At 33.2% G+C, this 66,704-nt stretch overlaps 1 protein-coding gene across 3 annotated transcripts; it reads left to right on the top strand.

Moving 5' to 3' along the window:
* Positions 1 to 42,364: 42,364 nt before the first annotated feature.
* On the top strand, positions 42,365 to 51,852 carry LOC108368291 (myb-like protein AA). Of its 3 annotated transcripts, none has more exons than XM_017623134.1 (6): positions 42,365 to 42,676; positions 42,937 to 43,407; positions 48,600 to 48,657; positions 48,821 to 48,889; positions 49,040 to 49,645; positions 49,718 to 51,852. In XM_017623134.1, exons 1-6 carry the CDS (start codon positions 42,668 to 42,670, stop codon positions 49,837 to 49,839), a joined length of 1,335 nt encoding a protein of 444 aa, XP_017478623.1. In that variant the 5' UTR covers positions 42,365 to 42,667; the 3' UTR covers positions 49,840 to 51,852. The 3 variants fall into 3 exon arrangements, with proteins under 3 accessions (XP_017478623.1, XP_017478622.1, XP_017478621.1); XM_017623133.1 differs by having other exon boundaries at positions 48,983 to 49,645; XM_017623132.1 differs by having other exon boundaries at positions 48,980 to 49,645.
* The last annotated feature ends 14,852 nt before the right edge of the window (positions 51,853 to 66,704 follow it).

Genomic DNA, 66,704 nt, shown 5'->3' with positions numbered 1-66,704 from the left:
TATTTAATGTTCGGCTCCGCCCGAACTTAGACTTTCTTACTTGTTCCAGTTCAGATTAATTTTACAAGATATTTAAATTTTTCATAAAAAAAGAAATTCAAGCTTTAACAAGGAAAATATTAGAAAGTCAATCGATTCTTCTTCTTCTTTTTCTTCTTTTTTGGCGCTGTAACCGCCTAAGCGATTTTGGCCGAGTTCAGCAAAGCACGCCAGTCGTTTCTCCTCTGTGCCAACTGACGCCAATTGGAAACGCCAAGTGAAGCCAAGTCCTTCTCCACCTGAACTTTCCATCGCAGTGGGAGCCTCCCTCTTCCTCTGCTACCACCAGCGGGTTCCGAGTTGAATACTTTCAGAGCTGGAGCGTCGGTGTCCATTCGAACGACATGACCAAGCCAGCGGAGCCGCTGTATTTTAATTCGCTGCACTATGTCCATATCGTTGTAAAGCTCATACAGCTCATCGTTCCATCGTCTGCGGTACTCGCCGTCGCCAACGCGTAAATCGATTAATGCTTTGAATAAAATGTTTTTTAAGGAAAGCAAAATGTCGTTTCAACTTAGTTTCGTTCGGCGATTTCTTCTTGGAACGATTATTTTTATTTCAATTCAACTCGATTCGATTCAAAAGCCTATTTTTTATATTTCGATCTGGCATCTCTACTCTACTGTACCCCGCCAAGTTATTAGAAACTGTACGCAGATGTTTATATTTTAAATTTTGTTTATTTTAATTTTTTATATAGTTCATTCAATAACATAAACCAAATATATAGCAGCTTTAAATTTTGTGCAAAACTTCCGAAAATTCAAGAAATTTCCAAAAATTATCAACAATATTTAAATCTTATTAATCACAATTTTAAGAAAATTTTTGGAAAATTCTGAAAAATTAACGCAACTTGAAATTTTCACTTTTATGTACTGAAATTGTATGGCGGGAGAGTACCGATTTTGACAAAGTTGTCCCGTTGAATATTTTTTAACAGTTGGTATGTATAAGTGTCCCGAATTTTCATATTTGTACCGCCTAAATCCTGATTTTATTTATTTAGTAGAAGCCTCCGTGTAGTCTAGCCCAAAAACCATTTTTCGGAGACGTGGCACCACGTCCCATCCATCAGCTTACTTATTTCTTATGATCTTCGGTTATATTTCTATCATTCCTGCTTTAGTTTTCTTTAAGGTTTTTATATTTTTATTTGTTAAGTTTTTTGTTTTTTTTTTTTTAACGAAAAATACTTGTCGGCCGCTGTGGTGTAGTGGTAAGCAGTGCGCGCTTCCACTCCGCAGCACCAGGGTTCAAACTCTGGTCAAAGCAACATCGCAAAAATATAGAAAAAAGGTTTTTTCTTAACAGCGGTCGTCCCTCGGCAGGCAATGGCAAACCTCCGAGTGTACTTCTGCCATGAAAAATAGCTTCTCATAAAAATAAAATCGCCGTTCAGAGTCGGCGTAAAACTGTAGGTCCCTCCTCTTTGTGTGACAACATCAAGGCGCACGCCACAAATCGGAGAAGAAGCTCGGCCAAACACTAACATATGAATGGTCGCCTCAAATAACGTTGTAAGCGACAATCTGCTCAAAGCTAGTTTCCTTAATTTTAAAGATATTAATGTGTATATTTTATTTTTTTAAAGGCAAGATTCCTGAAGACTGCTATACTGAAAAAGTATAAAACCAAATCAAATCCCCGTATGTGCGTCAGTAAACAAGTTTTTTTTCTATTTTGTAAAATTATAATTTTGTCGCTTACAACGTTATTTGAGGCGACCATTCATATGTGTAAGCGCCAATCTAAAAAAAAAAAACAAAATACTTGTTTCCATCAAAAATTCATGGATATGAAAAATATAAGCTATATGCATATACATATATGTATATTGTATGTATACATTTTTGCTATAAAATTCTTCACGTTCTTTTCTTTTTGCTTTGTTTTTGACTGTATTAAACGATATTCTCTTTATTCTAAAAAAAAATTTTATGTCTTGATTTGCTGCTTTAGAAATGTTCCGATTTTTGCCCACAGAAATCTGGTCGCCACAGCTATATACACAAAAATTTTTATGATAATTTTAGAAATTTGTTGAGTTTTCGTAAGTTTTGCACAAAGTTATAAACTTTTATTTGATTGGTTTATGTTACTGAACGAACTATATTTTTACAAAAAGTAATTTTTAGAAAAAAAAACCGACTTAAAAAAATATACATATATATATATAATTCATGATCGACTGATCGAAAACCTCTGAGACACTACCTTTCTGATTCAAAAAGAATAATCGAAATCGGTTGACGTGGTCAAAAGTTATGCGGTAACATGCATAAAAAAAAATAAATAAATATTCCTTCGAACTGATAACGTCCTCCTTTTTTGGAAGTCGGTTAAAAATAACCATTAAAATTCGAAAAATGTTATGAACTTTAAAATATAAACATGTAATTACTGTTTCTAATTGCTTGCCGCGGTGTTGTATAACTTGTTTAAGACCACGGTAAAGAGCGGGTAGTCAATGGATTCGTATATTATTTTCGTTTGATATTCGTCGCCTCAATGACGCTACTCATAAAATCTTTCACATCCAGTTCAGTTTCATTCCACAGGTTTTACGCAACATAATAATGACTGAGCCTGCTTTCAATTGCAAACTGTGGCTTAGCAACCACATTAGTACGATTGAAACCCAGAATTTTATGGAATCGTTGACTATTTTGTCCTGGTTGATAGCTTTGTCAAACGATTTGCAGGTAAACAATTGATTTGTTGTGGTCATAACCGGGCGAAAATGCGTCCGGCTTCCATCTTCAAGCTGCTATAGCGAGCCCAATAGCAGTGCGTGATTACTCGGAGATGTGGTCCATTTTTTCGCATAAGTAGGTTTGTGCGTGGTCTCTGGGACCAGGTGTGGTAGGCGAGAGACATGGGCATGGTATCTTAGCACAGTATTAATAGAGTTATTCAATGTTTTAGTATCTTGCCGAGGTGTTGTGCCGAAAAACCGCCATCCAATGTCCCATCGAAATATAAAGGATAGCAAGTATATCAGTCAAAGGCTACATAAATTAAAACTTTTTCCACTGGCTCTCAGGGTCACTCTTACCACAAACTGTTCTTCACATTTTCGTTCAAGCAGTAACAACTGCCAGAGAGCTACACGTTACTGTTAAGTAATCTATTTGCTTGTGCGAAATCGTTAAGGATTTAGTTCTTATTGTTGCCATATGAAAAAGTGCATAGTAAATATCAAAGCACATGTCAACGTGCCAGCCCCATACCTCACGCATATTTAGAGGATCACAAAACTATTAAAAAAAAAGAAAATAATAGGCTAAGCGATATAGTGGCCATTGCGAAAATTACACAAACCTTTGAAACGTCAGCGTGCGCGTGTCAAAGTGCCGCACTTGTAAATTCGCCCTAAGCATTTTCTGATGCGAATAAAAATAATTTTCTACACGCATCAATATAGTATGTACATGTATGCAGTTGTATATGTTAGTATATTAATGGGTACTGTACATCGCTGAAGGGTGCATTATGTATACATACATATGTATTTCTTATTATTCTTTTCTATCTACACTTTCTGCTTGACTGCAACTATTTGTTTAACATTTATTATTTTCTTTCTTCATTTCCTCTGATCCCCGTACAGTACTTAATGTAAGTTTCGCTTGTCGCATCGTAATCAAAATAAGTGTGCGCACATTTATAAACACCTATACAAGCCCATACATACATACATATATACACGTTTGTATTGTACGTGTAGGTTAAAAAAAAAAGTACTCGCACGGTACACTTCAGCAGGCCAACGACAAAAAGAATGTCCTTGATCTTTGCCACACAACAGTCAGCAAATTGCAAGAAGACTCAACCGCCCGTGAGCATATTCCCTGCAGAGAAAAGTCAACACTCTAGTAACTGTATAAGCTGATGCATAGGCTGACTAGTTCGTTAACTGCTATAGGCTGATGCCAATGGTGGCCACTTCGAGAATTTCGGAAAAAACTGTCGCAAACTTTAAGCTCTGAAGGCGTACATATTTATGTCCATATATTTTGCTCTATTTTGACTTTGTTTTTCAAAGAGTTTGTGCTAATATTTAGTTAAAGTTGAGGGAATGAGTGCCAACGAGAATTTCAATTAGTTATTATTGAAAATTAAGTAGTATTTCAGCAATTATTTTATAGTAACATATATTACAAAAACAAAAAAAAAAATGTTAAGCAAGTGAGAAAAAAATTTCTTTATAAGATGTATTATTTTACAAACGAGCTACAAAAGAACATTCGATAAAGTAACGAAATACATACATGCAAAGCAACAACACGAACTCGGGTATTTATCCGAGTTCAGCCAGGTCGGTTAAAAGCCCATACAATGAGTCTTGTGAAAGAAGCTTTAGAAAAAAGATTCCAGAAATATTTTTGCACAGAAGAATTAAATTATACCATTGTTGCCTCAGCGCTATGTTCTGAAGTCAAATTAAAACGGATTCGATCTCTTAATCCATCATTTACAAATGTAAAAGTAGCCAAAATCAACGAATAAGCCAAAAGTTTCGTGGTAAGCAAGTTCAATTCCAACGATGTGGAACGAGATAACAAATTTGAGGAAAGTGGTGTAATTCACATTTTTGTCCAAAATTTCTAATATCGTTTTCAGAAGAGTCGTCCCAAGAGATTGATATATAGCACTCAATACTTAATACAACACGTCAAGGACGCCTATCAGATGAAAGCTTCGAGCAGTTGTAGCTGCTAAAAATAAATAATGCCCTATAAGTTTCAATTTGTTTGAAATTTGTTAAATAATTCAGGAGCTTTTCAAATAAATAGGCTGTTATTAGTGGTAACTTGTCGTTTTACAAATATTTTTGTAATTGTACTGAAAAATTAATCCATTTAATAACTACACCAAATGACTAATTATCCGGCATTCAGAAAAAGAGTTCAAACTAAAATTTTTTTAGTCTTTAGTCAAAACCGTAATTAATGACTGCATTAAATCATTGATTGTGACTTCAACTGATTTAAGTCACATATGATTGCATTGATTTACAGCCTCGGTTTTCAGACACTCAGATGACCTTTGAATCATTCACTTTTCATGCTGCTTAACGTTAGGGCACTCCAAAAAGCCTCTTTCTCAATAACCAATACATAGACGGATTTGATACGCCTGTGATGATTCTAAGCGTAATGGCTCCTATGTTGGCAAGCCGGCGCGGCTTACCTTGCATAACGCTGGAGCTTACTTACTTGTTTGGCTTTTGGCCAGGTGACCAGTGTAGCATACTTAGGTTATGAGGCTGATCAGCATGGCAAATATATGTATGCGTTTACCATCAAATTGACATTTCTTAGAACGTAGATGACGAGCTACTTAACGTGCTAACTAAAGTGGTAGCAAGTTAGCTCGGAGCTAGTAGCTTTCACTGCGGGGCTTGCACAAACACATAGCAGATGTGGCAAGCCCACCGCGTGTTTTTTTTTTTTGCTTTACTTGCGTAGGCACTTTTGTGCGTATATTTACAGTGGCGGTTTCGACTGCATGTACTTGTAGACCCTTTGGTATATGTATGTCTATGCGTGTTTCGTTGGATAAATCAAGTTGCTGTACCTCAATGTTGGTGGTCTGCACCTTCAACAAAGTCAGCAGCAGTGAAAATGACAAACATAATTACCATGAGCAAAAAGTTTCGTACATAAATATTTTAGTTGGTCAAAAAGCATACAAACCTCACAAAATGAAAGTACGGTTCTTCGCATGTACATATGTATGTATGTATGTATGTATATTAAAATTTATTAAGTCAGAAAAAAAACCAAAAACGCATACGCTCATATATCACATCTTGCGGATGTTGAATGTCATGCTTCTAAATATGACTTACGCCTGTGTCAACAACGCCAACCTCGTTTCTATGCAACAACAGCAACTCAATTGCCTAGGCGCGCATAGCAAACAGTGACTAAAATATTTTTTAATTAGCACTCATAGGGGACGGGACGCCTTAACTCTTTGAGCGACAAACATTTCAAGGGTTTTGTACGGCCCTTAAGTGGCAAAGAAAATTTATTTTTGGTTTTTGTTTTTAGCAATAAAAATTTATTGAAGGTGAATCAAAATTTAAAACAAATAAAAAAATTTTTCATTACAAAAAAAAAATAAAAAATTAAAAATAAAATTAAAAAAAAATAACTAAAAACTAAAATAATTAAATTCAGGTGGTAAAAATTATATATGTCTTTTCTAATTATTTGCTATGCATGGAATGCAGGAAAATATTTGCGGTTTAAAAAATCGACCACCTTCGCGCAATACCTCAAAAATATGTGGTTCAAATTCTAAACCAGTGCTGCAGAAAGGGTTAACACTGAAACCGTGCAAAGCGCTTTTATAAGTATACATACATAAGTAGTGTGAGTATAACTATGAAAGTACGCTTCCACATATGAATGTAGGTATGTACATAATTACAAGTAACGAAAAGCGATGCTCAACCCTCTACCACCACATACCAGTGTGAACAAATTGAAATGAAAATGCAATATGCCATAATAAGTAACGCGGTAGCTGTAGCAACAACTGTGCTGCTGTTATTGTTATGGTGGTTGTAGGGTGTTAGTGTTGATGCTGATGACGCTTGCCACAACTGAAATTAAGACAATGGCTCTTTCAAAAGTTTTTACAATACATGCCTTAAAATATGAGCAAAACCTACATACGAAAGTGCTCGTTCTCTGCTGTAGCTGTAAAGTAATGCTGAGTATGCGTATTTCATTATTTGAATAGATGCTACAGTTTTTATTATCCATCAGCTAAGAAAACAAAAGTAAGAATTAATGAATACTCAGCAGGGCTGGGAAATACAATGAATATGTATTTGTGTGTAAGAGATGGTGACAAAACTTTAAACCTTGACTTATTTTACACTCTCCTTGATCAAAAATATCAGCAGAAATTTTCCTATGATTTACCTACCCAGACTAGTCGTTAGTGCTAGGAACCACATTAAGTATCTGGCTGGCGTAGCATATAAGAAACGTTAGAGAAAGCTTTTTTTTGTAGTAGTACCCGCCCCTAGATAGCCAAGGGCAAGCGTTCGAGGTAAATGCATATGAAGGAAATGTTCTACAACTAAGTGATACATACCAATCGATTTCTTTTTTCACCGAGACTCAAATTTGAAAATAAATTTTTATTTGCAATTTTTATGCAAAATGAAAAAATAACAATTATTTTTGATTTTTTTATTAAAAATCCAAAATAACCATTATTTTTGATTTGTATATTATATGTCTTAGATAATAGTTAATGAAGTCTTTTATTTTTGAAAGAAAATTTCCTGCATTTTTGACCCCTTCATTGGACACTCATTGAGCCCATTAATAAGACACCTCATCCTTTAAAATCGAACGAACGATACAGATTTTATGACTTGGTGTTAAATATTTAACGCAACCCTCTGCGGCAGAGAAATTTTGAATTCGATTTTCTAGCATGTGGCAACTTCTTTCATGGAACTAAAGCTAGGAAGGACGGGGCCTTCCATGTGACACCTAATCTTTGAAAATCGAGCGAATGGTACAAATTTTCTGACTTGGTTTTAAATATTTAACGCAACCATCTCCGAACTCGTGTAAGAAATTTTACTTAAAAAAAAACATTTTTTTTTGCTATTCATTACCACGGAACAAGTTACTGGGGCTTGAAGTGCACTTTTTTTTGCTGTGTGTTTTCCTCTTTTCTTTAAGGCAACAATTGACGGCATAGTTTGGCCCATTTTAAAAGTTTTTCTGCTTGTGTTTCAGTAAATATCTTTGTGTGCTTATATGCAAAAAAAAAAAGATGACAGTGCGTTTGTTGTCATCATGTCAAGAAAAAAAATTTTGTTAAACGGAGCAAATGCTGCATACTCATATGTATTCATTAGTAAGGAGTGGCAATCGTTTGGGCATAAGCATGAAATAAGTAACAATTGCTGGTCTTAAAGTACCGAGCTAAAAGTCGGCAAATCTTCATTTTACTTTCGTTACCGAGGATATTCAATTTTGAAAACAAAAAAAAGAATGAGTGCTGAAGATAAAGGAAATTCTATTTCGGAGATAACATCATTTTCTCATCAGACTTCTTTTTCTAGACTTCAGCAGGGATCGCGGTGCAAAGTTAGAAACGTTACCCACTGAGCTTTGCACATCTCGTAAACTCTTGTTGCTAATTCATTTCCCTTTTCAATCTTCAAGCGTGGGTTTATGGTTAATTCTATACATACAAGAAATTTAAAATTTTCATATATATAAAGCAAAGAAAAACTCCATACGAATAAGAAGGATTCGATCTTTATTAAAAGATTTCGTATTAATTTGTTTTTGTCGGATTTTCGGCGCCTCTTTTGTACTTAGCAAATTTGCCTTTCATTGAATATAAAGGAGAAAAAATTAAAGTACCTTTAACTTTTTCAAAACGATACATTTTCAATATCCCTTGCTTCCTATATCAAAATATGAGTTTTCTTCAAAAGTGGACTTAGCAACTACATATAGTTAGGTTGTAGAATTGCGAAAGTAAAAACTTTGTACAAATTAAAATTATCGTTTGAGAGTTAGGTACAATTAGCTGCCCATTAACGCATTTTGTTAGTAAAACTTCAAAATGTTATACAATTCTGAAAACTACTCCAATTAAACATACTTATTTTCTAAATTAATTGTTTTAAAATAATTCCCAATGAATTGAGGCACCAACAGAGAAGGCAAAATTGCAATATGCCAAAATTGTTGAAAGCAACAACGCTAACCAACCATCGCAATGGTGGTCAAAAAGCAATTTCAATATTCGAAGCGTGTGAAAAGCACATACAAAACGAAGCTGTCAATAATCGCTAATTTGAAATCGCAATACAAGCAGCAAATGAAATTGTAACAGCCAACCCAGTCCAACCAAAAGACAGTCTGACCGCAGCAGCAGCCTGAACTTCAGACGATTTAACAAATCTACCAGGCAGCCAACCAGCATACCGACTCATCGATATGTACTATGTATATTCACAGAAATTTCAAGCTATTGCGCCCCGCGGCAAATTTGTTCAGTTACTCGTTGGAAGGAAATTCAAAATCACTGATGCGTACATTTACGCCGATGGTCAATGGGTTTTCGCTTTGTTGCTTTAACGATTGGCTTTCATTTGTTGCTGTTTGTGTGTGTGTGACCGTTGTCTAGGTGTGTCACAATGTTTATTCAAATCGTTTATTCAATACCTTACATTCTAATATTTTCTTCTACATTCAATTTTATTTTACTTAAAAATACGTACAAATATTTGTATGTGCGGTTTGTTTTTAAAAATTGTCATTTTACACGAAAAGTTTCACAAGTCTAACGTGCTCACGCCTCCAATATATCCATATATCTTTATATTTAGGTATGTCTATGTGTAGTTTATACATTGATGTGGAAATGTACATTTATGGAGAAATATTGCTCTTAAGCGCTGGTTATACTTACTTACTGTCATGACAGGGCACAGGGACAGCGAAGTCTGGTGAAGTTTGATGTTTCGCTATGTGAAATTTTCAAAGAGAAATGCCCCTCTCATTTCTTGTGATTATTTACCATTAGCGGGTTCCAGAACCCATCAGATTTACTGAGAGATCATTTGGAAACAAGAATGAGTTGACTCATCTGTTGAATTCATATTTTTACACTCTCATAAATTTATTAAACCAATGGATCAATTTGAATTTTAGTCATAATTTATCTATTAGCCCTAAGTCAGTAGTCAGTAAGAACTCTTTTGTTGTTCACATGCGCTGCTTGTCTATGCCCTGTACTACAATGTACACCGATTAGTTTTTGAATTTGTCACCATTTTTCAAACCAGAATTCCAGTTCATTTACAAATAAACTGTCTTTCACTTAGTCCTTACAATTAACCGGAAATCCATTATAATTTGTTGAAACAATGACAAAGAAAATTAACCTTTAATCTAAAATATTTCAATATCGATCGAAGAGAACGAAGCTGCCGATGGACTAATGAGAACGGGCTCATTTCACTCAGCGACACTCCAAAATACCTGGGAAGAGATGTAAATTTTCCTGTAGGTCTTTTCGAGTAAAACAAGAATCGAAATATGAAATTGGTCAAAGACATCATTCTCTTCGCTCTTTTGCTAGAAAGGAGGCTGTTAGAAATCGACCAGAAACAAGCTTTTTCTCCGGTTGTTAGTCGAATAGCGAGTATCCGATTAAGCACTAAACTAACCGCTTACTTTCGAATTTTTCGACTAACTGTAGATTTCCGACTTTTCATAGGTACCAAGATTGTTCATTCATAAAAGAAAATATCATCCTAAATGAGAAGGATAACAATAAACTCAGCAAAGTTGCTCAAAAGTATAAACAGGACTCGAATGATAACAACTGGCGTTCTATATCGAGCTTAGGCCGATCAAAGCGCCAATTAAGAAAAGTTTGTAAAGTAGAAAAAATAGCTAGTCGAATATGTTCCTTTATGAAAAGTTATTGGAAATGTTGAAAGGCCATAATTCGATTGGGAGTAAAAAAAATCTTAACCAATTTTAACTATTTTCCTTTCGTTTGTTTAATATTTAGTAATTTTTTGATAATGAATAGTTAATTATATAATACTTAACACCATATAAATCAACATTTCAAACTTTTTAGAGATTTTTTTCTCAGTAATATATAGTTTTTTTGCCCGAAAAAAGATACAAGCGTTTGCCATAGTTATCACTGTATGAAACACAAAGCGCTTTTTAAAATTTGTTATTTTCCGAATAACCAGAAATACCGGTTTTGCGAATAACCGAACACTCTAATCTGTACCATGATACTCTTAAATGCGTTCAGAGAGTGTCTGGCTACAGGGCGTATACGTAACATTCACGACCAATTCAGGAATGTTGGTATTAAATATTTGCAAAAGAATTTTATATGCATGTAATATATGTATGTATGTACATGCATATGTACATATGTGCTGATATTTTTTCGACATATATGTAGATACTTACATATGTATATAAAGGTGGATATGTGCATACAATTTTCTAAATGGTATCCAATGTTAGCATCTGATTGCTTGTTTTTGATTTGTATTTGTGAAATTGGTTTAGTGTTAGCCTTTGCTTAGAGCTGAATATATTAGGAATTGATTTAATGCACAACTGGTTTAAACTCTATGACAGTCAAAATTCAATTAGTATTTTATACAAAAAAAAATATTTTTTTATTATAAATATTTTTTGTTCTCAAAAGTGCCGAAAATTTTTGCAACACAATAAAATTGAAAAAAACGGCGCATAAAACATTTAAGGATAATTACTAAAAAAAATTATAGCGCAGAAAATTGGACGATGTCGAAGAAAGATGTGAAGGCTTTTTGTACTTGCGAGAGAAATATTCTACGAAAGATCTACAGCCCTCTTCGCGTGGCTGACGCGGACCGAAGAAGATGAAACGACAAACTGTATAAGCCTTCTTAACGACACGGATTGAATAACTCAGTGAGAGTGAAGACCAGTATATTTGCATGGATTTATATAAAACAAATATTTATTAGAAGAAAAAAGTAGTCGGTTCACACTGGGGCCAATGATGGCATGGTTGTAAGCCACGCAGAGTCCGCAAAAACTTCGGAGGCATTGACAAAGGCTGAGCCAACTTTGAATTTCCATCAAATTATAACTTAAGAAAGTTTTATTATATGCAAATTAAGAAGTGCATATGCAAAAAATATCACAAATTGCATAAAGGAAATGTTTGCTCATGCAGCAGTGCATAGCAAGCATTTAGTCGCTTAGTATTAGAGGTCGCACCTAAACATAGTTAGGCGTATACAAATACAATGATTGCGTTGGTTGGTTGGTAATGAAGCTCCCAAACCGACAAACGGTTGCAGTGCCAAATAGTAATAATGAGAAGCATACATAGCTACTTGCTTCCTACATTGGGGTATACAAGTACTTATATAAAAATCTGCAACTTCGAAAGAGAGAAAAAAAAACACAAAAAGAAATTGCAAAAATAACAACCCTTTTCAATTGCCATTAATGATACTTAATATTAGCGAAATGGCAGTCAATTGGAATATTTTATGCACACGATTTGGCAGAAACTCAAAAAGGTGTAATACCTGGCTAACCACCAACAGAAATATAACCGTACTTGGCATTGAAATGAATTCAAGTGACCCATTATCGTTATTATATGAACAGCAGTACTTTACTTATATTAACTACTATAAGTACCTAAGTATGTAAGTTCATATACATATATGTACAGTATTTATTAGGAATGTTAATCCCGGGATCCTGGCCTTTTTAAGGTCCTGAAAATGACGGGAATTTTGTAAATAATCCCGGCATTTTCCGGATTTGCAACTTGCACTGACGGCAATAATAGAAACTCTTTTTTCCTTGACCAGTATTGGCTATATTTCTTTTTTTATTTGATAATTAATATTTTTTATAATGTTAATATTACACACAAAAATCAATATATTCGCGAAAAAGTAGAGTAAAATTGCATTTTTATTTTTCACTCTGACGTCAGTAATTCAAACATAATTTAAAAATTCAGAGAAATGTGCTTAAAGAGGTACTCCTATAGGAATTTAAACAGTTTCAAGTTTTTGGTGCAGAAGGACTGGTAAGTATTGAAAATGTCCTTTTAAAATTTCATCCTTGAAATTTCGCAATATTTGTTTTTGAAAAAATTATATGTTAAGGACTTACCTATGCGTCCTTATGAATCCAAAAAATTTTTTATTTTTTTATTTAAAGCAATTTCCTCTTACATTTGGTAACCATATCTTTATTTTACATTCCATTGAATTTTTCAAATAATTTTTGGAATTAATCATATCTTTGAAATTACAAAGTCCTTTAAATTATATTTCTAACCCATTTATTTATTAGGAGAGATAGAAGCAGTTTCTTCGATTTGAGTTGTTGAAAAGTAATGAATATGTAAATCCCGGAATCCCGGGATTGTAATAACGACGTCCCGAAAATCCCGGGATCGGAAAAAGCTGAAAAATTAACATCCCTAATATGTATGTACCTAGCTGAAAAGATGCATTCATTTTCTTTGCACATTTTCTGGTTGCAACAACGACACTTTCCAAGAAAGTTTTTAGCAACTTCATAAATTTTCAATTGCATGCAACTAACTATTAGCGTCACGTGAGTGACTACACAATAAAGTAGAAAATATGTATGTTTATAGGCAAGTAAATATATTTAGTTATTGCGCAAATTCACATCGTTAGCGATTCCAGCTGACTACGGCTATATTTATTACGCCCACAAGTTCGTGTGCAGCGCGCTTGAACGAAATCCCAACCAATTCAATTTTATTGTCACACAAAAGGCGAATAGAAATATTTTGGCATAGTGAAAATACACTGTTCGCATAAGGAATACGTATGTATATTGAAATTCATATGAAATTCTGAAGGTACATTACAGATGTACATAAGTGGGGGGGGGGTGCAATGATTGAAACTAACTAAAACTAATAACTACTTATTTTACGAAATCAAAATGAATTGAAATTTTTGTTTCATACGTACTCGTTTGTTTGGTACATATGCTGCTGGTATATAATGAAAATCTCAAGGAAAATCCATAAAGTTACTTCAGCAATGCGCACATGTGCATTAGGATGGTCCAAATAGTAAAGTAAAGTCGGAATTGTAATGCTAGTACCCGCTAGGATTGTTCTATATGAAAAAAGTACACGTTTATCTTTTTATTTTGAAATCAAAAAATATTTAGAGGTAGCTCAAAGCGCTCAAAGTTTTCCATGTATTTTTATATGGAAAAAAGCAACATTTCGTAGAAGTGGTATAGAAGTTTTGAAAATCAATGTTTTTCGATCGAAAAACTCTGAATCTCTGCAGGAAACTTTCCATAATAATACCCAATTTTTTATTTCACCATTTTTTTATTGTAACTTTTTTTAATGGTCCTCCCATTGCAATTTTTGGGGGTTTCTGGGAATCTTTTGGAGAGAAGCAGAGTTTTTGGGTCGAAAAATATTGATTTTAAAGAATTGTATACCATTTCTACGAAAAGTTGTTTTTCCCCATATAAAAATTATGTAAAATTTTGAGCGCTTTGGGTGATGTCTACATATTTTCTGATTTAAAAAAAAAAAAATAGTGGTATATTTTTTCGGTATACCACCCTAATGTACATACATATATACATAGATGTGTGTACATGAATGTAGGTGTAGTTATACTCTCGAATATATTTGCCCTGTCACCATGCAACATATTGAATTTTATTACATTTTTGTTTGCTTCGGGTTTTCCTTTGCACAAATTTGGTATTTACGTACATACATATTTACGTAGTTAATTTGATTAAATAGAAATAGTTATGTAAAAGCTTGTCGCTGCTTATGCGGCTAATGCCACCGTTGTCGCTCTGTATTTGCCTTCAAAATGCAATTTGCAAATTATACAGCCACTTCAAATGTCAAAAGCTTTCAACATTTTAACAGAAATTGTTTATTAAATATATCACAAACAGAGGGCATCTATACATATAACAAAATTGTAACCGGCAGATGTCTGCACATGATAGATATAAAAGAAAAATTAATAATAATAATATGATAAAATAAATTTAATATTGGAATATGAGAAGGTTTAGGAAAGTTTATTGCCGAAAATATATTTGCACTATCACACTGCTGCACAACTTCGATAACGATCGAATGCGTCAACTACTACGGGTGGAACATGCTGAGTTCACAGATATAAATACTCCGTTGGATAGAAGAGGAATTAGTTTTTAAAAACAAAAATTCAGTGCAGCAATTTTCCATTAAACTTCAACTACAAATTGCGCTTTTTCCATCAGGAACGAGTGAAGAAGAAGCGTAGCGTCTCTTCGAAAGGTATGTAGTTACTTTGTTTGCTTTCGGAGATGGAGGTACAGTAAAGAGTGTAACAGATCGCGTTATAATCTCAATTGCAAACATGAATTGTTTTGGCCTAAGCCGGACGAAAGAGTTCAAGTTGTTCAAAAAACTATGAAAGAGCTTGCCTGACTGCATTGGGTACGTGGATGGTTGCGAGATTAAATTGGCGACCATGTAAAAGTCCATGAGTTATTTTTTTCACGTAAAAAGCAGTACTCTATAAAAATACAAGTAACTTTTCACTTGAAATTATAAATATAGTCATAGGGCACCCAGACAGCCTTCATGATGCTAAAATTTTTGCAGAATTCCCAGACGCGCAAACTCCAGCCTATTATTTTAGCGAGGGGCAATGGATGGCTGTAAACTCAGCATAACGCCTAAGCCAAGACATTATAACACCTTTTCGATAAAATAGCACCGAGTCGAGATAAATTCAATCAGTGTTTTTCTAAATATAGGATTCGAGTTGAAAACTATTTTGACAAATTTAAAGTTTAAGGATAACACGCGCTATTCAAAAATATCTCCAAGTTCGACAAAAAATGGGCGCTTCCTCATTATCGAAAACTGTTGATAACATACCTATTACCTTGGATAGTGTCTTCTTCTGCCATTGTACTTGTTTTGCCTAGACCTAGCATCAACATAACATTTGCGTAAATTACGGCCAATGTACATCAATATGAGATTCCTGCAGAAAGCGTGTGTAGAAAAGCTGGGTTGTAGGTTTTTCCATCGGCAGATACTTAGTCGCGTAGGTAATTTATCAAAAGTTACATTTTGTTTACTGTTAACTGTTTACTAATTTTGCCAATCAGCTGATTGGTGGTGTAACTTTACTACAGCTGAAAACACGCCTCGAACAAATGTAAATTTAGTGCAGGGTAGTATTTATGATTTTCGTGCAAAATAACAACAAAGAAGATGAACCATCATAAAGTGGTAAAAATTTAATACAACTAAACGTGCACTTAGTAGACATTCATATAGTACTTGCTGCAGATTTTCAAAGCTAAAAATCCAGCTTTGAAAAATTTAAAAACGATATCCCATATAAAAACCACAATCTATAAGCCACTCATCATGCCCGAGCTGGTATATTTCGCAGAAGCTTAGACAGTGACAATATTCGATGAGGCGGCTCTTGGAGGGACCGAGAGAAATATTTTGCGGAAGATTTACGGGCCTTCACGCGTAGGCGACGGCGAGTACCACAAACGGCGGAACAATGAGCTGTATGAGCTTTACAACAACATGCACATTTTGCGGGTCCGCTGGCTTGGCCATGTCGTTCGAATGGACAGTGACGACGTTCCAGCTCTGAAAGTATTCCACACGGAACACGCTGGTGGTAGCAGAGGAAGATGGAGGCCCCCACTGCAATGGAAACACAATTGGAGAAGGTTTTGGTTTCATTTGGCATTTCAAATTGGCGTCAGTTGGCACAGAAGTGAAACGACTGGCGTGCTCTGTTGTACCATAATCGCTTAGGCAGGTACAGCGCCAAATAAAATGACGAAGATTAAACTCTAGATTTGTTTTCTTTTTTTATTTGATAACCGATTGCTTTTGGTATCACTAAGCAAAATGTTAAAAAATTGGAAACCACGCAAAGGGACGTCTGTTCTAAAAAAAATACTTAATTCAACAAATTTTTTTTTTTTTATTAGTAGAGCAACTGGTTAAATCAGTTCCTCTTGGTCTTCAAAGACTTAAATTTACTCTTATACGGTGTTTATTCTTCGGACGCCAGTATTTGGGTTTCAAATAAACGATGACAATTTTTGGTCAATATCTTAGGCGCGCCCAAGTCCATCAAAGATCAAGTGCTCTTCAAAAAAGGTTCATTTACCAAATTATATAGGACTTATATTATCGAAGATAATTTAGTTTAAAAAAGGGAGTTAATTAATGTGTTTATTAATTTTTATTTTTCGAGCACATTTCACTTTGATGGACTTGGGCAAGCCCAAGATATTGACCAAAAATTGTTATCTTTCATACCGATTGTTTTTAGAGCATAATGAAGCGCATTTTTGGAATTACCAAACTAAATTCTAAAAAAAAAATGGATTTTCGGCCCACGCTAATGTACAACTAACTGCCACAGNGTAGCAAAGGAAGATGGAGGCGCCCACTGCAATGGAAACACCAATTGGAGAAGGTTTTGGTTTCATTTGGCATTTCCAATTGCCGTGAGTTGGCACAGAAGTGAAACGACTAGCGTGCTCTGTTGTACCATAATCGCTTAGGCAGGTACAGCGCCAAATAAAATGAAGGAGATTCAACTCTAGATTTTTTTCTTTTTTTATTTGATAACCGTTTGCTTTTGGTGTCACTAAGCAAAATGTTAAAAAAATTGGAAACCACGCAAAGGGACGTCTGTTCTAAAAAAATATTTAATTCAACAATTTTTTTTTTTATTAGTAGAGCAACTGGTTAAATCAGTTCCTCTTGGCCTTCAAAGACTTAAATTTACTCATGCACGGTGTTTATACTTCGAACGCCGGTATTTGGGTTTCAAATAAACGATTACAATTTTTGGTCAATATCTTAGGCGCGCCCAAGTCCATCAAAGTTAAAGTGCTCTTCAAAAAAGGTTCATTTACCAAATTATATAGGACTTATACTATCGCAGATAATTGCAATTTTAGTTTAAAAAAGGGAGTTAATTAATGTGTTTATTAATTTTTATTTTTCGAGCATATTTCACTTTGATGGATATTGACCAAAAATTGTTATCTTTCATACCGATTGTTTTTAGAGCATAATGAAGCGCATTTTTGGAATTACCAAACTAAATTCTAAAAAAAAATGGATTTTCGGCCCACGCTAATGTACAACTAACTGCCACAGGCAGCGCTACGACTGTTTGTAAATAAGTAATTCTTAAAATGAAGCCTAAATTCGGGCGCATGCAAGGGGCAATGCAAAGTTCAACAAATTGTGCATCTAAGCTAAGATCGTAAGAAACATGCATCATATATATATATATTTGCATATATTTCTCATAAATACATACCATGAAAACACGAAGGCTTTTAACATTCGGCAATATAAGTATGTATGTATGTAGGTATAGTTATGTGAAGTCGGTAGCGCAACGCAACGCATCGTATGTCAATTTTATGCCGCTGTCTGCAGTTATGGCAGTGACAATTGCAACAACAACAACAGCAATGCCAACGAATCGCTGACAACTGACAGTAATTGCATAATCATAAATTATTAAACGCATTTCAGCATAGGTATAGGTGTGTGTGAGTGCGCCTATGACATTGAGGTGAATTCACTGTATGCCAGTTAAGTGGCTAGCGAAATTGCAGTTGGCTTTAAGAGTAGGCAGACAGTTTTTTTTTNGCTTTTAACATTCGGCAATATAAGTATGTATGTATGTAGGTATAGTTATGTGAAGTCGGTAGCGCAACGCAACGCATCGTATGTCCATTTTATGCCGCTGTCTGCAGTTATGGCAGTGACAATTGCATCAACAACAACAGCAATGCCAACGAATCGCTGACAACTGACAGTAATTGCGTAATCATAAATTATTAAACGCATTTCAGCATACCATGTTACCGTATAGGTGTGTGTGAGTGCGCCTATGACATTGAGGTGAATTCACTGTATGCCAGTTAAGTGGCTAGCGAAATTGCAGTTGGCTTTAAGAGTAGGCAGACAGTTTTTTTTTTTTAAAGCGCATTTCGTTTGCATTGAGTTGATTGCAATTAATTGGCATTTACCACAAAAATTACACTCTTTTTGATTGCTGTCATTTAATTAAATACATACATACAGTTGATCTTTGTCAAATATAATGTTACTTATACGCCATGGTGCACGATTAAATAGTACTGTAGGCGATTATTATTTCGAGGATAATTGTAAGCTGCATTAAAGCATTTCACTGACATAGAAAATGGCAAAATTTAAAATAATTACTTTCATACATAAAATTTAAAATCTGATAATTTTTATTGTTGAAACTAAGAATGAAAATAATTTTATCAACGCTAAAATCTCAATTACACCTTTAAACGAACATATGTATGTATGTGCATATGTTTCGCTTTTGTGTAGTAACACGTGTAAGCGATATGGTTTTAATTAAAAACGTGCCGCTAGTAAAAGTATTCTTGTCGTGTTTGCAGCACAAACAAGTTTCAAGTTTGTTTCAAGTAACAGCAACTTGCCTGCTAGTTACATACACCCTGACTCATTTGAATAGGCACATTTTGTTTCTTTAAGATCCAAGCTTGTACCTGGACATGTGGGCATCGGAGAAGATTAATTTTAATTTTATTTTGAAGAATGATCAATTCTGAAGAAAAATAGTAAAAATTAAAAAAAAAATCTTTGTTAATTGGTTTTATGTCGTTTTTAATCAAACTAGACGAATTTTTTCTATGTATATTCACTTGAATAGCCACAATGGCTTTAATACAAGAAAAGGATTAATTTTAATTCCGCTGTTTAACACTACTAGTTTTCACCCAGCGTTGAAATTCAAAATTTAAAATTAAAGGGAGTTGAGGTGGACTGAGCTGAGCCGAGCTGAGGTGAACACAACACAACACAACACAACACAACACAACACAACACAACACAACACAACACAACACAACACAACACAACACAACACAACACAACACAACACAACACAACACAACACAACACAACACAACACAACACAACACAACACAACACAACACAACACAACACAACACAACACAACACAACACAACACAACACAACACAACACAACACAACACAACACAACACAACACAACACAACACAACACAACACAACACAACACAACACAACACAACACAACACAACACAACACAACACAACACAACACAACACAACACAACACAACACAACACAACACAACACAACACAACACAACACAACACAACACAACACAACACAACACAACACAACACAACACAACACAACACAACACAACACAACACAACACAACACAACACAACACAACACAACACAACACAACACAACACAACACAACACAACACAACACAACACAACACAACACAACACAACACAACACAACACAACACAACACAATACAACGCAACACAACACAACACAACACAACAACACATTTTTTGTTGTACCAACTTAAGAAAAAAAAAATCTAGCTTTTGACGTTGGAAAAATAAATAATAATTTTCGAGTATTTTTTAATAAATTTTCTTCATAAAAAATTAACTGCTGCTTTCGTGGATATTGCAACACACGGAATAGATGTAAGGATACAGCTATAAGGGCCACCGCATACCACAGACTTTATCGGCCGCCTATTTAAATAATAGGGCTCGCTTTAAATATGTACATGAAGACGTATGGAGGTGCGCACACTACACCAGCTTAATCGCTTTGAGAAATAAGTTGTGGTGCAATGGAAAGACTAGCGAGCCCATCTACATCGGCGGCCGATAAAGTCCGTGGTGTGCGATGGATCTAATCCATTATAAACAAGAAATATTGCCGGTATATTTTCATTTTTATGATTTTTATTCATGTGATTAGCAGTGGCAAAAATTTATGTATTAAATACGTATATTTATATTGAAAATTAAGTGTTCAGTTAGGAAACATATAAATCTTTACATGTTCTGTTAAAAAATTGTCACAGACACGGTTTATGTCAAAAATTTTGAAGTGAAACTACCTTCTAAAAATTATTGTATCATGCTAGTAAGGATTTCGAGTTTGCCAATAAAAATTTGAAAAAAATACAATTTTAGTTTCTTAAATTAGTCACCTTTTACGCAATGTATTATTTTTTTCACTTGACGGCACACTAGTTTTATTGCACTAGATTCGTTTGTTTTGACAAGAAGAACATTTTCACCGTTTAATTTTAATATTTTGAAGTATCGTAAATTACACGGTTCAACAAAATTTGGTCGTATTTCTCATTTTATAGATTGTCTGATGCTGATTTGAAGTATATTTACAAAATTTTTCTGGTACGTCCAATTTTTTATTAAAGAGCTGTTGTAGTGTCGAAAAATGGCAAAATAACAAATTTCACAAAAAAATATTTAAATATACATATGTATGTAATTTGGACGTAGTTTTCCGAAGAAAAAAAAACGTAATGAATTCTACCTCATGTGGATGGATTGAGTTGAAAGAGGTGAATAAATAAGTAAAAAAACCACACTAGCGAAGAACATGGCGATCGATTCCACCCGGGCATAGCCACTATGGAGAAGCGGTATGATAGGAAATCAAACTTCCACATTCTTGCTGACTATTGCTAGACCTTAAAAAGCAACTACAATGCTTGCGACGAACGTTCTATTATTTCCGTCTAGCTTTTGTGTGTTGTTTCGTGTTATTTTCACGCAATGCTGTCCGCTGGCTTCAGTTATCGATAGAATTTGCATTCTAAAACAAATTTCATATCATCATGTATTTTAATAAAAAGCGGCTTAAAAATGAAAGTAAAGAAGATCTTCAAAATCCGATCAGAATGAAAAAATGTGTCTATTCATGTGATTCCAGGTGTACATGCATACTATCTATGTATGTACGCAAGTCATAAAAGCCCTTTATGACAGAAAGAGCGAGTGGGTATGTAGCTAAGTACGAGTAAAACAAAAAAATATGCAAAACGCTAGGTACCATCATTGAAAAAACAACAACAATAAATGTGTCTAAATATGTTGACAGCAGTAAACATCTGCATTTGCATATTTTCTTGCAATTAATTCTGTTGGTGGCTGTCAACGTGACCAACCGTAAATGCTGGCGCATCCAAGCCAACATTCTCGTATTTAGATATGTATGCATAAGTATGGAACATATGCATGTTTATATGTACAGTGAAACCTCGTTATTATTATTGTTAACAAAGTTAAAGGGGTTCGACAAATGCTTCGTTGTGTCAATATTTTCGATATATTTATAGAATATTGAAGCCTCGATGTAACAAAAAATTCAAAGGTTTTGCAAAAATTATATATCCTTAAAATACAAAACCGCGTATCAAGATTATGAAAAACCTCGTTTGTAAGGTTGGTATTTACAGAAATACGAAAACTGCGATAAATCAGTGACACAAGAAGCTACTTCACTCAAAATCGAGTTTGCAGTAATCTTTTAGCAATAAATGCGATTATTGCAAAGTTTTAGAAAATAGGCGTGGCACCGCCCACTTATCACTACACATGTTTACCACCTTGCATGAACTATCAATATCCACCAAACTCGGTACAGCAATTGCCCTTGGTATATTAAAGCAATATGTTGAAATTTTTTCTATCGGACTAAAATTACTCCGACTTTCTATACAACGGTAATTTTCAGAAATACGAAAACTGCGATATTCAAATAACTAAGGACAATTTTTCGATCAAACATATTTGCATCTCAAGACCCATTTGAGAGTTATTATCGGAAGAGTCGAATCTAAAAATAAAAGCTTTAAAGTGATCTTTTTTTTCGAGCATTGCGAACCCTTCAAATGCATTTCGCAGTAAAAATTCTTCACTATAAAATCAATTGCTCTTCAGAGGTAGTGTAGAAATGCAGGTACCCTATTTATACCTAGATCAACATAAAGGCGTATATTACAAAGTAAAGACGAGTTTCATCCAATCATCTAACAAAGAATGCATATGCCTTTTAGATGTGTATATACATACATCTAATACGTATACATTTATGCATATGTAGAGTGTTTTTTCAGAGGAGTCTGCTTCTCTCAAAATATACCAAATTACGTTGGCTTTCTTATAAATAAAAAAGAATATGTAGTTTGCACTATGCATGTGTATACGTACATACATACATACATACATGCCCAGTAAACACTTTTGTTAAATCTCAATTTGATATGCATTTAAAAATCAGTCCTTTTCTCAAATCTCAAACGTTAGTTCTCAACTGCATCTCAATTAGCCATCGAGAACTCTAATCAAACTAAATAGCCCTCTTTTAATATGGAATTTTCCTTTATTCTCAAATTGAGAAATACTTAATTTTCAACGTTTTCTTAAACGTGAGTGGAGCGGAACGAAATGGAATCCAGTTACTCTCATTGAAATTTTTTTATAGTTTTGCCAATGATGCATGTAAAAGAAACACACAGTTTTTGTAGGAAAGGAATTTTTATTTAAGCTGTTTAACAGATTATTTAACCCTGTTTTGATAACTCTCTTGCACGTTGCTGTCCAGATAACTATACGTATGTGAGCATTTTATTTAGAAATATTCTGCATTTAAAATGGAAATACCACCGATTTCAATCCAAAGTTCAAAAGGTCTCGCAGACATAGGTCATCGAACCAGGGTTAATAGCTTATTTATTCAGTTCGTTTGATAAAGAAAAATACGGTTAGTGTAAAAAATTAGTTGCGTATACTTGCGAAGTAATTTCTTGCGAAATAAAAAAAAAAAAAAAAATTTATCTTTTACATTCTATGCCTGAAACAGAGAGAGCAACGAGCAAAGCGTCGACTACAAACGTATGTATCAGTGTTGCCAACTGCAAAGGTCCGAAAATCTCATTCTCCTCTGAAAAATTGAAAAACACCCTGCTTATCTCGTTTAAAAATTCGCAAATTCCTCTTATGAGTATTAAATATTAAAAGTTTTAATAACAATATATATAACGAGTTTTAAAAGCTTTCAGCTCCATTTCGGCGATTTTCTCTTTTCCTGAGTTGCACATGGCCTTATGGCTGTCTCTTCGGCTATAAAACCAGCCCTAATGGGACTATCTCTGATACAGTATTTTTTTTATCAAGTTAACAAGGCCTTTCTGTGTAATGAAGGTGACACACATATGTAGTTTGGCTAAAATTGGCAAACGAATCCATCAGCTCGTTATCTCACTAGTCAAAAATGAAAAATTTTTGTGTATGTAAATTATATAATTAAATTGTATACTTTATTAGTTTCGTGTTAAACCGGTATCTGACTTCAAGTGTTAACAGTTTGAAACTTGTCAAATTAAGGGTTTAAGAGAAATTACTTAAAGTTTGAGAAAAATCGAGTTTAAATGTCCCACCCGTCGAGTTGGAATGTGCAATATATATCTGAATATAGAGATGTAACAATGACTGATCAGCAAACAAAAAAATAAAAAAAAACGATTAAATCACAAAATTGTATTTAGCTAGAAATCCCACAATGAGACCTAAAATCGTACGCGCCCTTTTATGGTACGAAAGTCCCAAATTATGGGCGAAATCCCATGAGTTGGCAACACTCGTATGTACATATTTTAATGGGAGCGTGCATAGCGAACAGCAAAAAAAAATTTAGTATAATTAAAGTGTTTGAAAATATACAAATTCTTAAAAAAACTGGATTTAATGAAAAATAGTTAACTCTTTTCTCCGATTTAGAGATTTAGCGCTATTTTTCCACAAAAAGCTTAAAAAATTGTTTTTTTTTTGGATTTATGGCATTTTCAATACAGCACAAACCCTTTTATCATACTTAAATAATAATATTTTTATATAACATTACAAAAATTCATTTTTAACATGAAGATATTATTTCATTTTGAGCAGCAGACTATTTCATTAGACCATCTCAGCAGAACAACGACAAAAACGTCAATCACAAAATGAATTATTAAACAATTTCAACGATTCACTCGAACGAGCAACCATTTTCCGACAGACAAATTGCGAATGACAGCGACCGCGTGGTCGAAAAGCCATTTTGCTACAGATGTAACACCGATAAACTTAGACATCTGATTGACACAGATGAAACGGAACAAAATACTAAAAAATTGTTTCTCAAATGTTTCTCAAACCGTTCTTAAGTTGATAAACAATGTTTGAGGAAAATTTTAGAAAATTATTCAAGCCACATTTATAAAAAACGCTGAAAATCAAATTGAGAAATGCGATTTTCTCAAACGTTTGAAAATTTATTTTCCAGTGTTTGTTGGGTATGTATGGACATATGTACATACACAAGTATATGAACTACCACTTTCGCGTCCACTTCTAGTTACAAGTGTTGTTTTTGAGCTTACTGCGGCATTTAAAAATGCATACGAAAATACTCATACTTGAGAATAACGCGAGAGATTGCAGCACATGTCAACTTGAAATACTTGGAACTTGTCGCTAAAACTTTCTGTCGCAAGACGAATATAAAGCAGAAAAAGTAGAGGAGTAAGGTCTTCACATACATAGCTGCACGAGTTGCACTAACAAGGCGGCTTAACTATACATACTGAGTTTTAAATAGAAGGCCATTAGTGGTGGACTAGTAAAAGTTTTAAAAGACGTGCATAGACACACACACACACACACACATGCTACAAAAACATGCCAATTAAAGCACTTAAATCAGTATCTGTGTATGTAGGTAATCGAAAGCAATGGCAGCAGAAAGTTTAATGCAAGTAAATTCTTGCTTAGTAATTATAAAACAATTGCATGTTTGCATTTGACAGCCTGTGGGATAAAAGCAACAAATGCACATGAAATATACGATATACATATCTATGTTTGTGCCTCGATGTATGGTTGAAAATATGTACAAGTTCCCTAGTAAATGCATATATGCAATATTTCGTGCATGGAAAATGTCTAGTCTGCTTAAAAGGATTAATTCAGCAGTACAGTTGCGTGCTACGACACAGCAAAACAATGGCACCTAGGTACTACATACGGCAGCAAACATTCTTGCATAGCTACTTTACTATTTTCGGCAAACTTGTTATTGCTTTCCGTCCGGCTGGGAAATACATTGTGGCTAAATTACAATTGCAAAGGCTCACATAAACGTGTTTATAATAGAGTAATACAAACGTATGTATGTATACTTGTATAATTACATTGCATATTCAGCCTGTAGCGCTGCCTCTGACATGCAATGAGTGAAAGCTGGTGAGAGTTATAATTCATTTCACTTCGTTCCGAACCAAGCCAACAATCTATCGCCCCTTGTCGGCTGGCTTCCTTTAAATTACAGTTTTTTTTTTTTACATTAAATATTCACATTTCTATTAGTCTATCTGTCTGTCTGTCTGCATACCATTAAAAAGTCTACCTAAGTTAAATTTACTGATTGCGGCAGGCAGTCTATCAAAGTGTCATAAACTGGCTGTAATGAAATTATTGCTTCAATTTATTACATACTAGCTTTTTTCCGCAGCTCCGCCCACATAAAGTTCGGTTTGATGTTATGATTTGAAATGCAGCAAAGAGGGAAATAAATTGCATAACCGAAAATACCAAAAAACAAAAATAAAAATATTAAAAAAAAAAATGCGTATTATTTCGGGGTTCCAGAACATGGTCAATAGGTCGCATTTCAACTAAATTGCATATTTCAGTAATAACTTACCCTTAATGTGTTTGATTTGTTTCAAATTTTTTAGGATTGATGGATAAACTTAAATAATAAATAAATATGAAATTTGAGCTTAATTAATACATATTTTAAAACTTTATAGCACAAAAACAAAAACAAATCCATTTAATAGTTTTCCACATATCTCGAGAATGGGGCGAGGAAAAAATTTGAAAAAAATCACAAATACACCCATCAAAATTCTCTATGAAAAGATATATTTTAAAATTTGTTTTCTTGAAAAATTTTCACATACAAATTTTTTGATACATTTTGGTATGGAATGCGTCATGTACACTTTTTCGATTACTTTTCATGTGGCAATTTATGTAGAAAATATGAGATTTGAAGAAGGGAGAGATGCTTAGGGCATATTTATCTATCTGTGGGATTTCAAAATAAAGCTTTCTTAAATCTCTTTCGCTGGCCACCCATACTGTAATACCTTATTTAACTTATTAATAAAATTTAACTTAAATTTTAAATAGGCGGCAATTCAATTAAAAATGTTTTTTTTTAATAGAGCTTTTTTAAATATCAATCATTCGCCATCCATATTGGAATTTTAAATATAAATTTTTAAGCAGGTGGCAACCTTCTTAAAGAATATGCTATACGTTAATTTAGCTCGGAAGCTATCTTTTGGTCCAAATCCTTTAGGGAGGTGTAGTTTAGCTTCCCCGGTTTTGGAATAATATTTACCACCCAGACCTACCCTCAAGCTTTGAGTTCCCGCGATTTAACGACCAAAGTTAACAGAATTAAAGCCGCAGTTGGTTAAACTCTAATCTAAATAATAAAAGGAATACGAGTGGACGTCAACTAGTAGTACGACTTCTTCAATTTCAAAAGAAGATGAAAGACTTTGAGGCGATCCTGTGAAATATGGAACTCTTCGGTAAAAAAAGAGTAAGTCCTGGCTTCAGAGCGCTACTTGAGGACAGCGCGATCGCGTGATTTTCCATGCTGCTTGAACGCATTCAGTTCCTCCCCAATTTTAGCCAACAACAGTTTTGAAAATATATTATACTCCAACACTATCGCCATTTAAACAGTTTTCACTTCAACCTGAATCTTTTTCAAATGCACAACAAAAACACTCTGCCTTTTCTACTCTACTAAGGGCCGTTTTCTCAAGTAACCTGTAACTTTAAAGCTCACTTTATATTTAAAGGTTGCATTAAAATGTCTGATTGTGTCTAAAGTAAATCATTTTATTATCGATTTTTTATTGTTTTACAACAAAGAAACATACATACGTCAAAAACCAATACTAAAAACGCTTAACTGTAGACATAGCTTTATTTTTAATCCAACCTTTAAATATAAAGTGAGCATTAAAGTTAAAGGTTACTTCAGAAAACGGCCCTAAGTATCTAACCACAATGGTTTAACAAAGCAGTTAAAAGCTCTTGCAAATGGATTACTACTATACGACAGGTTTAACAGCAGCTAAATCGTTTATGTACAAGAAAATCGATTGATTCTAGTGTTGGTGCGGTGAAGTTCAAGTCAACTGGCAAACAAATCAAATAAACAAAGAATGAAAACAAAAAAGAGCTGCAACAGACAGCATTCACTTTTCATTACAAACAATCAAATCAAACACAAAAGGCTTTGGTAAAATGTATGTATGTACGTAGAATAAAAGTGAACGACTTTCAGGAAGGATGTGTCAACAAACATACATATGTGTGTCTGTATGTACATTTGTGTGAATAAGTGGATGTGTACACTTAAAAACTTTCCGATGCATTTATTTGCAGGTGCACAATTGCCCAGTATGAAAACCGGCTGCTCTTAGCAATGTTTAAAACTAGTTCATGCTGAAGCCACAATAGCTCACATGTAATTACTTTAATAAATAGGTCAATATTTAGCGCTGGTTTCTCTTCCAATTTGAGGTGTACATGCTCACCCCATTTTCTGGAGGTTTTGGCGCAGCTATAAAATGTAGTTACCATGAAAAATGGTTAAAGACACAATTGGATATTATTATTGGGAATCTCCTGAAGAGAAACAGAGTTTTCCGATCGAAAAATATTGATTTTCAATAATTCTATACCATTTCTAAGAAAAGTTGTTCCTTCCCCATATAAAATACATGGAAAACTTTGAGCGCTTTGAGCACTCCCTATTTTTTTTCAAAATAAAAAATAGGGTATATTTTTTCGGTAGAACTATCCCCAGAAGGTGGCGGCATTAAAATTCCGGCTTTACTTTTTCACATACATTTTTGCACCACTTTAATATTTATACATACATATTTATATGAAATCTCTTTAAGCTCAATCAAGTTAGCGGCGCTAAAATGAAAAAATGAAGAAAAAAATTGTTCGTATTATTGTGCTCATTGTGTGCTATTTTCGGCCACTTTTCGTTTTTTTTGTGCTCCGACCATTTGGTAAATAATTAGGACTTTGCTAAGTTAACCGTAACTTAGCAAAACATTCATTCAATGAAGTATTTTTACTACTTTTCTGGGCTTATTTTTTTGTGCTTTTTATGGGCTTTAAAAATATTGCCCGGTTAACATTGAAAAACCGTTTGACGCCACGCTAGCTAACCCACTTCTTAAACTTTGGTCGAACACGGATAAATAGTATTGAGGAATTACGTGCTATTTTTGGGCTTTTTAGAGTCACCTNAAATCTCGCTTGCGTTCTGCTTTTTTCTCTCGCAAGCGAGATAGAGTTTTGTTGACTGAGCATTTTTGACAGCATACTTTTTCATTTGTAAAATATTCGAGCTTTGCAGGCTAAATTTGTATTCTCCACCAAAATAAGCGATGTTGCTACTCCGCTATACATATTGGTTTGGCCACCTCAAAAATCACCGAGGAAAACAGTTCAATTGAATCGGACCGATTTTATTTTTTTTGGTCGCGATATTGGATCCGCCAATTTTAATTTTTTTTATATAAAAAAACGTTTTTACTTGTTTTTTTTTTTAGTTTTGGGTTTTTAAAACGCCTCACTACTTGCAATAGGAGACAGCTAGATGACAATTTTAAGACCCTAATATTTGTAATCGGTGCCACAAAATTTGGCCGTCATACTGATCCAGTTGCCGTGGAACATCCCTTATGGATTATTCGATTACTGAAATGTATCGCCAGACTATGGAAATACATCCATTATCTACCAAGATTTTCAGAACTACGCTTGTTTTGTGAGCAATGTTAATGATAGGAGCATGGTATGTTATGGTTCAATGAATGGACCCTCTATTACTTAAAACTTCCTTGCCTTTCTTTCTGTTCACTGGAAGATTAAAAACGTAAGTGCGCCTGGGTCACACTGGAGAAGTGAAACTTACGTTACATATCTAGTTTGTCTCATAACCAATATACATATGTACATACATACGTACGTACATCTGCTTTTGCTTAAGATATATTTATTGTGTTTTTCTATCTAGATCCCTACCTTTACCTACCTCTCGTTTTAATTAAATTTATGTTAATCTGTTTTCCTTATCTTAATTTTTATCTTTATACTTAATCGATAACAAAATCGACAAAATCGATAAAAAATATCCACAACAAAACCGATAAAAATGTCGATAACAAATTCAATAAAAATATCGATAACAATCGATAAAAATATCTATAAAAAACCGTGAAAAACATCGATTATTATATCGATAAGTCCTGAGAATCCCGAAAATCTCTAAACTCCCAAAATAGTTCCCAGTTTGAGTCTCTGTGTCTCTATCTATACCCTTTCTCTGTAATTACCTTTATTTTAATATTTCTTCCTCTATCGTCATCTTTCCTTCTATCGGTATCCTAACCTTATCTTTTTCTTTATGTTTTTACTTTTATGTTTGTCATTTTCTTCATCTACATACATATTCCCCTTCATCTTTGCCCTTATATAAGTAAAGAGTTCAAATTTGCCTTGACTTTCATTTTTGCCGTTATCTTTACGCATATTTGTTTTTGTCTTAATTTTTACCTATGCCTTACTTTATCTATGTACATACTCACCTTTACTTTCATTCTTGTATTGGTCTTTTCCTAAGTGTTATTCTTTTACCTTTTATTACCAAGTTTTAGTTAAATTAATACCACGTGCATACACTGAAGAAGCACTTGTTTCAGCCCCAACCATTTCCGTGTGCAACTTCCATGTGCAATTTCCGTTGCGCCATTTCCGCGTGCAATTTCCGTTGACTCCCAACCAACCAACCGCCGCTAAAGAAATTTCACCTCAAAAGATCTACGCTCGTATAATCTTCAAAACGTGTGGCAAATACAAAACAATTAAGCCCTGTTGCTGTTTGCCATTGCAGTTGCAAATTGTATGTTGTCATTGTAGGTTTAAATCTTAAATCGATTTTGTCATTCGTTAGCTGCATTTGTGATAGACATACATACCTACATACATACATTTTTTCCCAATACAGTAATACTCAAACATATACATAAATACGAAAGTAGAAATGTTCACAGCCACATGTACCCTGCAAAAATCGGTTGACCATGTGGTCAATTTGCGTCATATTGGAGTACATACAAAATGCTCCTCCGTAATGCAGTAGCGGTCCAAGTCATTTCCCTACTCCAGTTTATTGTTACCCCGATCATTGCTCGTGTTTTAACGAAGGTAATCACCAGACTATATTTGTTAAGCTGTGTTGCCAAGAGGTAGATTACTCTTAGGAGTAATCCCTCGGAGTAGTTTTATGTTGCACTGATGCNAAGGTAATCACCAGACTATATTTGTTAAGCTGTGTTGCCAAGAGGTAGATACACTTAGGAGTAATCCCTCGGAGTAGTTTTATGTTGCATTGATGTGATTCAAAGTTGGAGTATATGGTCTTGCTCTGGGGCATCGCAGTGTTAATGCGACCACATTTTTTATATGCATCCCGGTTAATTTTGGAGTAATTCTTGAACTTAAGGGAGCACTCCTAATATGCTCGCGATTTGTGCAGAGCATTTACTTTTTTTTACACACATACATATATACACATATATATGTATACTCACATACATATGTATATAAGCGCGATTATTGCAGTATACACTGCAGCTACCGGTTTTATGGCATTTTGTGGTTTATCCGATTGTGGCGACAGTTGGCAAAGTCGAAGTCCATCCATGAAAATCGAATGAACTTTTGCCCTTAACTCAATTGGAAATTTTCGTTAGTGCACTGCTGGCCCTCCTTTCCCCACTTCCTGCATGGCAGCAAAGGCTGCAGTTATGCGAAATTTTGTTATGAACTCCAAAGCAACGACAGCAGACTGACAGGCAGACAGATGGTCGCTGATGATATCAATATGTGTGCAAAATACCTCATACATATAAAAACATGTACGCTTATATGTATGCATATAAATAAGGTATGTTCAATAATACGTAATGCATCCATATATATGTACACTCCCCGTCATTTGATTAGCGCATCCTTTTAATCCATAGTATTTACAGTTTTCGTTTTCTTTATTTAAGATTCATTATTTTTTTCATAAAAATATAGCATATTATACAACAAAAAGCATGTAAATCCGATTTTAAAATTTCATAAATATAAAAACAACGTCAAAAGGAGTGCGCTCTTCTAATAGCCAACGGTGAACGAGGTTAAAATTAAAAAAAAAAAAAATTAATCTGGATTTGTACGTTTCTTTTTGTAGAATATGCTGCATTTTTATAAAAAAAAAAAAACTAGAAAATAACCGAAGTGAAGCCACTGCGCCTTGAAAGAATATTCGTGTTGTTACTTCCTCACAAAACTCTTATGGTTTCATTCATAAAAAATAAAAAGAATTTGAAGAGCTTTTTTAATCGATTTTTTTAACGAATTTTCGATTTATGAAATATACTTTAATTTTTTATCACTACGCGTGTTAGTTAATATATTTTCGCAGGTATTTAATCCTGGAAAATAAATGTATGCTCTTATATGTAACTCAATTCTACATATCGTGCACTTTTTCAATGGTTCTCAATTGAGTATGTATTTACCTTATCTTATCACTTTAACTACATATATATTTTTTTCAAATATGTGGAAACACGCTACAAAAATATTTTCGGCAGTAAACTTTCTTAAACCTCTTGTCCCCTCCTACTGTAATTTATTTTATCTATTTGGTAATTGAGTCAAATTTTTCGAACAGGTGGCAACCCTACTCAAAAATATTTTGTCAGTAAAATTTCCCAAACCTCTTCAGTTGGATATCAATCAAAATAAACTTTAAAAAATTTTAATTAAAATTTTCAAACAGGTGGCAACCTTCTACAAAAATATTTCTGACTGTAAGCCTTATAAAACTTCTTTTCTTTTGACAGCCATATTGCAATACTTACTTCATTTTATCAATTTATTCAAACTTAAGTTTTCAAAGAGGTGGCAACCCTGTAATTATTATTTTTCTATATTTTAAGTTAGATCTTTGGCAATACATCGGCGAAAACTGCATTTGATTCCATGCTTTACTTTTGGAGTGATGCGCGTACAAACATACAGACAGACGGACAGACAAACAAAAATGGAAAACTATACACGCTGGGGATCAAAACGATGCGCTATTCAAATGAGTAGGAGTGTAAACATATCTGTTATTATGTGTTCGATTTCTACGAGGATAACTGTTATGCCGTTGGCAGGTTGAATAAGAAATTTATTATAGTTTCCATTCTTCGATAACTAAACTGTAATTATTTCAATATGTACAAATTGTAAGATTATAATCGAGTATCTTGCACATTGATGTGAGCTTTGTGATTGGTTAATTTAAATTTATGTCAACTGCATGCTCAGTTGATTAAAAAGTACAATAGGATTATTAAATTAAATGCGACAGTCGGCAAATACTTAAACATACATACATACATATGTATGTTTGTAAATATGAGCAAAGCGTTTCCATAAAGTCGCAGTAACTAGGTATCATTGTTGTTTTTAATAGCGATTACAAAGCCCATTGCTGATACATCGAACACACGACATTTCTGAGAGCAACGAATAGTAGCAGGTCATCGACTCCTCCAAGGAAGAAGAGAGGGGTTCCACCTACTGAAAAGATTATGGCTATCTCCTATCTTGAAAAACAAAACGATAGGAGGAGAATAATATGTTTTAAGCTCCCGATTGGGTTAGATTTCAAAGTAGAAGATATAAATAAGTTAAACGAAAAATGTTTAATATGGGTATCAAAGGCTTTGAGAAAGCTATATCTATTGCGAAAATATTTTTGACGACGGTCGCCACCTATTAATTTTATTAATATTAAAGTATATGAGATAGCTTATGACCCGGTTTAATATACAGCATATTTTTTGCCACCTGCTTACAAAATAAAATTATATTTCAAATTATAAGTTCAACGAAATTTCACAACATGGATGCGAAACGACAAAGATTTAAAAAACTTCATTGCGAAAGCATTTAGAAGGGATTTCCACCTATTTAAAAATTTAAATTTCATTTAGTAGACGTGTTAACCATCGTAAAATCTTAAGCTTAACATTTTTTAATGGTTTAAAATGGTTTTATAGGATTTTAACTGCACCGAAGTATTTTTAAACACAAGAAAAAAATTACTTTATATATAAATTAAGAAAAAGTTTTGGTTCAGTCTGGCCGGAGCTTTTTACTAGAAAATTTTTATATAAGCAGAGCAAGCTCGTTATTATATTTTCGCATTACTTATATATGTATGTAATAAATCACTATCATCATTGACTTCTGCGTCTATTTATAACTGCATTCTTTTCCATTTGCATATTTGTAAGTATTTAATGACGAAACTTGCATAAGATCTATCATGCATACCAATTCGTTTGTGCCTTTTTTACATCGCCATTGTTTGCCTTAAACTTTCGCAATCCTGCCACTGGTTACTAAGTTGTACTATAATTTACTTTTCTATTTCAACTCAGTGCAATAAATTACTTGGAAATAATGCGGAAATACTTCCGCAGTAAAAATTTTAAAACGCTTTGCAAAAAATTGTTTTCAATTTTGTGGCGGATATTTTCTTACTTGCATTCCTGCTTTCTACTTCTGTGCAGCGCAATTGCATGTATTTGCATTTAAATTAGATGCATTGGAAAAGAAACAATTGCGATGTCCATAAAAATGTACTAAAAATGGAAAGCGAAATTTTGTTTGGGTTTACTAATGCGGAAAATAGTTAGCTATCCGTTTTTTTTTTATTCTTAATAGACTTATGTATGTATAGTACGGTTTGTAACTACGGCATATCACGTAAGCTATTCTTGAGTCGCCGCATTAAGCTCCACTTAAAGTCAAACTCTTGTAAGAATCTGTTACAGAATTAACTAATTTTTGTTCGAATTGGAAAGTTGAAGTTTGGATACGTAGAATTATGTAGATTTTGAAACCTAATCGTAAATTGAAATTTCAGCAACTGAATGATGAAGATGCAAAAGCCAACTTAAAAGTTGCTTGGATTTGAAAAAATTCGAACATTCATGAGAGGTTTCTTATTTAAAATTCGGAAAAGCGTGAAAGAGCAATTCCAACCATAAATAATTATATTCAAAAATAACTTAAATGCATTTTGGCCAGATAGATCTATCGCAGTACTCCCAAATAGAATAGAGTTTATTTAAAATTTGTTTTTCGAATTATTCAAGAAAGGTAAATTACACTGTGTGAGAATTTTATGATAATTCAAACCAGCCTGGACTTTGCCGCAATTTAATTTAGTTAATAAAATTATAATTTGTTTCATTGTTCTATAAAAGGGTTAATTTAGCAAGCTTTGGTAGCGTCAAAAGTGAAAACTGGTTAAATTATGTACATTTTATTTTACTAATTGAAAAATTCATGAGCTTTGATAAATAAAAATATCGAGCGAGAACTTTGTTAGAGAATTATTTTGCTATCTTAAGAAAAAACGACGATTATTTACCGTCTCCTGACTACCCTCCAATTCAGGATCTAAAAAGTTTTTTCGATTAAAGTTTCTTTAATACACACCTTACCTCTGATGCACTGTTTTAAAACATTTTTCACTAATGCAAATGATGAAACCATTACAACATCTACAGTTTCTCCGATTTTCCTGCAATAATATCGGTGCTTAGGGCGCTCCAGAAGTACAGATTTTGGTAACAGAAACGATAATTTGTCGAGCCAATTTGGCAACGGGCTCAGGCTACTTTGTGAAAAAAGGAGAAATGCAGGCTTAAAAAAAAATCGAATATCCCGAACCCTAAGTAGAGTAAATTTCATAATGGTTCTAATTAATTATAAATATGCTCATATTGTAGTAATATTTTTTATTTATGTACGTACGTGCGTATTATGCTGAGTATGAGTGAGAGCAATAAATTCCGCTACAGTCATATATTTCCATACTACACATAAATAAAATGAATCAACTACACAAACAAGTTTCTATAAAATATGACAAATCCAAGTGACTTCATTCTTTACACACCATTTATTTCTTTTTCATTCTATTTGAGTGATTAAAAATTTATAATGAATGGCATGGCTGTGAAATAAATGGCACCCAATATAATAATTTACTGGTACTTTTCAACAAAACCCAGAAAAATCCTAGCCATAAATTTTTAAATTCTGTTGAAATGTGCAAAGCCAAAATGGGTTAGCCAGTCGTTTAAGCTGAAAAGAAACACTATTTTTCTCTTGCACGGTCTACATATACACATTTCTATATATTTATTTGTAGCTTTGAGCGCAATTGCGAAGCCCAGTGAAGCATAAAAGGGAATAGATATACGAGGACAACTTACTACTCAATTTTCTAGGTGGCAATGAATATCCCAAACAATTTGAGGTCGAGTGCTGCTTAGCTGAAAAGTAAATTGTGACTGAATAGGCGGCTTAAGTGTTCGAGTACGGCAAGGGTGAAAACTAAAGAATATACGGTAGCATACAAATGATTGGAAAATTACTTAAATAAAAATATAAAATATACGACATAATGTTAACATCAAGTAAATCCTGACAATCCTCGCCAGATGATACTTAAACAAAAAATTAATCACAACACCATAAGGTCTTGATTTGTAACGCTAGCAATTTTGGCTAAGATAGTAAAAAGTCTTTAGTAAGACAAATGAAAGACAGATGGCAAGATAGTTCGAAATCCTTTTGTTATTCTAGTACAAAAGTCTTTGAAAACAAGTAATTTTTAAGCCAAAAATATATATATATTTCATGACCCGATGATCGGATCTAAACCAGATTAGTATGAGACCACCTCTGAGACACTACCTTTCCGGTGCAAAAAGAATTCATATCAAAATCGATTGACGTGGTCCAAAGTTATGCGGTAACATACATAAAAAAAATAGATGCGGAATATGATAACCTCCTCCTGTTTTTGAAGTCGGTTAAAAAGCACTCACATTCACTACTCCTGGTTAAAAGCTACTTTTAAATAAAGCTCTTGTATATCATTTAGCTCACGTCATTCCGGCAATCAAAATGGCCAAGTGAGCAAAGCACAAGCGTGCCGGTATATCCGAATTCGAGTCCTCGGCCAGCGGAATTTTTTTCTTTTCTTTTTTTAATCGGCATTTTTTCTTTTTTAATTTAATTTTCGATATTATTGTTTTAGAAAAGAAAGTATATAATTTACTTATTTTATGCAATTTGTTTCTTTTTAACTTTTTTCCCTCTTATTTTGATTTTTAGATGTTATTGTTTTAAAAACTAAGAATATTATTTTTAATTTTAAGGAACTTATTTTTTTTCTGCCTTTTTTGAGTTTAGTTTTTAGATTTTGTTGTTTAAAACCAAACTAAAATTTTTAAAATTACATTTAATTTTTTAGAAACGTATAGTTTTCTTTTCTTATTTTAAATTGTTTTTGCTAATTTAGTTTTTAGATTTTGTTGTTTTAAAAACAGAAATAAACTTTTTGTATTTCATTTAATTTTTATGATATTATTTTATTATTTCTTAACTTTATTGTTCGGNATATCCGAATTCGAGTCCTCGGCCAGCGGAATTTTTTTCTTTTCTTTTTTAATGCGCTTTTTTTCTTTTTTAATTTAAATTTCGATGTTATTATTTTAGAAAAGAAAATATATAATTTACTTATCTTATTTGTTTCCTTTTAACTTTTTTCTTTCTTATTTTTAAAAACAAATAATATTTTTTTAATTTCATTTAATTTTAAGGCACTTATTTTTTTAATGTTTCTTTCTTTTTTGTGTTTACTTTTCTTTTAGGTTTTAGATTTTGTTGTTTGAAACCAAACTAAAATTTTTTTAAATTACATTTACTTTTTTAGAAACGTATTGTTTTCTTTTCTTGTTTTAAATTGTTTTTGCTAATTTAGTTTTTAGATTTTGTTGTTTTAAAAACAAAAATAAACTTTTTGTATTTCATGTAATTTTTAGGATATTATTTTATTATTTCTTAACTTTAATTTTCGGTAATTTTTAAAATTGATTTTAAAATTTTGTTTTAATTTTTAAGTATGTACTACTTTCCACTTTTTTGGTTCAATTTTTTTTTCTAACTGAATTTTTACATGTTATTGCTTTCAAAATAAAAAATATTTGCTTTTATTTAATTTAGTATTTAAAAATATTTTTATTAATTTTTGTTTCATTTTATTTATTTTTTCTTTATTTAATTTAATGTTCTTTTATTTATTAGTTTGTATTCCCGTAAATAATATGCATATCGTCGTTTAAAATACGAAACCGCGTATTTTTCCATATAAAGTAACAGTAAAGAGCTTTCAAAGCATTTTCCAATATTGTATTTTGAAAGGCTGCGGTGAGTTGAAAGATACTTGCCAGATTTACCCTGTAAATATATTTTTAAACAAGTCTTTAATCACAAAAATATTTACTTAAATCCCTCACAATCTATACTAAGCGTTAGAATACTCTAATTCCGCTCAGCGGTGAACATTCGCTGTGAAAGTTTAAATTTTTCAAAACTGACTTATGGCCGCCTAGATCGCACATAGGGGGCGACAGATGGCGCCTGACGACAAAAACCAAATGATGAGAAATTCAATTGTGATCTTTCACTCATGAGTATGTAGACTCAAACCAGTTCGTTATATTTGCCAACATAATTTAGCTGAGTCGTGCATTGCCTAGTTTTGAAGTACTTAGAAGTGTGGCCAACGACTTAAGCGCAAATAAACAATACAGGTTGGGAAAACCGAAGCATATTCCCTTTGAAGTGAAGATTTCAAATCTCTTCCCAATGTTACTTTTACAGCCATCACTAAATAGTTTCTATGTAATTAGGAACTCAACGCCAGTAGAATATTCTCAACAAATGTCGTAGCTTACTATCCTTAGGCATTGATAAAAAACATTTAGACCTCTGCCACTTACTCTATACTATACCATAACGGCGTCCACTTCTTTTAAGCTTTTAATTGGCCTTTAGTTTAGTGTAAAAAATTTCTACAAACATTTCGGGCAACAATTACGTTTCCTACTACTCTACACTGTAAAATAGTGAATCATTTGTTTTCACTTTTGATTTTAAATAGCTGACAATTTATTCATTCAATTAGATACAAATGCATGTTACTATACATATCAGATACTTGACCAATTGTTGCTACGACACTCTTGCCTTTTTGTCTGTCTCTCTGCATGTATGTTACCTTGAGAACGCTTGACCTTAGCTACTTATCATTTTGCTAATGCCCTTTCGCAATCGTTTGTAAACAAATGTTATTCAAATACTTGCTCATTATTCTTCCTACTACCTCATTCCTTGTTCGCCTTTTCTTCAATTACGTCACTTTACTTGCCTATTGCAATGCATTTCGCTCAAAAGAAAAAAAATGCTGATCACTAATTGGATTTGCGCAAATGGTTGAAACCTTTGAAAATCAGTGAACCATTAAATGCAAATGGCAAATATCGCATTGAGGTTCAAAGCTGAACCATTGCACCATTTTTTAATTTCATTAGTATTTAGTTTAAGGGATTTACGGATAGATGACTTTATTTTGGTTTTTCATTAGAGCTTTGGATACCAGTTTCATTCAATAGTAAAAACGAGAAAGTGCCGCAGCGGACCCTGAAGCCCTTTTGGTGGACGATGAAAGAGAATTTTTAAATACATGGGATGCACAAATTTATGCATAGCCGGNTCTGTCTCTCTGCATGTATGTTACCTTGAGAACGCTTGACCTTAGCTACTTATCATTTTGCTAATGCCCTTTCGCAATCGTTTGTACACAAATGTTATTCAAATACTTGCTCATTATTCTTCCTACTACCTCATTCCTTGTTCGCCTTTTCTTCAATTACGTCACTTTACTTGCCTATTGCAATGCATTTCGCTCAAAAGAAAAAAAATGCTGATCACTAATTGGATTTGCGCAAATGGTTGAAACCTTTGAAAATCAGTGAACCATTAAATGCAAATGGCAAATATCGCATTGAGGTTCAAAGCTGAACCATTGCACCATTTTTTAATTTCATTAGTATTTAGTTTAAGGGATTTACGGATAGATGACTTTATTTTGGTTTTTCATTAGCGCTTTGGATACCAGTTTCCAGTTTCATTCAATAGTAAAAACGAGAAAGTGCCGCAGGGGACCCTTTTGGTGGACGATGAAAGAGAATTTTTAAATACATGGGATGCACAAATTTATGCATAGCCGCTTTTGTATATGTATGGGTTTGTTTATATGTGCATATGTGCCTACATATGAACGCATGTATATATGAACATAGGAAAAAAATTAAGCCCCTATATTAAACAAATATATGTATGTATATTAGGGTGGTCCAAAATAAGCATCCCTTGGATTTTTCTATACCGAAAAAAGTATACCCTTAATTTTTTATTTTGAAGTAAAAAAATAATTAGTAGGTCGCTCAAAGCGCTCAAAGTTTTCAATGTATTTTACATGGGAAAAATAACTAACTAANCTTTATTTTGGTTTTTCATTAGCGCTTTGGATACCAGTTTCCAGTTTCATTCAATAGTAAAAACGAGAAAGTGCCGCAGGGGACCCTTTTGGTGGACGATGAAAGAGAATTTTTAAATACATGGGATGCACAAATTTATGCATAGCCGCTTTTGTATATGTATGGGTTTGTTTATATGTGCATATGTGCCTACATATGAACGCATGTATATATGAACATAGGAAAAAAATTAAGCCCCTATATTAAACAAATATATGTATGTATATTAGGGTGGTCCAAAATAAGCATCCCTAGGATTTTTCTATACCGAAAAAAGTATACCCTTAATTTTTTATTTTGAAGTAAAAAAAATAATTAGTAGGTCGCTCAAAGCGCTCAAAGTTTTCAATGTATTTTACATGGGAAAAATAACTAACTAGAGATTATTTATTATCCCCGCATTGCATTTTCTGGGGGTTTTGGGGGACCCAAAAAATGTAGTTGGTTTGAAAAAATTATTATATAAATAGTTGGGAATCTCCTGAAGAGAAATAGAGTTTTCCGATCGAAAATTATTGATTATCAAGAATTCTATACCATATCAACGAAAAGTTTTTTTTTTTTTTTATATATAAAATACATGGAACCCTTTGAGCGCCTTGAGCGACCTCTATTTTTTGATTTCAAAATAAAAAATAGTATTAAAATTTTTTCGGTACAGCACAATCCTAGGGGATGAGAGCATACAAATTTCGACGTTATTTTTTCACATGCATTTATGGACCACCGTAATTTGCGTATATACAAATGTGTATGCGCGCAATTACACAGACTACACGTACAATGTTAAATTAGAGGAAGCGTGCACTGAAGCTATGCTTAGTGAAAAACGAGCTACAACATTAAACAATAGTTAGTTATATTTGTAGGGAAACTTGATGAAACACGTCGAGATTAAAAGAAGACGAGCAATATTTAGAAAAAAAATATAACTAGCAAAACTAGTATTTTTGACCATTAACGTTACTACATAGTCTGCACTAGAAACACAATTTTTTTTTTTTTTTTTTTCAACCCTTGTTTTTAAGCAGCGTTGCATTCTCATCAAATTAATTCTTAAAGTTGCTATCTTCAACACGAAAGATATTTTTTCATCGGCTAAAATATATATATGTATATGTATACATTAGGTTCCATCACGTGTGTTTGAAAATTTACTTTAAAATTAGTTTGCCCAACCTAAAAACTTGCCTTAAAAATTACTAACTACTAGTTTTCATAATTATTATATTTGCAATGCGATTTCAATGTGTGATACATCGAGTGAAGGTCAAAATAAAAATATAATAATATGAAGGTTCTTCAGCGTTATAACAGACATTTTCTGAAATTTACTTCCACTGAGACAGAGGTGTGGTGCCTATCCCGAACTAGTCCCCCTTTAAAGATTTATAATTTTTTCCTGACTCATATATACAACAAAAAATTAATTTTGGATCAGAGATAAAGGATCTGTATACTATACCAGGTAATTTTCCCACGATATATATATTTTTTTTTTTTTTACAATCATGCGCATGAAAGTTGCTAAATCTGATAAAAAACTTTAAAATTTGCACAAAGTTTAAAAATTATATTTTTATGTTTTTTGTTGAAGAATTTACCATATTTTATAAAAATTGGCGGGAAAAGATTACAATAAAAATTGTTGCAAATATTGTAAAAAAGCAGCTGTGTCAATACCTTTTGCCCGCAGTGTACATATTTGCTTCTTACATATTTTCCTACATATTTTGCCTCCAGTTTTCGTCTAAATGTTGTCAAACAAATGCAAGGGCCTACAGTGTTGCGTCACTTCCAAACGCCAGATAGATTTTACGAGAAGCTGTTTTATAGCAGATATACCCTCGAAGGTTTGTCAGTGCCTGCCGAGGGTAAATAAAACTTCGATGTTGCTGTGTCCAGGTATCGAACCGTGGACTATCGCCTGCTAATAAAAAACAAACCGTTTGGGGGCTTAGAGAGGGAAAAATAAAATTCATAAGTACAAAATTTCACATCACTTACCAAAAATATTTGAAGACATAGTGTTATGTTAATATTTTCTATCAAAACAATTAAGGCAATACTTTTGGATTAGCCAAATACTTATTAACAATATTCTTTCTTTTCAGACAATCTACCAAATGAAACTCATTTCTGTCCAAAATTGCAATAAAAGCAAAAAACCTACTTAAACCACTCAAACTGCAAGCAACTACAGTAAAAAAATATATACACACATATACATATATACAGAGTTTTCAACGACTCCCAACTTCCGGAAACAAGTTGAAAAAACGCTACACTACATAAGTTGCAAAGAATGCTGTTGCGAGAATAAACTAAAAAATATTTGGTTACAACTTTAATAGGTTTTACTGTAAAGAGTGTTGCTGTGGCTGTCACAAAAGCAGAGAGGACTACGGAAAAACAAAATGTCGAACGTAAGTTGCTTCGATTTTTTTCGATTATAAATTTATGCTTCTGCATTCTAGTTTGACATTTTAAAATAATTTAATCCAGTAATAGATCAATAAATTTGTTTGCTTTAAGCTTCTGTAACTGCCCCACACACTTATAAAATGCAGAATTTAATCTTATTACCTACCACACTGCAAATAAATGTTCTCCTTTCATTACCTTTTCTAATTGCAATAATCCGCTCCCTCAATGCCATTGCCAATTTCCCGTTTTAAACTCGTAGCTGCTCTACATGGATGAAACGAATTGTAATGGCGTCTACGCATCCAAAGCCAATAGTGTGACAGCAGCACTAACACCAGCAAGCAACGGCATACTCAGCAACGGCAACGGCAACGGCAACGACAACATCAACAGCAACAGCAACAGTAATAATATTTTACTGGCGGGCAATATTAGTATAAGCAATAGCAACAACAGCAACAATATCAGCACAGCTAACATCATAAGCAACAACACAAATACAAATAATATCAACAACATTAACATCATGAATGTGGCGGCCTCGACTGTGACAATGGCAACAGCGGTTGGCAACACCAACGTCAACGTCAACGTCAATGCCGTTGGCCCCGGCATTGTATCAGCAGCCACACTACCCACATCCGTGTCCAATGAGGATCTAAGCCAGAGTTTATCGGAGTACACGGATGCCGATGAAAGCATATCAGCGCCGACCGAGTTCCTTGCCGAGGTGAGTGAAGAAGGAGGAAATGTGGCAATAAATGTATGTACATATATGTATATCTGCAGGGCTACAATTTGCCTTACTGAATGCCTAGTTTATTTATTTTGTATGTATGTGTGTATGCACATGTGTGCATGGAATTGCGCTGCCAATTACCCTTTGCCAGTTGGCAACTTGCGAGCTGTGATAAAGGGAACAAAGACTGGCTTCAATACCAACATCCACACAATTACGCTCATGTAGATCTACAAGAAATATAAATTCTTTTCCTTTTGTTGGGTTGAAAGTTGCCACATAATTTAAAGTATTTTTAAATCAATTTCAAAGATTTGATAAAGTTAATACCTGACAAAGTGAAAATAATTTTCCATAGGCTGTGTAATATTTTAAAAGCATAACAACTCACACCCCGAATATTTTTTCAATTTAAGTTTTAAAATAAAATGTCGACACCAAACCGAAAAAGCACAAAAAGTTTCGCTAAATTTTTGCTTCTTATCTTTCGGACAGTGCTCTGTATTTTTTGAGAAAAGGACAGTAGTATTTGGCGAACTGAAATACAGTCGTTTCATAAAAGTTTATTTCGATACTAAATACTCCTAAATTCCCAAATAGCAGGGATATGTTAAATTGCACAATATGAAACTATAGAAGAATTTTTGATTTGGTTATTTGGTTTTCTTGATGAATAAAGTTTTTAAAGAAGGAAGTATTTCCATGGGAGTTGCCCTTTATATAAAAAAAAACACCAAAGTCCACAATAAATCGCTAAAGAACAGATGCGATTTGCGAAAAAATCTTGGAAAAAAATTCGAAAATAATTTTTTATTTAGATTTCTCAAAAAATATGGATTTAGAAAATAAGGAAGTATTGTAATGAAAGTTACCACCTATCTAAGAAAAAAACGCAGAAAAAATGTTCCAAGGCCCGAAATAGCGAATATTTCGGAAAACTCCGAAAATCTTCAAAATTTCTAGAAAAATACCAAAAATTCTGGATAAATTCTAAAAACAAGACGCAAAATGTCCCAAAAGTATGTACATAGAGCGATTTCCGAACAAAAGATCTCAGAAAAAATTCGAAAATAATTTTTTATTTGGATTTCACAAAAAATAAGGGTTTAGAAAACAAGTAATTTTTAAGCAAAAAACAAAGCCGACTTCAGTTTCCATATAAAAATTTCAGATGATCGTTTATTTTTCAAGATCCAATACAAATTGATATAGGACGACCTTTGAGGTAACACCTTTCCTTTAAAAAAAAAAGAATTATAGAAATCGGTTAACGTGGTCCAAAGTAATGCGGTAACATACATAAAAAAATTATTCCGACGAGTTGGTAGCCTTCTCCTCTTTTCGAGTTGGTTGATAAGGAAGCGCTGTTATGAAAGTTGCCACCTAACTAAGAAAAAACGCTGAAAAAATGTCCAAACGCCAAAATAGCGAAAATTTGGGAAAACTCCGAAAATCCTCTAATTTTGAGCCAAGTTGGTAGCCCTGCACGTGAGCCGAACGGACCCTGCAAAAAATTGTGCGACTAATCTCTAAAGATATTATTCCGAGATTATTTTCAATCGGGTACAATTGTGCATTAATTAGTCGCAACTAATCTCATAGGGGCACTAATTGGAATCAATTAGTCTCGACTCATCCCTTACGGGTATAATTGGAGATCAAATTAGTCCCCGACTCATTTCTAACGGGTACTATTAACGATTGAATGATATATACGCACTTAGTCAACGAAATTTCATGACACATAGAGAGAGTATTCGCTTAACAAACCTGAACACCCTGGTTCGAATCGCGGCTGGCGCAAATTTTTTTTTTTATTTTTTTTTAAGTAACTAGTCGCTGGGAACAATTAGTCTCTTCAAAGGATGTGCTCGAACAGGAGAGTTTAATCCATATAATGAAATCAAAAGTGGTATTAGTCGCATGTTCCTTTGCCATTACTCCCGGAGTCATCCCGGATTAGTCGCATTTTTTGCAGCGGAGCCACTCGGCTTTCACGTACAATTCGTGTGTACGTAGTTACCGAGCTTTTGCGACGCTAGCAGACAGCCAGTTCACTTTTGAATTTCATGCAGTAAGTAAGTACATACTAAACACAATAACCTATATAATTATTATTTAGTTACATACATTTATTCCATTCAAATGAATGTACATATATTCAAAGCACTTTTTGCTCAAAATAATAAACGTTGCAAGTCTATAAAGGGGGCTGATTCCGAGAGCACCTTTGGAAAAGCGGTATAACAATTTTATTTTACTTCAAAATTTTTAACGAACTTTTAATAACATATTTCTGTAAATCCCTTAAATTTGTGGAACTGTAAAACTCAAAGAAATACTCCTAAAATTAGTTAGCAAAAGTCTGTGCGATCTTTCGTTTTAAACCATCTTTTTTAACTTTTTTCTTAAACGCTCCGAAACTTTTATCAAAGCCAAACAAACTACTCACAAAGAACTTGCATATAAGCAATTCGCTTGTAAGCATTAAAGTCAAACTCTGTACAGGCAATCTATTGCACCTATGTGCATGTATGTATGTATGTACACTATACGGGTATGTATGTATATACGTGCGCATAAGCTCCCTTGGCCGCAATTCGGCAGCCTTTATTACAATGGAATTATATGTGGCGGCATACTTGCTCAGTGTATGTACTTATATTAATGCCTATTCAAATACAGACAAAAAACAACGACACCTATTTTAAAAGTAGGCTCTTTATGCTATCGACCCGCATTTCTCGTAAATTTCTACTTGTATAAGTATGAATTTCCTTTCAGAAATTATTGCATGCCAATATTCAATTTTCTTTTGTAAGCTACTAAACAGCTTCTTGCTACTAATTCACACTACATACTTAAGTACTTATAGAAAATAAAATTTTAATACCTACTTATGCTCAATAAATATCGTACATTCATTTTGTATTGTTGCAATTTTAAGAGGATAATAGGAAAGTGCATTATACTTTCGTTTACTGAATTAAAAATACTTTTGACGATTCATGGAAAATAAATATTCGCAAATTGGGTTCAAATGCCAAAATATATTAACTATTTGCACAGCTATTTGGTAGCTTAAAGTGAAAAAACTTCTTATAGCTATTTTATTTAATTGTTTTACAAAAAACTTTTAAGGATTCGATGTTAATTATTTCGGATTATTTTGAACTTATCGGATTTTCGCTGCCTATTCTGGGCTTAGCAAATTTGCCTTCGTTAAATAAAAACGAGAAATATATACAGTGACGAACAAAAGTATTGGCACAGTGAATTTTACGCCATATATGAAAAGTTTTTTATTGTAATTTATTTTCGATAATTTTTTATAAAAATATAGTTCATTTTACACCAGAAAACGTAATAATAAAATCTCTAAACTTTGTGCAAAACTCAGGAAAATTCTTTAAATTTGCACACTAATTTGCAACTTTTTAGTCAGATTTAAAAAAAAAAAAAAAAAATGCAAAGTATGCAGTTTTATAGCCCATTCAAATTTAGTATAACAAAGTGCAAGTTTAAAGTTGCTAGAAAATCGCGTTGATTTTTGGCAATTTTTTTAGTGGAAGGTGTTGCTCATTTGCTCCATACAAAAAATAATTGTCGAATTACTCTTTGTATGGAAGAACTTGCGCGAAAAAAAACTTACCAAACAGAATTGCTTGCGTTGCGGCCAACCCGATGAGCGATGCTATGCATCTAAAATGGATTCGACTCAGATTCGTCTTCATATGAAGAATTGTTTCTAAATGAAAACCCTTTTCTACAGATAACAACTTTTTCTAGAACAAATTTTTGAGAATTTCACCACTTGTATTAACGAGTTACGGCAAGACGTGAACAAATTTTTCGAATGTACAAGACGATCAATTAATACGTTCGATTACATTTTGTGAAAAATTTTGCCATTTCTTCAAAAACAGGTTTTTGACAATTACAAACAGTTAAATGAAATGCAAACAACTCATCACAGCAAGCGATTCGTATTTGAAAAGAGTACCGCACAGCTTTAAGATGACCGTTTGCGCAACGGCTTCATCTTCGGCTGCGCTTCCACTTTGCACCCACCCTTATTGCAGGCTAAACAAACTCTTTCCTTGGGGCGACGTGGCGTATGAGTGACATTTTGTAATACATGTACTTGAATAGGCACAATGCTTTTTCCATTTTTTCTGGATCTTTTAATTGACTTCCCTTATTTTTCGATCAAAATACAATTCTTTTTCTAACGAAAACCGTAACTTTGAACTGTGCAGAAAATTTAAGAAAAAATTAACAAAAATTTTCAAAAAAATTTCAAACTTTTTTCTTAGAATTTTTTTGATCATGCAATTTTGTCGCCCGTTCAATTTTAGTATAATAAAGAGCAGGTTTGGAGTAGCATTATTTTTAATATTTATTATTGATTTATCTAAAGTATTTGATTTGGCAAAATGTTTATTGTTTGCGGATGATGTAAAGCTTTACCTTAAAATTCGTCATACTCGTAAAACTGATTGTTTTTAGATTTAGAAAATCTCTATTCATGGTGTATAGCTAACCATTTATTTTGAATATTGTTAAAAGTTAGAGTTTTCTGCGAATAACTTTCCACTAGAGCTAAATTTCAACCAGAGTCGGTATAAATTTAAATTAGACCTTTTTAAAAATGTTTAATTAATCTGTAATAGTTTGTAAGAGTATTTCTGTAGACGATTAACTAAATAAGTAACACTCTTCCGCAATTTTTCTATGTATCGCAATTTATTTCTTTATTTTTTTTTTTTTTTTGTTGACGTTGTTACGCAATTTTTCCATAGAAATTATGTTCGATAATTTATTATACTAAACCGCATACTCAAAATTTTTCTAAAAAATCCCATTAAAGAGCTCGACATTTTTATGAAACTAATTCTTGTACAAATTTTGAAATTCGGGCGTACGTATGTGGTTTTTATTAAATGTGGCCAAAAATGGGCATCATATCGAGGTGGACAAAAACTTGTTACCTTTGGATTTTTGTTGAAAAATTTTGAATGACTTTTGATCAAATTTTTCGGTTTCCTGGCCCATAGTACAAAGTATGTAAATAAATTTGATTGTTCACATAAATGAATTTTATGGTCTTTGACAAATACAATGTCATATCTTATATTCCATATATGTATGTATATTACATTTTTATCTTCTCCCATTTACAGTTTCTCTCAGCAGTGATGCTTAAAGATTACAAAAAGGCCTTGAAATACTGCAAATTGAGTAAGTTTCATCTTCGCAGCTATCAAAATAATAAATACACACCTGCAAATCAAAACTTTTAATTAACTAGCAAACTTTTACTAACGTCTTATATTTCTACTACTACTTTCATAATCAACTCACAAACTGTCAACTGTAACTGGACAAACGAACAATTCAACAGTTTTACAATACGAACCAAACAATGCAACAGCCAAAGAATTCTATCCGCTAATAATTGAAAAACTACGAGGTAAGTTTGACAAGTAGAAAACCGCGTATTTAGTACATAGAATGGTGTCATACACACTCTTTAACTAACATACATACGTGTATACATAAGTAGGTACTGCGGCCAGCGATAGTGATGAGAATTACAATAAGTCATCATCTCCCGATCCAGTTTTAGAGCTTCAATCCTCGGATCCATCAGCAGGTGAAAGTGATGAAGTGGCTTTTGAAGACCAGCCCATTGACAATATGGAGGGAGGGATTGATGTGTACGGACTGGCCGAGGATAATTGCAATTCACTGGGTGATTCGAACAGCCATGAGCTGAATGTGAGTAGTCGCAGTGACAGCATTGATTCGGCAGGTGATAGTCTGAGTGAATCAGTTGATGATGAAGCCGAAGAGGAGGATGTAGATGATGAGGATGTGGTGGAAATTGATGACGACGACGATGACGACGACGACGACGACGATGACGAGGAAGACGAGGTAGACGATGACGATGACGAGGATGACGAAGAAGATGTCATTAGTAGCAGCGGCGATGATTTGCCAATCGATGATCCAAATTCGATAGGCGCTGCAGCGGGCACCGGCAATAATTCGCTCTCATCGCGTAACTCTTCGAGTGGTGGCGGCGGTGGTGGTGGACGCAGTCGCAGCGACAATACAACGCACTCCTATTCGAGTTTATTGCTAGAGGAGGAAGACGATATAGCGCCGGTTAATTTGAAATTCACCAAAGAACTGTCATCGCCGGACTTGGATGTCAGCAATGGTATGTGGCGGGAGAGGAATTAAAATTTAAATATTTATACGTGTACCTATCTTTATTTTCTCTAAATGGCAGGAAACAAATTGCCCTCAACTTCATGTAGTGACTCGGAGTCGCCAACGGAGCCATTGACGCAGCGACTCGCAGCAATTTTACGCTCGAAGTGTGGTGTGTCAAGCACAGATGATAAATATTAATGCGAGCGAGCGAGGGAGCGACGACAAGAAAAGTAAAACTTTAATACTTACATATAGAGAACGCATAAATATCAGGAATATGGCAAAAAAACATTGCTACAAATGCATAGTAATTAATAAATATTTATATGAAGTACTACATATATACATACATAGATGAATAGACATACATAAATATATTTTGATGTAATCACTTACGTACGTACATATGTATTGAGATGTTACAAAATGTATCGACGTGTTTATATATTGCATATATATGTAATCGAAACTATATATACATACATACATACATACATGAATATAAAATTTTCGTAAATCTAGCAAACAAATGTTTGAATATATGTACTGTACATTTATGTTGCCGTTATAAAGGCGATTTTCTCGACTATAAACAACTATACATTAGTGATTAAAAGTGATGCAACCCATGAAACCTTACGAGTAACTCGCAACATACTAGTACAGATATTCGGTCTAGTGGACATATAAAGGTAAAATGAAGAGCTCAAGGATGTTAAATTTATAACTGTATACTTTATCAAAAGAATAGTCACTTACGAAACTTATACTTATTGATAACGGTATGTGTAGTTTTTTTTAATATTAAACAAAAATATTCATAAATAATTTAGTTATAAGCAAGCAGTAATAGCTTAGAATTCACTTTGCTAAATACAAGTCGCCAAATATCCTTTGATACACAGATTATAGCGTCGTCTCAATGAAAGCCTATAAAATATCTGAAAATTTATATTGAAAAACGGCGTTTATGTACAGAATATATCGCGCAGTGGAGTTGATTTCGTAATTAGTATTAACGCGTAACATTCCTGCAGGGAAAGCTACTAGTTATGAACTAGAATACCACCAGTCTTCTCTCTTCAGTCCACATTTTTTTATTTTTACTTAATTGAATATTTTTGTGGCTGAAATATTTGCAGCTCATCGTTCCGTATCGGACGGACATGTTGAGAGAACTTTAAAGTGATATTGTCGTTCACGGAGAACTTTAAAACTTGTAGTTTTTGACATAGCAATGTCCTAAGAGATGTAAATTGCCAACCTATGCATCAGTAACAACTTGTAGAAATATTAGCAACGTGCAGACAGGTTGAGAAGCTGCAGAAAAAAACGTGTGTTAATTCGCTTTTGAACTTACTTCTCGAGATATATGAGCAGCGCCTAAAGTTGTGCAATAATAAATTTTACTTTCAGCCATATGTTTTATCAATTTTTTACCAATTTTTTTTTACTAATATCAGCTCTTGGATTTTGTAACTCCGATTTGTTTCATAATTTTTTATGTTATAGTAGCAATCGAAAGAGGCATCCATGATTTTTTCAATCTTTATAAGAGAAAAATACTACGTTGTAGAGGAAGATACTTTTGATTTGATGCAATGAGAATTCTTGGCGTTGAGTTAGACACAATTTTTTAGTTTTTCGTTAATTTAAAAATTCGAAAACACAGATCCCGTTACTTTACAATTAGTTAAAGCTTAAAGGTAAGTCCAAGCTTAAAAGTTGGAAAATTAGCGACAGTTTTTTAGAAACAATTTTCAAGAAAATTGGAAATCAGTTTTTTTATTCAGAATTTTAAAATTTCGAAAATTTTTAAATTTTTTATTCCAAAATTGTTTTTAAAATGACAGAAAGTTAAAATGAAAAGTTTCCAATGAGTCCTTTTCGCAGTTTCGGTATCTTGAAAAGAGCCAGACAAAAAAAAATATAAAAAAAATAATCGTTTGAATCAGTGATTTCGACAACTTTTCATGTCCAGAATCACTTTTTTGTTGTGGTTATCGTCAAATTTATATTAAGTTTGTCGTCATGAGTTTTGTGAAATTTTCTACTCCTGTGCTATCATGAAGTCGTCGTTTTAATGACAGAATCTCTATTCAAGAAAAAACTTCCCTACCAAAGCTATTTTTTTATTTGCACGTTAATCATCTTTCAAACTTTTATAGATTATATCCAACTAAAACACGTATCGATAAGTTTATTTTAGTTTTCTAAATAACAACTCATATGTGAACGTATTAAAAATGGATTTGTTGATATGTAATGAACTCTGCTTGTAATGTCTCGAAGGTACTAAATAGTTGAACATATCGTGCAAAAAACACAGATACTTTTGCTACATAGAATAAAAAATAGATGTTACTCGTATAACATAAGCAGTGAATCATTCATCAAATGTACTCGCATGTTACTTTATTTAAAAATTAGTACTTAAACATTCAAAAAATACCTGCATATTAAGTATGTATTTCTTTCACCATACATAATATTGTGTTTCTACCATCCTCGAATTGCGCAATTTCAATTTTAAAACATGCGTCATCATCCGCTATAAGAAAAGCACTTACCAATTCATGCATTTTGCTTATAGTCAGGATGGTTTAAGATGTTTAAGCTTACTTTTTAGCATAAAAATCCGGTCTACATTTATCAGTAGGTCTCGGATTCTTATGTTAAAAAATACGCCCAAAAATATGTACCATAATAACTAAAAGAAAAGTGTATATCAATTTATGTACAGTCAGCGTCAAAAATATGAATACCCTGAAGTTTTTACGCTTTTTATACTTTCCATACCAAAATTTTACCTTTTTTTATAAAATATAATTAATTAAATAGCGAAAACCACACGAATCAAAATTTTGTGGGTTTTGCTGATAAAGATAAAATTAAGATAAATTTTTTTATTGAAACATTTTGGTCCAACATTTCAACAAACAATTCACGTTAACGATTTGTCTGCTAATAATATGGTTTTGGTGGTCGTCGGAAGGCATACTTCCAAGGCCGTCTTAAATAACCCAACGAAAGTATTTTGTCCGCGAAAACGTTCTTGGAATTTGTCCAATGATCGGGCGTTTCAAAGCGAATAACGAATTAAATTTTAAGCACTTTATCCTCCTCACTCCCTGACGGCAAAAATGATCCGGTTCGATGGTCAATCTGTCCTTGAAACTGTATTGTATATATAGTTGGGGGCAATTTAAAAAAGTGAGTGAGTATCGTTGTTCTACAGAATCCCAATGTACATACATAGACTTATTTCCGACGAAATATCTTAAATGTCTGATGGTTGATTTAACGGAAGTTATTTGAGATTGACTCCTGGACAACTTAAGCCTGGTGCTTTAACGCAGAGTAAATAATTGGGCAATTCACAAGGTGTCGTATTTGTCGTGTTTGTCGTGAAGTCATGATATTTCATGACAGTTGTAAAAATGTTGTTATTGTTTTGTGAAGAAAAATAACACATGACGATACAACTCTGCAACCTATGTTTATTCGGTGTTATGTGAGGTAAAGTGCTGAGATATAATAAATAATCGTAACAGGTGTTCACAACCGTCGTGTTTTAACACAACTTTTGTTAGGAAAATATAACTTCACAACACCTTGTGAATTGCCCAAATATTCGTAAATAACATCCTGTTGGAAAACACGGTAGTTCGAGAAACTCAGTGGTGCAGCAGGTCGACGTAATCGGACATTCACGGCATATTTTCTCACTGGACTCCAGCGCTATCTGGCGACTTCCTTTTGTAAAATTATTGCTCATTATCAATACATATCCCGAATATGAGCCAAATCGCATCATAAATACGAATTTTTAGTAATAACTCGACTTCACCTGACGGTTCAAATTGTGAAATGAAACTATTCGCAGAAGGGGTCCCAATGAGGCGCAGTAATAATCACAGCAATAATGAGCTAAGGTTTGTGACTTTATTAGAATACGGCTGTTAATGTTGAAATAATTCATTTTCATTGTACGAAACCAAAAAGTATTATCAAAATTAACACACACCCCTTGCCCACAGTTAAAAATTAAAGAACACTCGCAGTAATAGTTAATTTCCACAAAGCCTTGCCGCCAGTATTAGAAGTTTTAAATTAGAGGGTTATTGCGAATATTAGGACAAGCAAACGAAAGTAAAGAAGCAAAAGGGAAGATATAAATCTTGCGGATCACACCCGATCACACTATGTTCAAATTCAATTGGAACTTACCTGTACTCTTAACTGCAGTTAAGGTTTTGGTGGAAATGAACTATAAGAAAATGTTGGAGTCGCATTCATGAAATTGAAGTTTTCCTATGACCAAAGCTAGAATATTAACGCAATTTTGCAATACGAGTATATAGCGCCTAAATTGCGCAATTTGTGGGTCGTAGAAACAGGTTGTACCCTTATTAGATATATTCCTCGCAAACGAATCAAGACTGCGACCGAAAAAATAAACATTAATGTTTCTTCTTAAAAGACTATGTTTGCCTTTGTAATATTCACAGGAGATGTGTTTCACTCAGGGACCGAACATAACAGTTATTGATGAAAACTGTCATGGAAAAATTCACTATGAAGGAAATGTTCTACAACTAAGTGAAACATACCAATCGATTTCGCTTTGCAAATTTAAAAAAATAACAATTATATTTGAGTTTTATATTATAAATCCAAAATAACAATTATTTTTGATTTTTATATTATATGGCTTAACTAACAGTTATTGAAGAGTTTTATCTATAAAAGTCATCAATAAAAATCAGTCGGTGACTTTTACTTTTAAAAGTCATTAATATAAATCAATGACCGACTTTCATTTTTTAAATCAATCATATAAAAGCCATTAACCCTTTTCGCAGTTAAGAAGGTGTTGGAAAACAAAAGTTTACTACGACTTATTCAAATGACTTTTATAAGTATGATTGAAAAAATAAAGATCAGTGACTGATTTTTATTTATGACTTTTATAAATAAAAGTCTTCGATAACTGTTATTTAAGACGTATAATTTCAAAATCAAAAATAACTGTTATTTGCAGATTATTTAAATAAAAATCAAAAATAATTGTTATTTTCGATTTATAAAATAAAAGTCAGAAATAACGGTTATTTAAAGAGTAATTAAATAAAAGTCAAAAAATAATTGTTAAAGAGTGATTTTTTTTAATAAAAGTTGTAACTGTTACGGTCCCTGTTTTCACTTCTTAACTACATAAGATTTCAAACACAAACCCGGTTTTATTTTTTATATCCGAGCGCACTTGGCACAAGGGCTTTATAACTTTGTTCGGAGAGCGGTTGCTTGTAACAGCCTAAAAGAATCAAGATAGATATAGACATATATGCATTTATACCAAAATGCTCAGTATGAAGAGCAATGTCGTTTAAGAAATACCTGTGTGTACGTCCGTCTGTCCGTGTACACGATAAGTTGAACAAAAATTAAGATATCTCCACGAAATTCGGGATAAATAAATAGTTTCCTTTATCCAAAGTAGGTTGGTTTCAAAAAAAAAATATTAAAACTACGATATTTCCGTAAAGACTGGAACCAAATTGAAAGTTGGAATGTGAAGTAGAATTTCGGCATAAAATAAGATAATTTTGGAAAATAAGCGTGGCAACGCCTACTTATGAAGGAATTCTGTAAATCGGTAGACGCTGCACCATCCCCCCCCCCTTGCTTATCATGTAGCTACCGAAATTTAATACCTGCGTACTTGCCACTGGTCGCAATCATGATTCGGGGTTTATAAGGCATATTCGGTGTAAATAAGTGCTACACATATATGTAACTATATATATAATTTGTAGACCCATATATCGGCATTACATAGAACTGACTAAAATCATAAGAAGTAACCAATACTTTTCATCTACATACAACAAATAGAAGCATTTTTAACCCCTTATTTATTAAGAATTAATTAATGCAACCTCATAGGCAGGCGTTCTATAAAAACAATATATGTGTACATATGTATGTATGAATTTCGATTTTTTCATTACCTACATAAATACATAGAAAAAAAACAACAATTACGCATTCAACTTAGGCATAGTAATTCTTTACGTAACTAAGTACTCGTATAACGCATTTATATTCATTAAAAGTTTATCAAAAATTTTCATTAAAAACATTAACACTCGTAAAAGAAAGCTAACAATGTAAAGACTTTAATAATAGAGAGAGACTTCGAAAAAAATAAAATTAAAGGATATGGATTATTAAAAATATTAGTTTCAAAAAATAATTTGTAACCACTACTATTTACTATTTATACTAAACTGAATATTTACTCAACTTAGGAATGCATAGAAACATACATATGTATGTATGTATTCACATCCATGCATACACAATATGCATTTTTGTATGTGCATATGTATGTGTGTTTATATGTATAGTACTGTTTGTATTTACATATAAAATGTACTTTTCCTCTAAGCATATTTGTTACTAAAGTACTTAGTAAAACTACATACATATATTAAACAAATTATTTATTGTAAAATTCAGAGATTAAAAATAAATATGTACGTATACTCGTAGAAGGAAAACATATAAAATGCATGAAAGCATATACCATAAATAATTATGTATGTATGTAGATACATCATATGAATTTCGTATAAATAAAAGAACAAAACATTTCGTAAACACACAGACGAAAAAGGACAATTTTTTCTCTTATTTTAAAAGGATTACAAAAAGTTCGCAAACAAATTGCCAACAACGGAGTTAAAAGTTCCAATAAGCTAAGAAAAAAAGAACTGCACAAATAATCATTTATGTACTTACGAGAAGCAATTGGGGTTTCTAACAATTTACCTCAGTGCTTAGCCATGCTTCCACGTTTGTTAGAACTCTATAGACATCGAGGCCGCACATCTTATTATGAAGACAGTCATACCTACGTGTTCGTCTCGGCGAGCAAAAGGTTTGTAGCCACGGTTGCCACACGACAAAAAATTTTATGACCAGAATTTACAAAAAAGGTTACCAAGTGAAAAACAACGTTTTATTAAAAAAAAAAAAAATGCAATAATAAAAACAAACCTCGTTTATCTACCATAAATAAGATATGGGCACAATAAATATTTTTTATATAAAGAACTAAACAAATGTCCCTGAAAACCCCGTGCCTGCAAATACAACATTACTAAGTTTTGTATTCCAACCAAATCGCTATTAACCCAAAACTCCATACTCGGGAATACTCACCACCAATGCGGGTTTGTAAATAATAATAAACTGTTAATTATCAAAACTTCATTTATGAAAATTGAATATGGTACAAGTTTACATTTCTGCATGTGTACTTGTGTGTGTGTGTGTGTTTATATGCATATGAATTTATTTCAAATTTAAAATTTCATCAAAAATTAAAATTTACAATTTCATACAATTTTTCTTTAAACTGTTCTTATGGTTTGCACTTAAAAAAGAACTCTTAAGTATTGTACAATGCAAAAGTGGTTATTACAAGTTTGCTATTTTCTATTTATTATAACTATTATCGTTTTACATGACCACCTTATGAATAGTTAAATTTTTTATGTGTTTGTCTTTTTTTTTTTGCTCGTTTTTGTAAAATTTTTGTTTATACATACGCATATGTTTTACATGTGTGAAGATTTATAAAAAATATAATTTGCAATTAGTTATTCAATACTGATGATAGGGATATACATAAATAGTGGTACACGTAAAAAATTTTAGGTGTAACTAAAAATATGTATTTCTAATGGATATATGTATGTATGTATACCACTTCAAAAATTTTTTTATTTTTCGTATTTTTTACTACATTTAAGTGATATGTTAAATAACAATCAAATTAATTGGTTTGCAATGCAAATAAAAACAAGTATGCATAAAAAAGAACTATTTAAAAATGTTCACTATTCACATTCGTTTATATCTGCATTATTTATACATAAATAACTTTTCATTAGGAAAACAAACTCTAGAAAGCCCATTTTTTGTTATTTCATTTAAATTACTTTTCATTGTGTTCAAATTCTTTGACCTATTTTGATTTACCATTTCAACTTTCAAACCAATTTCATGTAAGTAGCAAACAGCTTGGTAACTATGTAACATTTTTAAGCACCATAATTAGATTTTAGATTATATATATATTTGCAAGTGACTGTTAATTGTTGTAAGCGCAGAGAACAACTCAAACAATCGAAACATATGTAAGTATTTTTTTTTTAATTGTGTGTGTGTGTGTGTTTTTATGCACTATGCGTTTTGCTTAGGTGTTTTACGTGTAAATAAATCAGGTATGTTAGCATTGCCATAAATACATAATTTGCTTTACATATTATTTGCACTAAATTCATATAAGTACTTAAGTTTTTTAATTACCGTAAGCAAAAGTTTTACACATACATACTTACTATATTATTTAAAAATGTAAACGTGTATGCATGCATGTGTATGTACACTTGACTGGGGAGCGGAAAAAAGTTCGCAATTTCTTCCTTGGTTCGAAAACTTACTTGGAGGCGATTTTGGCCACATAAAAATGTCCAGCGCAGACATCTTTTAAAACAACGATAATTGAGTTTTTTTTTAATGAGCATTTTTTAACTGCAATCCATCTGTCAAGTTTGACGTATTGTTGAAACGGGACTTAATACGGGTTCACCGCTCGTGTCCGGTCCAGTTTTTATTTGCTCTCAAAACATTTTTACCGAAAAGTGTACTGAAGCATGATTCAATAATTAAAGGTTAGATAAACTGTCAGGTGTCTCTCTCGCACCGCTCTCTTAGCAGTGTCACCGTGTTGCTTCTTTGCAAATTTACATGAAAAAGTGTAGCTTTATGTATATTTGTATATGCATATAAAGCACATTTAACTGATGAAACCAAATATTGGTTTTAAATTCGATGTTTACATAAAACTCATAGTAGTTTTATTTTAGTTTTGAGCCCTTTCCATTTTTTATGCTGTCAAATAGCACATAAATTACGTAATTCACGTAGATATCTTAATATTTATTTCAATATTTCGTTTAAAATGCGAAATTTCCTGCAAATACATTCAAATTTACAAAAGGAATTTCCCTACAAAGTGCCTTCTTTGCGTACTTTTCTACTACCATTTTCGCACCCAGGGATTTCATTCTTCCCATTTCTTTGTTCTTCGTAAATGCAACCTTTTGTAAGGGAGTGTCTAACATTTAATTATTAGTTGCGTTCCCCAACTTTTCTGGGTTGAAACCTGTAAAACTGTCACAAAGCAAAAGAAGCCAGAGAACCGAGTACGGGAACGCTTTCTGGTAAAATCCTGTAAATGCTTGCAACTTCTTGCGGAACGCAACTATTGAATCATGGTGCTGAAGTACGGTACGGTTCACCGTTCAGTTCAGCAAATTTAATTTTGTTCTGAGGCAAACAGCTGATGATATTGTTGCCTACATACGATTTTGAGGGCAAAATACACATGCGATTCGCTGCAAATGCATATAAAAGTGAACGCGGCAACCCGAATCATCAAGTCGTTCGGACAGAAAATCAAAATCAATTTGATTCGAACAAAGAATGTTCAGCACATTTTTGTCACGCTCTGAGTGAGAAAAGTGGGAAAGGAACACGTAAAATTACTAACAAAAAGTGTTCGGTCACGAACGGTGAATCCGCCTTTAACCCTAATTTGATAAATTTTTCGATTTTTTATATTTTTTTTAAAATAATTTCTGAAGGTTGCACATTTTAATTAAATACTTAAAAAAGGAACAGTCCAGCGCCTTCGTCTTGGTCTGCAGGCTGTATCGGAGATACAGCCGNCCACACTTTTCTTTGAAATCGCTTTATTAGTTCTCGTGCAATAAGCGTTTTTGTGAAGCTCTAAAAATTACAACTACAACATTTGAACATAGCCCCCATACCTTAAGGTAAGACGTATTCTACGTCAAAATTTTTTTTTAATTAAAAAAGTGATAATTTTCCTGTATCAAAAACGATACTATAGGCCGTTTAATTCATGAACTTCAAAGTAATTCCTTTGTAAAATTTCTTTTCATTAAATACTTGAATTCTAAAAATGCGCTTGGGTTTCCTCGTACCATCAAACAAATTTTTGTTTAAATTTACTCATATTAGGAGAGATAACCAGTTTCCTTACTTAATGTGTGCAAATTTACACACCCTGTTAACACGATACCAAAAACAATATTTTTATTTTTTTGTCGAAATGTACATGTGATAAAATATCACTTCTTAGGTTGACTTTTTCAATTTTTTTAATTTTTTTGTGAATTGGAATTCCAAAACCTGATCTGAATTGAACATTAAATTCCACAAATTTTTAAAACTATTTATTACATTCGTATAGTTTTTCTTTCAGTTAGAACCAGTTTTGTACCAAAAAAGAAACTTTATATTACCAACTCAGAATATGTAGGTCTGATAAGAGTGTGCAGAAAGCGAAAACTGTTTAACAAATGACGGGAACTTTGTTTAACGGCAACACATTTTTCTTTACAAACGCAGAATAGACCTGCAGCAGTGAATTAAGCACGTTTTTGGATATTTTTAGGTTGAGCCTAGGAGGAAATTTTTTTAATGTCAAAATTGTGCTGAAGTAAGCTTTCAAACTAGGTAGTGGAGGTAATTTCATACTTTTTTCTTTCATACGGCGAGCGAAGCGGTTTAATGTAAACTTATATACAGTAGTGGCCAGATAAGGTTACCACTATTAAAAGTTAGTACATTCGAAACAAGTTTTCACAAATTTCATACCTTGGTGTTACCGAATCGACATTCATTAATGGAGATTTAAACACATCTAGATATATGTTGATATCAAAAGGACTAATTGGAGCTACAGTTGGGTATTCTGTCTCCTTAGGTTCTTAGTCACATTTTTCAAGCTGCCCTGCAATAGGGCAATGATCGTAAAGAACACTTTTAGTTTTAAATAAACACATCACCAGGAATGTAGAAGCCCTTTTCTCCTTTCTGTTCAAAACAGGTAACAGAATATTTCAATCGAAAGGACATCAAAACTCTGAAGTGGCCCGGTAATAGCCCATATGGAAATCCGATAGAGAATTGGGCTATTCTCAAGAAGTATGTGAGAAAGAAAATTTTCAGGAACAGGGCAGAATTGAAAGGGGCAATCTTAGACGCCAAAATTGTCCAACTCTTATAAACTTGAGGCCGGCCCAAGGATTTTAGGTGCTAGAAGAGCGCGTGAGAAGTTCCCTTTATTTTATTTACTTCTGTTTGTGAAATAACAGCTTTTTCCAGGGACCGTAAATAACAGTTACTTGTTTTCAACAGCTAAACTTGGCCAGATATGTCTAAGTCGAAAATAAAATTCCTTTCCTAATAATAAACAAACCGCTTATCCAAATTAAACAAGTTTGGTATCAACTGAAAGAGGACTAAAATAGCTTTAAAACTGTAATATTTAAACGAGGAAAGTCAGCCATTGAAAAATATTTAAATAAGAAATGTTTTTTTAATTACCATAGAACAAACCTTGGGTCAGGTATATGCATTTCTTTTGTATTAAATTAAAGAAATATATATATATATATATAAGTAGAAATGGTAGCTTTCGATCGCTATTTCTGATTAAAAGCTATTTAAGTCCTCTTTCATTTGGTACCAAATTTGTTTAATTTAGATAAGCGGTTTGTTTACTATCCGGAAAGACATTTATTTCGAACTTAAAAAATATCTGGCCAAGTTTAACTGTTGGAATACTGTAACTGTTATTTACGGGGCCTGGGTTTTTCACATAAATAAATAAATGTGTTACTCATACGTACGGTGACCATATTAACCAACGTAAAATAAAGGACATTTTTTTTTAAATGATTTGGAAATACGTACATACAACTTGTATGATAAAAGTACCTTGCCCATATCGTAATTTAAGTCAAATATTTACCAGTTATATTATTTAGGGCCGTTTTCTAATGTAAGCAGTAAAGTTGCCTTTACTAACAGGGCAGATAAATTGTTCCTCACTTTAAAGTGCTTTCGTTTTCTTACCTTGCCGGTAAAAATAAATTTGTTATTCCGTATAGTGAAACTTCACTACATTTCCGAGAGTGAAACTTCACTACATTCGTCATAAAATTTCAAATGTTGGCAATGCAACAAAAGCAAGAGCAACTGTTAGCAAAAACCAAAACCTTGGTTGAAATACCTAATATATCTGACTCATGAACCAAAACCAAACCAAAATTTGACGTTGGGTACAAATTTTAAAGGTTGCATCGGGTGAGCAACAGTTTATCGATTCGAGAAATTAATGCGCTGATAAGAAAACGAAAACTCGTATATCGAGACGATAAAGTGGCCGGTAAACTAAAGGTTAGATGAGAAAACGGCCCTTACTTGTATAAGTTCTCCTGCTGTAGCGAAAAATGAAGCCAAATCCTTTTCAAGGACTTCGCCATCCTTTGCTACCAAAATGCGTTTACCATAATTCATACTGCACGACGAAGCCTGCACACAGTGGTTCGAAATTGGAATTCATTGTTCATAATCCACTGGAGCCTTCATTTTTCCACCAATCCTTACTAAAAACCAAAATTAAAAATATTTATTTTGGTGAACATTTCTTTATAACATTTCAAAATTGTTTTGTTTTTTTTTTTTTTTGTTTTGGGAGAACCATACAATTGTTTTCAACTAGCTTTTGTTATGTAACATTTATTAACTGGAACAGGAGAATACATTTTCTTCAAAACTGCTACTTTTTGTGCATTTTGCACTAAAAAATTCAATATAATCAAACTAAAATTCAGAAATCAGGCCTAACTGGTCTCTTGCAAATATTGTAAGCTTTCATAAAAAAAAATAAAAATTAATCAAACTAAGCGAAAAATTAAGTAAATGAATGCTAGTTTTGAACCACTGTGCGGCAGGGGTTTATTGTTATCTTTCAGTGGAACTGGAAACTCAGCGTGCAACACGGTCCTGGGCACAACTTTCCCTGTGCTTTATAGATTGTACAATGATTACCGATTAAATAGAACCCCTTAAGTGGGTTGCGAAACAAACTGGCGAAAGTTTTCATTATATTTTATAAGGGACATTTTTATTTTTCATATCCAGAATATGAATATATTTAAAAATGTATATCTGAAAAATGCAGAGCCGATTAAAGGACAGTTTTAAAAATAAAGGACAAAAGGCGTCCTTTATTTTGAAAAAAATTATAAGGGACAGGGGGTTAAAATAAAGGACTGTCCTTTAAAATAAAGGACGGATGGTCACCGTACTCATACGCAATGTCATTTGTTCCAGATTTTGTACTAATTATAGTAATTTTTTTTAATACAAATGATCGTTTATTGGGTTGTCTTTGGTATTTATTATTTAATTTATGTACCACATTCTACTTTATTTTCAGAAAAATAGTATTGGTAATCTTTATCTGGGCACCACTATATGTAATATAGTATTTTTTTTATTACATAAAATATTTGTTTGATATCTTCTTGCCTGCCAAACCATGCTCTGCAGATTTGGAAACAAAACTACTTAATAGGGGATTGAAAAAAATTTGTGACGTAGCTGTAAAAACGTTTGTATGTAAGCTCAGACTAAGTATAAGGGTAAGTTTTCAATGTCAAATTTTTGTCTCCATATAACATCGGCTTGGAATGAAGTTTCGCGTTCTTAATAGCATACATACAAGCTTTAAAATACAATATCGAATCCTGGAGGCTAGGAACTTTCTGCTCGTTGTAGTAGCGATACATCTTTTTATCGAAAATTGAGCTGATAGCAGTGATGCCAGATTGTGGGTAATTTCCCTATTTGAGGGATATTTTGCATCAAAAATTATTAAAAGGGAAAAAAGGGACACTTCATATAAATAACGGATTTTCTTTTGACGCAGTTATTGTTGCATAATTGATCAAAATTCAAGAATATTCGACATTCTTACGTAATTAATCGTTCTGAAGATGTGATGTGGAGTGAAATGGTATATAATTGTTAAAAAGTACAAGGACAATTTCGAAAATTTTCTTACGTTAACCAATTCAAGCGCTGAGTAAGAAAGAATCTTTTCAGTTGTAACTGGTGTTTCATGTAAAAAGCGGAACAAATTATCTGATGAAATGTTAAATAGCACATGAATGTGCTTCAATTTTAAAGTCACCAAAAAATTCTTTTAGGCCCTTAGTGAGTGAGCAAAAAAATGAAAGGGAAAAAATGAATGAGTGAAAAAAATGCAGAAAAAGGGGTTTTTTCTTAACAGCGGTCGGCCCTCGACAGGCAATGGCAAACCTCCGAGTGTATTCCTGCCATGAAAAACAGCTTCTCATAAAAATACACTCGCCATTCGGAGTCGGCGTAAAACTGTAGGTCCCTCCCCTTTGTGTGACAACATCAAGGGGACCGCCACAAATTGGAGGAAAAGCACATATGTGTAAGCGCCAAACTATTATTATTATTTTATATGAATTTTGCTTCTTTACTACTGAAACATGTATATGTTTAAATTCGTTGGGAATTTTGTGGGATAAATTTTCAAGATGTGGGTAATTGAGGGATTTTTTCCCAATTTCCGTGGGATATTTAACAGAGAATGTCTGGCATCACTGGCTGATAGCAGCGTAGATATTAAGGTTTTGGAAGGAGCGGCCATTCAGGTGCAGGGCAATCCTAAATAGACTGATGTCTGATATAAAAGCGCTGCTGACTATATAATATCAAAGGCCTAGACAAACCACATATTAAGAATAAATAATTCCCAAGCTGTACTCGAGTAGAGACTCAGTACTTGGATCAAAGATGAAATGCGAGGTAGCTGCAAAGATTTTCTTTGAGCAACGCGATATGAAGCTATATTTTCGCCTGCCAGACCACGTACGCCTTTTCCAGGCGAAAACGTATGCGGTTAAGGAGGCAGTAAGGTGAACATTTATCCAACTCGGCGAAATCGGCAATGCAGGCACTCTCCCCTTCCTCGATTGGGTCCCAACTAGTGGAGGACCATAGGCGAGAGTTGGTCCCAATTTCTGACGAAGTCAAAATTATGCTAACATGCAGGTCATAGGAATAAATATGTACGTTAATGAGGCAACGGATAAAGAAGTGACGTGCGGCTCTACACCGGCTATGGTTGACGCGATGAACATGGCCACCTCGCTTAGGGTAATCAGGAGCAGAATTACCGAATTTTACTACTAGAAACCTAAGCAGAGGTGGAGCAATACGAAATCGTATAGATAAAGCTGACAGATCTGGTGATGCCCAATTGTGTGGTTTTAAAATGGCTAAAATTTGTTCATTTGCCTGGCCAAACAACCACTCTAGCCAATCAACCAACTAATGATACTTTTGAATTGGTCAGAGGAGTATTAAATAGTACTTAATAACATGCGAGTTTTCTAAATCAAAGAGTTACAAAATATCGAATTTTTTTCCATTAGTGATTTATGGGTGGTATGGGTTATAAAGACACTCATTAACAGGTGTATTCTGCACGTTACCGAAGATTTTGTAACCGGAAAATTTTATTACCAAAAAATGTTACCAGTTCTTGTCACCGCGATTCTAGGAACGTTGGTAATGCAGTTAAAATATTCAGCAATTCAGCTATGAAGAATTGTGCAAATTCTGGCATTGCATATTTCACGGGGCAATACTTTGTTACCAGCTTATGAGATGGTCATGGGCGTAGCCAGATAGAGGCAGGGGGTTGCTCGAGCCCCCCCTAACTTTCAAATTTTCCTTATATATATATATATATAATAGTACCCTGAAATGCCAGCTTAATAGGGTCGAGCCCCCCACCCCCTCCCTAAATTTCATTCTGGCTACGCCGATGGAGATGGTAACAAAATTTACCGGTTACAAGAATACACCGAATGCGAAAAGGGTTTAAAAATTGACAGGAACTTTATTTACCGGTTACAAACTTTTTATTACCAGCGCAGAAGAGACCTGTAAGTCACGTTAACGCCGTTGGAAACAAAGCTTTTATCAGAAGCTTTTTCTCATAGCAGAAAAGTCTAAAATTTGCCAATGTTTGCCGATAAAGAACGTATATATCATTCGAATGATGCATTAACAAGACATCGAATCTGGATCCCACTGAGTGGTACTAAGCACCATCTAGTATTCGGCTATTTTAGCATATCACGCTAAACAAGATTACGCTGAAAAATTAAGTAACGGTTTCTTGCATTGTTAAAGTGTTATCAGATGTGGTATGTAAGTACCCTAACGGTTATGATCTATAAATAAAATAAAAGTCATAATTTAACCGTTAAAATTGGTTTCCTATTTTTCCGATCAAATTCAACCGTTATTTTGTGATTTTCGTTTTTCGATCATACTATAAACTTTATTGTCAGATTTAACTTTTCATAAAAGCACAGTCTCCATTATAACGGTTAAAAATTGACGAAAAAATAAAAATAAGTACGAACAACGTTTTTTTTGTCGAAAAATAAAAATTTTGATATACAGCGGTTATTTTCTATCTCTGCTTTGCTTTGAAACTTAAAAAGGGAAATACAATTTGCTCGTGGGAATACAAAATAGAAAATGCTTGAACTGGCTAGCGCTGCACTAGCAAATTTAACTTTTACTGAAACAGCTGTCAAAAAAGAATCCAGTTGTGCCGTAAGCGAATTAGCATGAAATAAAAAAAAAATGCTGTTAAATAAAATAGCAAATGTGACTTTTAAGAATTAAAAAATCTACTTTCGCAAACTACTTCACACGCATGGCATGTTTGCTGCTGAAATTACCTTTGAGTTTGAAAGATTTTGTGAAATTAGGTGCAATCCCGTATTCCTCGGACTCGGACTAGTAAAACTGTCAAAAAATTAAAAATTCGCTCAGAGCGAGAGAGTAACATTGAAAAGTACGGGATCGCTTTCTAGTAAAAAATGGTAACTTCTGTCAACTTCCACATAACCTCCAAATTTTGGTTGTAAATTTTTGCTTATTTTGTATGTAAACACACTCAGCTCACACATGTAAATAACCAAAAATACTTTCAAATTCATTAGAATCCACTTAAACAAGTAATTAAATACTTTTCAACATGAATTAGCAGA

Source organism: Rhagoletis zephyria, unplaced genomic scaffold (assembly GCF_001687245.7).
Source record: "Rhagoletis zephyria isolate East Lansing unplaced genomic scaffold, Rhagoletis_zephyria_1.1 Rzeph_scaffold_03054, whole genome shotgun sequence".
Classification (NCBI taxonomy): domain Eukaryota; kingdom Metazoa; phylum Arthropoda; class Insecta; order Diptera; family Tephritidae; genus Rhagoletis; species Rhagoletis zephyria.
This window is presented reverse-complemented; position numbering and strand designations above follow the sequence as displayed.

Excerpts from the sequence above, each read along its gene's own strand:
- LOC108368291 (XM_017623132.1), top strand. Across the intron at positions 43,408-48,599 it reads CGACCGAGTTCCTTGCCGAG|TTTCTCTCAGCAGTGATGCT; the intron begins GTGAGTGAAGAA and ends TCCCATTTACAG. Across the intron at positions 48,890-48,979 it reads AATAATTGAAAAACTACGAG|TAGGTACTGCGGCCAGCGAT; the intron begins GTAAGTTTGACA and ends TGTATACATAAG.